General features: G+C 32.5%; 6 protein-coding genes and 3 long non-coding RNA genes across 12 annotated transcripts; 5 read left to right on the forward strand and 4 right to left on the reverse strand.

Annotated features, from left to right (window-relative positions):
- Positions 1–11,974: 11,974 nt before the first annotated feature.
- Positions 11,975–15,793, reverse strand: LOC137807739 (uncharacterized). 2 transcript variants are annotated; one of them, XR_011080593.1, is made up of 4 exons: positions 15,645–15,793; positions 15,477–15,502; positions 15,244–15,369; positions 11,975–12,369 (listed from the first exon to the last, which is right to left on the reverse strand). It is a non-coding gene; the product is annotated as an uncharacterized lncRNA (long non-coding RNA). The 2 variants fall into 2 exon arrangements; XR_011080594.1 differs by lacking the exon at positions 15,477–15,502.
- Positions 12,451–13,544, forward strand: LOC137807740 (uncharacterized). The gene is made up of 2 exons (XR_011080595.1): positions 12,451–12,985; positions 13,153–13,544. It is a non-coding gene; the product is annotated as an uncharacterized lncRNA (long non-coding RNA).
- An 11,218-nt stretch (positions 15,794–27,011) lies between the features above and the next one.
- Positions 27,012–27,476, reverse strand: LOC137805641 (uncharacterized). The gene has a single exon (XM_068605582.1). The coding sequence runs from the start codon at positions 27,474–27,476 to the stop codon at positions 27,012–27,014; it is 465 nt and encodes a 154-aa protein (XP_068461683.1).
- A 1,560-nt stretch (positions 27,477–29,036) lies between these two features.
- LOC137807741 (probable LRR receptor-like serine/threonine-protein kinase At1g74360) lies at positions 29,037–32,684 on the reverse strand. Its single transcript, XM_068608519.1, has 2 exons — positions 32,513–32,684; positions 29,037–32,355 (listed from the first exon to the last, which is right to left on the reverse strand). The coding sequence occupies exons 1-2, from the start codon at positions 32,574–32,576 to the stop codon at positions 29,135–29,137; spliced, it is 3,285 nt and encodes a 1,094-aa protein (XP_068464620.1). The 5' UTR covers positions 32,577–32,684; the 3' UTR covers positions 29,037–29,134.
- LOC137807742 (uncharacterized) lies at positions 32,153–32,952 on the forward strand. Its single transcript, XR_011080596.1, has 2 exons — positions 32,153–32,290; positions 32,679–32,952. It is a non-coding gene; the product is annotated as an uncharacterized lncRNA (long non-coding RNA).
- Positions 32,953–40,431: 7,479 nt separating this feature from the next.
- On the reverse strand, positions 40,432–42,335 carry LOC137805930 (WEB family protein At1g12150-like). The gene is made up of 2 exons (XM_068605805.1): positions 42,120–42,335; positions 40,432–41,939 (listed from the first exon to the last, which is right to left on the reverse strand). Exons 1-2 carry the CDS (start codon positions 42,222–42,224, stop codon positions 40,491–40,493), a joined length of 1,554 nt encoding a protein of 517 aa, XP_068461906.1. The 5' UTR covers positions 42,225–42,335; the 3' UTR covers positions 40,432–40,490.
- Positions 42,336–44,023: 1,688 nt separating this feature from the next.
- LOC137807743 (uncharacterized protein At5g01610-like) lies at positions 44,024–45,757 on the forward strand. Its single transcript, XM_068608520.1, has 3 exons — positions 44,024–44,182; positions 44,733–44,787; positions 45,132–45,757. Exons 1-3 carry the CDS (start codon positions 44,096–44,098, stop codon positions 45,512–45,514), a joined length of 525 nt encoding a protein of 174 aa, XP_068464621.1. The 5' UTR covers positions 44,024–44,095; the 3' UTR covers positions 45,515–45,757.
- Positions 45,758–49,279: 3,522 nt separating this feature from the next.
- LOC137807744 (eukaryotic translation initiation factor 5A-2-like) lies at positions 49,280–50,719 on the forward strand. Its single transcript, XM_068608521.1, has 5 exons — positions 49,280–49,652; positions 49,874–49,996; positions 50,103–50,159; positions 50,268–50,342; positions 50,449–50,719. The coding sequence occupies exons 1-5, from the start codon at positions 49,530–49,532 to the stop codon at positions 50,551–50,553; spliced, it is 483 nt and encodes a 160-aa protein (XP_068464622.1). The 5' UTR covers positions 49,280–49,529; the 3' UTR covers positions 50,554–50,719.
- A 3,118-nt stretch (positions 50,720–53,837) lies between these two features.
- LOC137807745 (uncharacterized) lies at positions 53,838–59,231 on the forward strand. 3 transcript variants are annotated; one of them, XR_011080597.1, is made up of 5 exons: positions 53,878–54,164; positions 54,476–54,598; positions 56,575–57,088; positions 58,238–58,407; positions 58,850–59,231. XR_011080597.1 is itself a non-coding variant. In XM_068608523.1 (3 exons), exons 1-3 carry the CDS (start codon positions 53,942–53,944, stop codon positions 58,993–58,995), a joined length of 492 nt encoding a protein of 163 aa, XP_068464624.1. In that variant the 5' UTR covers positions 53,838–53,941; the 3' UTR covers positions 58,996–59,231. The 3 variants fall into 3 exon arrangements, 2 of the variants coding, with proteins under 2 accessions (XP_068464624.1, XP_068464623.1); XM_068608523.1 differs by lacking the exons at positions 56,575–57,088; positions 58,238–58,407 and having other exon boundaries at positions 53,838–54,164; XM_068608522.1 differs by lacking the exons at positions 56,575–57,088; positions 58,238–58,407 and having other exon boundaries at positions 53,877–54,164; positions 58,847–59,231.
- The last annotated feature ends 12,502 nt before the right edge of the window (positions 59,232–71,733 follow it).

A 71,733-nucleotide genomic window follows, 5' to 3' on the forward strand; every position in this document is an offset into this window, starting at 1 on the left:
AAGTCCCACCTAAAACAAATCTTCTCACAACATAACAAAAAACAAACTTTACAGTGCTTCAAATTTGCGCCTCTGGGCGCCAACTTCAAATGTGCAAAATATTAACCAAGTCTAAACAATATTCAAACTTGGCCCTTATAACCACCTTGCCTTGTAGCGAACATCTTCTTTATTAGAAAATTCTTCTTTCTTTGCAAATACCCATTTGCACCCAATTGCCTTCTTACCTTTTGGTAATTGTGCCAACTTCCACGTCTTGTTCTTCTTCAAAGACTGCATCTCCTCTTCCATCGCACCCGCCCAATTACCACTCTCTGAACTTAGAATGGCTTTTGGGTAAGTGGATGGAATGTCATCAACAACTGGAAGTGCATAGGCAACCATATCCATGAAACGAGCAGGCTTCTGAATATCTCGTCTCTGTCTTCTAACTGCAATTGGCGCTGATTGTTGTTGAGATTCTTGGGTAGGAACCTCTTCCTCATCTGACTCTTCTTCTGCCATAGGAGAGTCACTTGTGGTATTTCGTGTTGGGATCACCACTGTCGGCTCAAACTCCACCTGCTTCTGAACACACTCCACCTGTTGTGGAGTACTATCAGCTCCTTCTGGATTTACCTTCTTTAACATGGCAGATTCATCAAAGGTAACATCCCTGCTGATAATCGTCTTCTTTGCCTCTAGACACCACAAACGGTATCCCTTCACTCCAGGACTAAAGCCCATGAAAAGAGCCTTCTTTGCCCGTGGATCCAACTTTGATTCAATCACATGATAATATGCAATAGAACCAAAAACATGCAAAGAATCATAATCAGTTGCAGGTTTTCCAGACCATACCTCTAACGGGGTTTTGCCATCTATAGCAGATGATGGCAAACGATTGACGAGATGTTGAGCGTATGTCACAGCCTCAGCCCAAAACTCTCTGCCTAACTCAGCATTAGACAACATACAACGAACTTTCTCCACAAGTATCTTGTTCATACGCTCCGACACCCCATTCTGTTGTGGTGTTTTTCTAACAGTGAAGTGCCGAACTATGCCACAATCTTGACATACCTTCAGGAACGGATCACTCTTGTATTCTCCTCCATTGTCTGTTCGGAGAACCTTAATCTTCCTTCCTGTCTGGTTTTCAACTTCAGCTTTCCACTTAAGGAAAATTTCAAGCACATCATTTTTGTTCTTCATAGTAAACACCCAAACTCTCCTGGAAAAATCATCCACAAAAGTGACAAAATAATGCCTACCTCCGATTGACGGAGTCTTGGCAAGTCCCCACACATCTGAATGCACATAATCCAGAATACCCTTGGTATTGTGAATTGCAGTGCCAAACTTCACTCTTCGTTGCTTTCCCAGAACACAATGCTCACAAAATTCAAGTTTGCAAGCCTTCGTACCTTTCAACAATCCTTGCTTGGTAAGAATTTGCAAGGATTTCTCTCCAGCATGTCCCAACCTCATATGCCACAACTTCGTTGCCTCAGCATCCTTCTTAGAGCTAGAAGTTGCTGCCGCTACTGTCCCCACCACTGTACTACCTTGATAGTAATACAAATTGTTCTTTATCACGCCTTTCAACATCACCAGTGCTCCCGAAGTTGCTTTAAGAATTCCATCTCGCATCGTCACAACTAGGCCTTTAGATTCTAAAGCCCCCAATGAGATGAGATTCTTCTTCAACTTTGGCACGTACCGTACATCCCGCAAAATTCTGGTGGATCCATCATGATTCCGCAGCTTGATTGAACCTATCCCAGCTGTCTTACATGGATTATCATTACCCATGTAAACAACCCCGCCATCGAGTTCTTGAAAATCAAAGAACCATTCCCGAATGGGACACATATGATAAGTACAACCTGAATCCAATATCCACTCATCTGGATACGATGATGCTGAAAGCGAGACAATTAAAGAGATATCTGATTCCACGTCACTTTTGCATTCTGCAACATTTGCATCTTGTGGAGTCTTCCCTTTCTTCTGCAGTTTTGGACAGTCTTTCTTCCAGTGTCCTTTCTCATGACAGAAAGCACACTCATCTTTGGCAACGACTCGACCTTTAGACTTAGACATCCCTCTTCTCTCCTTTGTTTGGCTTTGCTGACGACCTCTTGCCACCAATGCTTCTTCTGATGTCGTTGATTTGGTTCTCATCTTATCCTGCTTTCTTAATTCATGACTATATAAAGCAGAACAAACAGCATCTAACGACACATTCTCCTTCCCGTGAAGGAGCGTAGTCTCCAAATGTTCAAATTCATCAGGAAGAGATGATAACAACATCAAAGCCAAATCCTCATCCTCAAACTTCACATCTAAATTCAACAGGTCTGCTACTAATTGATTAAACATAGTGATGTGTGCATTCATAGTAGTACCTTGTTGGTAGTCAAATCGGAACAACCTTTTCTTCATCAGGAGCTTGTTCTGACCACTCTTCTTCAGAAACTTGTCCTCCAATGCCTTCCACAGTTTGTGTGCAGAAGTCTCGTTTTTTACAGCGTACTTCTGCTCTCTGGACAAGCAGGATCGAATAGTTCCGCATGCCAACCGGTTGATGATGCTCCAATCTTTCTCCTCTACCTCTTTTGGTTTCTCTCCTTCAATAGCAATATCAAGACCCTGTTGAAAAAGAGAGTCCAAGACCTCTCCTTGCCACATGCCAAAATGTCCAGTGCCATCAAATATTTCCACCGCCAATTTCAAGGTGGACACCGGGAACCTCGACCATGATGAAGAGGAGCCCGACACTCTGGATACATCCTTGGCTTCTTCTTCTTGATTTGCCATTACAAACTCAAAATATAATATTCAATATTACAAATAATTTCAAACAACCCAAGGCGAACCTTCGGCTCTTGATACCACTTGTTGGGAAAAACGGGTAATTTTCCCACTAAAACAAAACCCTAACAGAGCTACCCGACAAATAATATTGAATAAATAAAGCGGAATAATAAAAGAGATAAAGAGGAAAGAACACACCCGAAAATTGTTAACGGAGTTCGGCCTGTTTAGCCTAATCTCCGAGCACAGCAAAAACAGCTCACTTTTATTACTATGAGAGAAGATATTACAAATTGGGATATATAACAGTGAAGGAGAAGAGTTTAATTTATAACCCTCAAACCTCCTTCCCAAACAATGAACCCACCGATGTGGGACTTGGGATTAAGCCAAAATCAACAGCTACTGCTTAGTCATCGTGGTATCGTTGGTGAAAAAAGCCACCAATAGTACTCTACGCAAGTCCACCATTCATTCTTCACTCACCAGTTTAAATAATCAGAGTTCAATTGCTCTAATCTTGTTATTATTATATAAAAGAATACTAAGTATTGAGTAGAACTCATAATAATAAAAATACAAATAACACAAGAAAAAAAGTTTGAAATAGATGTGTTTGATTTAAGAAAATTAAAAAAACAAAAACATTTTTAATATATATAATGCTAATTAGTCGTTTTGTACTAATTTATTATATAGATATCATAAGAGATATTGAAATAGAAGATCCAGCTCTTTAAAAAATTATATATTCTATTTTATTTATTTATTTTAGTTTTACCATTACAAGAAAATCATGAAATATAAATCAATTTTAGATATCAAGAATAATTAGTTGTTATAGTGACTAAATTATATACCATTTTAGATACTAAAAAATATTTTAGTTTCTAAATTAGTTTTTATTATTGCTAAATAATTTCTAAATTGGTATCTAATTAGCAACCAAGATTTTAACCATCAATTATTTATATTTACTATCTGAATAACAAATCAATTTTTTTTAGCATTTATGCTACACTAAGAACACTTTTTATCCATTATGAAATATAGAGAATATTTATAAAAAAATATCATAAAAAAATTGTTGATGTAGAAATTACCTAATTTTCTTTCGCTTTCACAATCATAACGCTTTCTTTACTTATTTTTTGTTGATTGATTTGTCAATGAAGGTAAAAAAAATTGTGTTATGTGAATGGTACTACCACTCGATGTGAACTAGATTCTTGTTATGGGAAAGTAAATGTTCATTGCCAATGCTATCTTTTTCAATAATTTCTTAATAGTACTGTTCTTTAGAATACTTTTCACCGTAACTAAGTTTATTACAAAAAAATTATTAAAAGAGAGGTTTATTCTACTAACAATATTTTTTATATGGATAACTATCGTGAAAAAAAGATAAAATCTTGCTCCTTTTTATCAACTTTTCATTTATTGTTGTGAGAAGAATATAGATTTGCAAAACATCTTTCCTTTATATTGCTTGCAGAGCACCTTCAACAACTTCATAGTTTTCATTGAGATCTTTGTGTTTTGTGCATGTAGCTATAGTTTGTTTTTAATTGCATATATCTGCACCACAAACTTTTTAAGTCACCAACACTATATTTTTTTCTTCTTCAACCATATGGTTATTAATGACAACAAGGTTTGATTTGTAACATTCATCAAAATGTCAAAATAATATTTACTAAATTGGTTGTTTTTCACTTTTATTATAATTTAACTATCCTCTTCAATGTAAGTAGTCTAACAAAATTAATTCTATTATCAACTTCAAATTTATCTTAAATCTTATATTTCACATCATTTAAGTGTTTCAAGTTTATGATCTGGATAAAGATGTGATTTGCATGGAGTTATTTAACATCATATTTTTATCTTTTTGTTCTCTTTTTACATGCAAACCTTCTCTCTCTTTTTCTCTCTCTAAAGTTTTTGGTCTATCTTTTCTCTACCTACATCTTTTCAAACTTTGTCTTAGCTAAACAGGTTCATTTTAAGAAATTGATAAAAAAAAGTTCATTTTAAGAGCTTCTAATGTTGAACGCTTTTCTCATCCAAGCGAATAGTTCTCGAAAGCATAAAGTTTCAGTAAGGCAAGTTACCTTACAGAGTTTTGATTAATGGAATTGGAATAGAGATAGTGTTTTTTGTGAAATTTTTTTGTAGCATAATCATTTGCTTCATGTTAAGTTTTAAGTTCTCAAGTTGCATGTATGTTTAAAACTCTTTAGTTGAGTTTGAAGTCCATCTACTACCTATATAAGTTTGGTATTCTTCAACCACCCATACACATAGAGTTTTGTTTACAAAAAGTGTCCATGTGTTGGCATAAGAGACTTCGTCTGAGTTGCTAAGTGATAGTATGATTTGATACTCTAATGAGTGTTTCATCTGATACTGTCGCTTAAACGGAGGTATATCATTTGAATTTTCTTGCTTAAGCGGATGTATCATTTGACGCTCATAATTAAATGGGTTGTTGTAGTTTTTCCTATATATGTAGAAATTATTGAATTGTATAATTGACTGATTTCTTGAACTAATCTGAGTGAATTGTGATACACAAATATATATATATATATATATATATATATAATATGAGATTATTTGGGGGTGATAGTTTAATATAGTATATTAATTATTAGAATCTATAAAGAGATCTCTGACTTCACTAATGGTCTAAGTTATGTAGATTAAGACATCCTGTAGAGAGAAATTGAAGATGAGTTTATTGCACATCTGGCACACTATGAGTCTTTGATTTTGAATGTTTTAAACTTACCACGTACTCATGAAACTGAAGTGAGATGCTTATATAAGAATGACGAAATCTCTCACAAAACTGACTTAATATAAATTTTTTGGAAAGCTTAAATAGATATTCCTTGAAGAATATAATTAATATGTAAATACATATGTGTATGCTTATGATGAACAAACAATGATTTGAGGTGAATTGTGAAATTGATAGTGAGTGCAATAATCTAAAATTCTAGAATTTTCATATTTATTATTATGTATATACAAGCATATTCGACTCTTAAAGTTGTAAAGCTAAACCCTGAAGTTTTGTTCATTATATTGATATATAGACCTCCCTTTTATTTTATTTTTGTTTATTTTGTTGTGACAAGTTTAATTTTAATGTAAAGTAATTAAATTGTTATACAAATTCTCAATTTAAATATTATACCTTATGAAGTTCTTTTGTCACTTTCATGTATATTTAAGTGAAAATTTCTACCTTCTATTTCTTCTAGTCATAATTAACTTTGCTCATAATTAAGTGTATCATATTTTTTTTCAATGAGGATGAATCAATTTAATAAATTCCAATATTTCATAAATCTTGAGTTCTTAAATATAATAGTTACCATCATTAAAAATTATCCTTACACATGAAATATTTATGGAGGACATGTATGAATCACTTATGAAAAATACAAATACTTAAACTCGTAGAAAAAATAGAGGGATTAAAATTATAGAAAATAACTATTAAAAATAAAAAATAAAACATGGTTATGTATAGACAGGCTTACAATCAATTCAAAATTCTTAAAGAAAATAATTTGTTGCCATATTTATTTTAATATATTAATTAATAACTTAAATAAGCTTTTTATTCTCAAAATATTTTATAAGTAATGTTTAATAAATTCTAAAATTTTGATAAAGCTTTTTAAAAAGAAATACTAGTATTTTGTTTATACTATTATAATAACTTTTTTAACTTGCTCTTTAAAAAAAAATATTTATTTTTGTTCTTATACTTATTTTTATTATAACATTCTATCTATTTTCTTTCATATAATATGATGATGCGTCATCTCATTACATTACAAGTAAAAAAAAAAATCATACATATCATTTGTCAACATAGTAGACATTCTATATGATTGTGTGATAAATCTTTCAATGTAAAATTGATGTGGATGAAAAAGTATTATAAAAAAAAAATTAGATGAACAAAATCGAACCGAAATAAACACAAAAAAAGAAGACAAATGATATGAAAAAAAATATTTTTTCTAGCACTACATTCATTTTAGGTCTAACTAAGGAGAGAGAATATAAAATAAAGAGTTAATAAAGGTTAAAATTATAAAAGACAAAATAAATGTTAGACATATGTATAAAGTTCACATGAACTCTTTGACATTATTCCTTGCTTATTTGATTTCTAGGATATGAGAGAATTCTCAAGATACACACTAAAACTAGTCATTGATAGTCTTGAATCACAACATCTACTTCAATCACTGTCACAAAAGGCTTTTAGATGCGTAGAAGTGTTGGAAGAGAAAAATAAAGTTGCTGCTACAGTATAGTGAGTACTTGTAGGTTTAACAAGAAATTGAGAAAGTTGTTGCACATAAAATATGTCAGTTCGGATATTAGTGAGATACATAAGTCTTCCAATCAATCTTATGTAGGCTTGAATATCTGTGAAAGGATGTTAGTTGTCATTTTGCTGTCACATTAAAATGATTCCAACTTAGATTTGTCTAACACTAAAGAAATGATAGTATAATTATGGTCAGATAACTCCAACTCGTCTCTCAACGAATCCAATAGTGAAATCAGTAAATCAGTGTTCAAAATCTATCTTAGCAATAACAATAAAGATAAAATATAAAAAAAATTAAAATAACAAATAAAAAGCGGTTGATCTCCATGTTCATCCACCATTGAATTCTTCACAGGTTCTCTAAAGATTAGTCATTTCTCAATCCTCAAATAGAGTTAAACTAGATTGAACATGCATCAATCTAATTCAACTGAAACTTACCAGTAAAGCATGTGTCTATTGGTTTAATTGTACCCACTTTGTTCCATGCTTATACTCCATGGAAATTCTTATCTCTTCTCTCTTGAATCATGCGTCCAAGAAATTAATTAGAACAATGCGAACTAACTAATAAACCAAAGTTTAAGATAATGAAGACTCTCAATCATGCGTTCAAGTACAACCTCTCACAAAAACCAGTTTTCCAAGATAATAGAATATTAAAACAATTACTTTGAAAAACAAAACTTTTATTGATCAGAACCTGAGAATTGAATGGGGAATTACAAAGGAATCAACCAAAAAGGTTTAGCCTTCCATGCAGAGGCAAAAATACAAAGATAAAAAATGCAGAAAAATAAACAAAGGAAGAAGCTTTGCACTCAAAGATATTGGTGTATTCTATGTGTTGCCCTGACTCTCCTTAACTAGGCATGCTCCATGCAACGTCCTCCACATTCCATGATGGAGGCATCACTTCTGGTGGAGAAGATAGTGGAGAAAATGATGGAGAAGATCCTTGAGAAGATGGTGAAGAAAATAGTGGAGAATATCTGGCTCCTACTTGGGAGGAGAAAATCTCTCTTACTTTTGCATAAAATCCTCTCAAATATTTTCTTCTGTTTTGATTCAAAGAAGTAACTTGGACTTTTGCATATTTGACCCACCCACAAAGGTAGACATTTCCTTCAGACCATTTACTCTAAAAACACAAAATTAACAAAAATAATAGTTAAGACCCAAATAAACCTAATTATATGAATATTAATTAAAAAATGGATTTATTTATTATTATAGTTCAATAATGTATGATTAAAACTATTGAGTGTGAATAAAATTATACTCATCAAACACTCCTAGTATAAGACAATTATGCATGATTATCAATAGGAGTGAGTGCAGGTTTGCAAGCTAAAAGACTTATCAATCAGTTGGACCAATTATTTTCAAGGAATTCTTATCCTAAATGTGACAACCATTAGAGTCAAAGGTAAGAACACAAGATAAATTATCAATCAGTTTTGCTACTGAAAGAAGGTTAAAGTGAAACAAGGAATATACAGAACATTGTTTATGACATGATTTTGATTGAGAAAAACACTTCCAGAATAATTGACAATGACTTGATTTCCATTTGGTAATTTGAGACAAATAAGATTAATTTGATGACATGAAGTAAAATGAGTTAAGGATGAACAAATATGGTCAGTAGCAACACTATCAAGAATCCAACAACTGAAAAAAGAAAGAAATTTATTACTAGTTTGTATTGTCATGTTGGAAGGAATAATAGAGACTTAATTAGAAACATTGTCACTAGATTTGGCGGTTGTAAAAGAGAGTTAACAATACTTGAAACTGCTCAGGAGAGTTAACAATCAATTCTGGATGATAATTCAATCTAATTAACAAAGTAAATTTAATCTAGATTTAATCCAAATTTAAATGGAATTGAAAAAATCCAAATTAATTTGATTCATTTAAAATTGATATGGATTTTAGATCCAATCTATTTTATTGGAGTTGGATTGGATCTAGACTGGATCTTGAAAAATTCAATCCATGAACACCCCTACTCCCAAGGCACAAACATCTAAATAAGTGGAAAAGTTTAAATAGGCACAAAGAAATAAAAAAACAAATTTAAACTATTAATTCAAATTAATCTAATTCTTTCAAAAACTAAACCTACAATTTCATGCATGTTTTTTATTACTTTCTCTCTTATACAAGAGCAATTTTACCTTGCATGTACAAAAGTAAGCAATTTTACCTTGCATGTACAAAAGTAAGTAAAAGCATTTGTGTTTGCAACACTAACAAACCGGAAAACACAATAAAAATATTTAAAGAAAAAACTTTTATTAATACTAGAAGGTTCTATGTTCAGATAGTTTCACAAGATACGATGTATCATCTATACACACATTAGTCTTTATATATAGAATCTAAGAACCATAATCAAAACGTGTTAAGAAAGTTACAAGAGGATGTGCTACACGATTTAACTAGTATCAACACTACTAGATTGTCCCTAGTAGACAATCATTTGTTCCGTTCCATAAGATGATATCATCATTTGGCTAACTGAGCTCACCAAGAGATCATTTATTGAACATGATATAAAGTCAATTATCACAATTCTCCATCTTGACTCCAAATCATGGAAGAACTCTCACCATAATCTTCAAACAAAAAACTAATTCACTTCAAACATCGTTTTAACCTCAATCTTGACATGGATTTTATAAACATATAAACGAGATTCTCCTTTGGGGCTATCTTCACGTTTATGACCTTTGTAGATTCAACAAAGTCTCTCATGAAGTGCAGTCTAACGTTTATGTGTTTGATCTTCTCTTGACAGAGTTGATGATCGACTAGATGAGTAACTCTTTGACTATCATAGTGAATAATCACACAATCTTGCACAATAGTCAACTTTTTCATCATCCCTTCAAATAAAAAAAAATTATTTTTCTTAAACAAAGGATTCTAACTTATATAAAAGAGAAATGAAAAAAACTTGAAACACCTTCACAACCTTATATCATAAGTTTTATAATTGTAAAACATCTTTATTATTTATAATGTAACTTTTTTTTATTAATTTAATTATATTTTGGTATTTTAAGAAGTAAAATATTCACACACAAAAATATCCGTTTGGATGCATATCTATTTTCTGCCATCTATTAATAATTTATTGAGATAAAATTTAAAATTATAATCATAAAATTACACCCATACTTTTATATTTATATATATATGTTAAATAGGTAAGATCACAGTCAAATCAAAACGTTTAAAATAAAATAAAAAATTAAATTTTTTAAAGAGTTGTACTTTGAATATTAAATATAATGTTTTGACTTACTTGTAGGTTTTGAAACCATTAGTGTAAGAGTCAATGTAAAATGAAATAAAAATTATACCTACATAATTTTTATTATATAAATAAAATGAAAAAGCATATTATTATGTAATTATAATTCTATATTTTTTAAAAATAATTACATTTTTATTAAATTGTTTAGTGCTTCTATTTATTTTTTAAAATTTTATATTTATTTTTATCTATACAAGTCATTTTATTTAAATTATTTATCTAACAAGTTTAATCAAATTTAATTTTTATTTATTTCCATAAATTTAATATTTTCAATTTTCAATTTAACCTAATATTACCCTGAGTTTTTTTAAATCGGGACTAAAAAAATCACACAATTGTTCACAAAAGTGGATAGGTGTCATGTGATTAAAAAACAATTTAAATTTATGAGAGAAAGACAAATCTAGTTCAAATATGGCAGAATAATGTGTTTTTCCTTCCCTTTGGGTTTGTAAGGGGTGGAGGTATCTGAGAGTTTAAGTAAGTTTTTTTTTTTTTTTTTTTTTTAAATGTTGAGTTGCTGAGTATGTATAAGGGTTGGAATACTCCTTAAGTGTTTCATTTTATTTTATTAATTCATTGCCGATAAAAAAAATATGGCAGAATAAAAAAATATTTAAATATAGTATTATTGTTAATACTTAATGTAGTCAATATTATCCTTAAATATTTCTAGTGATTAATATTATAATCAATGCTTCATATAATTTACATTATTATTAATACTTCTTGTAATTATTATTATTATTATTAATTATTGTAATTATTATTTTATACATTTAAATACATTAATATTAAATGTGTATACAATAAATTTTAAATATAGTTATCATTTTTAACCATATGTTATCTTATTCAGTAATTATTTTTTATCTCAGCTGATTAATATTTATACTTATAATTAATATTTGTTGCCATGCCATCAATACTATTATGAAATGCATCTACTTATATTTAATATAATATTGAATGTTTCGTGTAATTTATATTATTTTTAAATTTTAATCCGTTTTATCACGTGCAGATGTTAATAACTTGGATGGACAGACTGGAGCTCAAATTATAAACCTTATTTTTGGATCTTAAAACACAGATATATGTTATGAGATAAAAGAGGAGGAAGAAGTGAATATAGGGAAGAAACATTATAATAAAGTGTTTTCTAAATAACTTAGCCAATTGCTATATCCCAACCATGGTTGCACCTTGTACACACAGACACAACCATATGAAGATGAGTCATATCTTTGGGATATGGATTGATGCTTGTGTTCCCTTATGCGCAGTTGCATGTGGTCCTAGATTGGCCAAGTGCCCTTATTAAATTCCTTTAAAAATGAAATGACTAAACGGATTAGTGGTCCCAACTCCCTCATTTGGCACTAAGCAGAGATATGATATACATACCTTGAGACCACACTGGAACTTTGAAATTATGCCTTTTAATCTCTTGGGGCCACAGTAGATAATTTAGAGTAACATTTGTAAAAAGCTAAAGCTTAGGATTCATGTGGGGTACCCACATATATGAAGTATAATTATTACACTAATACTTTGTTTAAAACAAGAAGTAAAATAGAAGCCTTTTGTCTTCTGCTAGTACAGTTCTTTTCTCTTAATAATTAAATGGTTAATATAGTTAAAGGATGAAACATACTTACACAACGGCTAGAGATATTTTAATCCAGTGATGGACACTGCACAAATTTTCTATTATATTAGGTACTGTTTGATGGTGATGGAGTATGAGTTAGATGATCACATTTGTCCATATTTTGATCCAGCTTCGGTTCTGGGAGAGACGGACCCCAGCATCAAACTCAGCTAACGCTCACTGCAACTCTGGCCTTGTCTTATTGACTGGTTTTGGCATCGTCTGGAAATTCATCACACTAAGTCATTGACCCTTTTGCTAGCAGGGTAGTGCATTCAATAATAATAAGATAATTAATTAATTGTGCTGATCAATGAAACAGTAATGATTAAAGGTTAAAGACTAAACGGTCCCATAATTAAAAAAGTTTTCAAGTTTCAACAAGAGAAAATTGACAGATAAGAAGCACATCTCATATCTTACATGTAACTGAAAAGAGTGAAGGATGAAAAATTTTTAAAAGAGGATTTGCTTGTGTGGGGAGGGAGGTTCATCTTTTCCGAGGGAAAAAATCCAAAAAAGACGACCTGTAAAACCCAGGCAGGTTTGGCTTTATCTGGTGGAACTATTTGTTACAACCAAGGCTTGGTTGCCGCCTTTGCCAATTGTACCCTTAATTCTTCCTTTTTTCCCCTCTTTTTCGTGGATTTTCTCTTGTCTCTCCGCTCATTTCCGTCTCCTTAAATACCCCATAGGTTTATTGGTTCCAGAAGCAAAAACTACAGAGACCTGCTTGGAGCTCAAAGTCATTTTATGAGTAAAGCACAAGAACTGAGCATTCCCCTCCTCTTTGTTGGCCTTCTTTTACTCTTTCTGTCCCTCTGTTACATAATTAAGGGTACGTAGCTCTTGATTTTGCTGTCAAACGAGACTGTTTCTTTCTCTCACTCATCTCATCACACTCACATGTGACGCAGTGAATTAGCTAGCATTTACCCAGTATATGTGTTTAATTAAATCTTTCTGAGTTTTGGAATCTGATACTGTATTGTTTTGATGATGCAGATTCTAGTCAAGTTCAAGATGAAAATTGTTATCTCTCCCATTGGTGAAATGATGCGCTTGCCTGGCTCCCTGAATGCCATGTAAGAAGCCTGTCAAAGAAATTGTCAGCCTTTTTATTTGGCATGAGGGGAGTCATGCAGGCTAACTAGTCAATCATTTATGAGGAGAGTTGTACAAGTTTTGAAGATATAATTGCTATTTATTATGATTGGTAAAATGGTGAGTTTGGCTGACTCCCTGTACTCTATGTAAGAAGCTTGTCAAAAGGAACTCAGCGTTTTCATTTGACACAAGGGAGTCATACATGCAGGCTGACAAGTCACTCAATAAGATATGAAGAAAGTTATGTAAGTTTTGATGATGTTGATTGTTATTTACTCTGATTTATGAAATGATGGACTTGTCTGGCCCCCTATATGCCACGTAAGAAGTAAAAAACGATTTAACAACCTTATTTATTTGCCATATGGGGGTCATCCAGGCTAATTTGATTTTTAACCAATAGCCATGAAGATATGTTCAGAATACAAAATCCAACAGAAAAAAGTTATCCATCAACTTAAAAAACACAAGAAAAACAAAAGTAATTGACCAAGCAATTAAAAACAAATCAATGGCTTTCAAATTCCAATTAGTTGTAAACTGAAAGGGAGTTAATTAATAGCATTCACAGAGCTTAGGTTTCTTTAACTTATCAGCCTCCTAAAAGGTTAGCATTATTGGTTTTTCCATCATTTCGAAGGTAACCAAACCAACTAATAAGACCAACCACAAACACTCATCATTTATAAGCATCACATAAGAGCATTAAATATGTTTCTGATAGAAGTGACAGAACTTTTCATTTCAATGCTGATGGTTCGTAGCAGGGCTGAAAGTATATAAGGTAACAACCTTTTCATTTCCCATTTATTCCTGATGCAAACGATCATTAGTGTCCGGTTGATGCACGAAATTGGAAATGGAAATGGTGCTTGGACTTGGAATTATGACATTTAGAAGTTCATCTAGAATTGGAACCACAACTCTAAAGTCCAATTCCACGGAATTCTAACATAATTAAAGCGAACATTTCTCAGTTCCAAACCTCTACCCGCCGCTAAATTACAATTCCTATGTTCATCCTCACTATTCTGTTGTTCTCTCCGTCTTTGTTGCTCCAGCTACCACACACAATGTCATCACCCCTACCATCACAATCCCTAACACCAATCACTGCCACCTGACTCCCACTGATTGCCGTCATAGTGCCACCCCCTTGCCCAACTACCACCACTCCAATCATCATTGTTGTCCTTGTAATTACCACAGCCAACAATGATTGCTACCGTGTCACTCTCATAATTTTGGTTGTTGCCAACATCACCTTACCCATTCCCCCCACCTCCGATAACCATTGTCACTCCTACCATCACCAATCACCATTCTTACCACATCAATTGCCATTACCACTCTTCCACTCTTCACCATTACCTCCACCACCACTCCTATCACTACCTACCATCTCCACCACCTATCCACCCCAACTATCATAATTGTACCCATAACTACTCCTAGCTAAATAGAGATGTCAAAAACGAGATTGAAATTAAACTTAGAATTGTAATTGTAATCTCTAATTCATTACGCAACACAAACATAGGAATTATAATTCCAAACCAATTAGAATTGGAATTGGAATTACAATTTTGAACGACAAATCCAATTCCATGCACCAAACGAATCCATAAATGTTTTATAATCAATCCATTACTTAGAAAATTTCAGAAACCATGCATCACTGAAATTTTTGTGAAAAAAAAAACGATAAATAATTCTCCTCAGAAATCATAAAGTTGCTATTCATAAGTAAAAAGGTCGGGGTACAACCATAACAGATTTAAAGACACGTCCATCCTACCTTATAGTGAAGGTTGGGTGAAATGTTTTAGTCAAAAACAGGACTTGAGGATACTGCTCCAGAACAGAGAAATTAAGCAGGAACACACACACACCCCTCGTAGGTCGGAGGGACCCCAATTGTAAGCAAAACAAACCAAGCAAATGTCAGAATCATCACAAACAGGTCGTAATTAACAATAGTCAACATACCTTGATAAGACTCATCCATTTAAAAATGTAAGAATCATCAAAGACTAGTTTAATATCAGAATCAACAATCTTTTTTCCCGCTGCACCTCTTTGTTCTCCTTGTACAGCCAGCCTTGCCCTCTATGCCTGCACTTAAAACACAACCCAAAAGGTCAAAGATCTTATTATCGAAGAATCAACTTTAAGCGAAATGCAAGAGATGCCATCAAAATTGGGAACAAACAAACCACCACCTTGCAAAGTTAATCCAAAATATAACCTACAAATCACAACAATTACATCTATTCAGATTCATTACCCATAAAGAAGTGAAAGTCACACCAATTACTGGCAACAATTGCATTCATCAGGAATTCTAACCAGAAAACAAAAAATTACAAAAATACTGAGTGGCAACGAACCTACATGCTTGATCGTGCAACATAGAGAACAATTTAATTGCAGAGTTAAGAAATTGATATATTTGACAATGCGTGAGTGTGAACAAACTTGAGAAAGCGTACACAAGATACAGATGACAAAGTATGGAGAATTTAGATGGAAAATGAATGAAAAAAAAGAGAGTAAAAAATAGATATATGTATGCAAAGTGCAAACCCTAAAGTAGTGGACCCCACCATGAAGACGATGGTCTCTGGTTCAGTTGACACCATACAAAAAATGCTAGTAGTTTTAGTTAAGAACACCAGTTCTAACAAAGAATAAGAAGAAGAAAAAAAAAACTAAAAATTAAGATTAAAATCAATTTATATATTAACTGAAAATTTTACGTAATTTCTTTATTTTTAATGTACATTTAAGTTCACTTTTACAGCATAGAAACTTAATTCTTAATTATTATTTTTCTTATTTTAATTTTTAAGATTCTTTTATGTGGAAACTTGTCTAAATATATATTTATTCTACACTAAAAAATGTAACTTCATACTTTTTATTTATTTATTTCATATTGTAATTCAATTTTTATTTTTTTAGGAAAATCAAATAAATTATAATACTTTTTTAATCTTGATAAAAATTCACAAGAAAAAAATAAATAAAATTTATAATTTTTTAAAATTGAAAAAAATAAAATTTATAATTTTTTAAAATTGAAAAAATTAAAAGTAATATATTCCATACAATTTGATTATTGTTATAATTTAATTAATGAAGATATTTTTAACAATAATTTTATATTTTTTTAATAATAGACAGAAAAATATTTTGAATATTCAATCTTTATCTTTATTTAGTCGTACTTTTAAAAAATAATTTAATATTTTTTAAATATATATATATATATATATATAATTTGATATTTAAAAAATACGAATATCCATAAAATAATATATATATATATAATAATAATAATAATAAAAATTGTACTGATAGGGTAAAATCGAGAGGTTCATGCCGAGAACTACATAGTATAACAATTAAGATGATTAAGTTAAAACCGAGAGGTTTTGACCGAAAGCAATGAAGACAAAAGAATAAAACAAAAATATAAAAGTTGTAAAAGCCCAATTAGATAAAAACTTGCAAGAGGGGTGCACAAATAATAAAAAAGGTGCAGAAAGAAGGCCCAAGAGTAAAGGGAAAGCCCATTAAAGAAACTCTATAAATAGGAGTTCAGAGATAGAAAGAGGTAAGAGTGATTTTATCTGATGAATATTAAACCTTTTCTGACTTTGGCATCGGAGCAACTTGCAGGTACCCCCACCTGTCGTGAGGAGAAGCCGAGAGCACCAGTCTAGAAGAGTAGCCGAGAGCACCAGCCTAGAAGAGAAGCCGAGAGCACCAGCCTAGAGGAGAAGCCGAGAGTGTCAGCCGAGAGCATTAACCGAGAGTACCAGCCAAGAGAAGAAGTCAAGAGTTCCCACCAAGGAAAGAAATTAAGTCTTGTTAACCTTTTTCGAGTATTCTTGGTCCTTGTTGTAAAAACAAAAATAAAAATGTGGATAAAAAAAATAAAGAACTTATGTGTTTTTATTAATATATATAACCTAATTAATTTATAAATATATATAAACTATTTTCCAATATATATATATATATATATATATTTCCATATAATACATCCAAAATTAAAAGAAAGATTTTAAAAATATATAAGTAAATAAATTCATACAATATATATCTTTCTATACTTTCTTCTCAAAACAGTATTATAATAGTTCATAGCTCATGTGACAACAAATTAAAAATAAATATTGTTAAGTGATTGTATTAATTGTGATAAAAAAATGATTGTATTAATTTAATTATAATACAAATCATCCATTCAACATAATATATGAATAATTAAATGACTTTAAAAAAAATTAGAAATTCTAAATCTTAAATCTTAAATTAACAATCTAATCTAATTCTAACAACTTATAAACTTCTTAAAAACTTACACAAAAACTTATTAAATCTCATTTTTAGGTGGTTAGAAAAAAAATTATTGATTTATCACTATTTAATACTTTCATTTTTTTTATTCTTAATGGTCGTTTCACATCAATAATCCACTATATAATAAAATCATTCATAAATACTACATTCATATGTAAAATATATAGTCATATCTCATTCTCGAATATCATAAATTATTATATTTATTTTTTAATATTTTATGCTATTTTTTCATTGAACACTTTATAATGCATGGATCATTACATGTAAACTGCAATTTATAAACATCATTATCTAATCTTAACTTAAATCAGGAAAAGGAAAAGTTTTATCCACTAGATCACGTGTGTTAGTGTTTTCACTTCAGTTCTTAAAATTTGTTTAACATTTTTCTTTTATAAATGTACTGATAGGGTAAAACCGAGAGGTTCATGCCGAGAACTACATAGTATAACAATTAAGATGATTAAGTTAAAATCGAGAGGTTTTGACCGAAAGCAATGAAGACAAAAGAATAAAACAAAAATATAAAAGTTGTAAAAGCCCAACCATTCGGATGAAGCTGAGTAGGTGCGACATTAAGGAATTTAAGGACACCTATTTGAAAGTTGTTCAAAGGCAACCGAATATGAAGATCTCTAAAAAAGCAAGCATAAAAATAAAAAAACTCATAACTATCACCCTCTCGACCATGACAAACATTGTCGGCATCTCCAACACGCCGAAAAGAAATAATATCATTTTCAATGTCAGAATAATAAATTTGAGAATGGGAAAGGAAACTACGAAGTTCGATAGCAGAACGATATTTGGACAAATACTCTCGGACTTTAGGATTAACCCATTGGTAACTGGACGAAGATTTCTCTGAGGCAATACAATGCCGAATTCTTGAGGAGCATCAACAGCCGGTGCTCCATTTGAATCATTCATACAAGAAGGGGTAGCAGATGAAGACTTCGAGTCTTGACGATCCTCTTCTCGCACCACTCGCCCAGTTGATTCACCACCCGCGCTTGAAAAATCATCAGAAGCAGAAAAACTTGAAAGAGACATTACCTTTGCACGAACTGGTTACAGATTGAAAGAAAGCTGCTTTTCTCAATACACAACGAAACACATTCGTAAAAATTTAGAAGAAGACCCTATTTATAACCCAAAGTTACAGCAATCTTAAACCGTTCAAAAAGGTATAATCTAACGGTTGCAACAAGAAGTTCACGTCAAATCAACTTAACTCAGCAAGTTAAGGCACAAAAACCGAGGCATTCAATATCAAATCAAATCAAATGTCAAATATACTATAATTTATTAAGACATGAATATTTTACAAGACCTTAAAATATTTCTGTCTTGGGGGGCTAGTGTACTGATAGGGTAAAACCGAGAGGTTCATGCCGAGAACTACATAGTATAACAATTAAGATGATTAAGTTAAAACCGAGAGGTTTTGACCGAAAGCAATGAAGACAAAAGAATAAAACAAAAATATAAAAGTTGTAAAAGCCCAATTAGATAAAAACTTGCAAGAGGGGTGCACAAATAATAAAAAAGGTGCAGAAAGAAGGCCCAAGAGTAAAGGGAAAGCCCATTAAAGAAACTCTATAAATAGGAGTTCAGCGACAGAAAGAGGTAAGACTGATTTTATCTGATGAATATTAAACCTTTTCTGACTTTGGCATCGGAGCGACTTGCAGGTACCCCCCACCTGTCGTGAGGAGAAGCCGAGAGCACCAGTCTAGAAGAGTAGCCGAGAGCACCAGCCTAGAAGAGAAGCCGAGAGCACCAGCCTAGAGGAGAAGCCGAGAGTGTCAGCCGAGAGCATTAACCGAGAGTACCAGCCAAGAGAAGAAGTCAAGAGTTCCCACCAAGGAAAGAAATTAAGTCTAATTAACCTTTTTCGAATATTCTTGGTCCTTGTTGTAAGAACAATAAACTTTTAGATCAGTCACTTTGAGTAATATAATTTATCGCTTAAACACATAATTAACAGCTTGAACAACTAAATTCTAAAAAAAAAAATATTATACAACTTGTTTTTCATGTGAACAGGAATTGTCGCTTTTCTCTTATTTAAGCTAAATTATGATCCATAATTTTCAGTATTAAAGTTTATTTTGTAATATATAAAAATTATTTATAACATTTAAATTATAAAATATGCATTATTTATTTAATTCAAATTTGTTTCTTTAAACGTATAAAAAAAATTCTTTACAAAATATTTATTTATAAAAATAATATTAAATAAAAAAACAATATTTAATATATTAAAAATAAGAGTAATGTAATAATAGTAATATATAAAAATTTCATTATCATTCATTTTAATTTTTATTAGTTGAACATAAAACTTGTTATGATGTCAATATATAAAAAGTAGACGTTGTTAAAAACTAAGATTTTATTAACTATATTGTTTATAGTTTAATATTTTTATTTGTATTCATATATACTGTGATAGGTTGATAGTGTGTGCATTCTAGGCGGGAATAAATGTATTCTTGTCTGAGCAAAACATCATTTAATTAAAAGAAGTAAGTTATTTAAATATAGATCTTATATGTAAGTTATATTAAAATTAAATAAAGTTGTTTATAAATAAAAGATAATTACATATATAAATTAAATTTTTAAAAATTTAAGTAATTAATATATATATATATATATATATATATAATTCATATTAAAACAACACTTTTATTTATAAGCATTTTCTGTTATGCACGGCCTATCCAATTTTCAGTGAAGTTACTTAAAAATAAAAATATGACTTTGACATAAATTCTTAAAATTAAATAGAGCTATTTATAAAATGAAGAGATATGTACATAAAAAAATTATTCAAATAACTTTTTTTTCAATTTATAAACAACTTTATTTAAATTTTAGAAAATTATATAGGATCCTTTTTATTTATAAATTTTAGAAAACATTACTTTCATTCTTTTATAAGTTGTTTCAAACTACTTACAAAACTTCTCAATTACTTATTCTGATTATTATTTTCCATAATGGAATTCACATCAACAACATATAAATTGGTGAGATATTTTAAAGTTTATTATAATTTATTTTATTTATACAAAATTATCTGTCAATGCATGAAGATTGCTTTCATTAAAAGTAAGTGGAGGTTAAATTACATACTTTCCTAAAAAAAATATATTTCCGATTTTATATTTTATTTTACTTTCTATGTTTATAATTTAGACCATTTCATAATTTTTTTTTAAATAAAAACTTTTATGTTAGGCATCATTATGTAACTTGAGATCTCAGTTAGGTTGACACTTCAAGTAACAACAATCATTTGTCATCACATGAAAAAAATATTATTAAAAAAAACAAAAATATGGGGGACTAGACCAAAACTCATATGTTAACAAAAATGATACATAGGTAGACTATACCTATTCATAAATAATTCTAAGAACATACTAGATGGAAGCCTATTATAGCAATGAAAATATTCTCTATGAGTAAATCATAAATTAGCCAACTTATCACACGCATTCCCTTCACGAAAAATATGAGTAACCCTAAACCTAATTTTCCCACAGTAATTAAGACAAGTATTTCATCGATTACGAAGCATCTAAGGAACATTTGTCCTAGCAATAAACGCAACACAAACCAAAGCAGAATCACATTCCAGCTAGACATTAGTAAGCCACATCTTTTGAGTTTCCTCCATAGCATGTATAACCCCATAAAACTCAGCAATCAAAGCAATATGAACTCCAAGAAACGCAGAAAAAGCTCCAATAAATTCTCCCATAATCCCACAAAAAATACCTCCACAAGTAGCAAGACCAGGATATCCCCTTGCATCCCATCAGTGTTAATTTTAACCCAGCCTGGTGAAGGAAACTCCCATCTAACAAGAAGATGACGTAGAACTTTACCAGTACAAGTGTTAATACCAAAAAATTTGAGCACATTTAAATCGAACATATTATTTTTCATTGAAACTTTAGACGAATTACCCACTAGACAAGTTAAATCTTTAATAACCAAATTAGCTTTAGAAACCTCAATCTTATCCTGAAAACGAGCATAATTCCTCATATGCCATATCATCCAAATAGAAAAAGTTATCACAACAAGCTTAATCAATTTAACCAAAGAACTACCATCACTCTTAATAAAAGAAAGAAGATCATCCTTATTAGAGAAATGATAAGTAGGAAAAATGTGTCAAACCCAACTCCAAATATGCTAAGCATTAGATAATTCAAAAAATAAATGTTGAATAGATTTCTCGTGCTTTTCACAAAGCGTACACACAGAACAAATATGCAGACCTTTATTTTGAATATGCTGATCTGTAGGAAGCCACACATGAAAAACTATCCAAAGGACAGGACCTTTGGAAGGCGAAATATATGAAGACCAAATAAATTTACCTCAACCACAGGAAACTCCTGGATCCATGAAAAAAGTCCTAGCCGATTTAAGAGTGAGACGACCATACTCATCTAGAATTCAATTAGGAATATGCTGTTCCGCCCCAACCATGATATGACTAAAAAGATTAGGCATCTACTGTAAAGACAAAGGAATATTCCAATCACCATCTGTCCAAAACTGAGAGACTGTATCTGAAATACTAGCACCATCAGATAATCTTGCAATATTTGCTAAAGAAGTAGTAGCACACCATTTATCATTCTAGAAATTAATAAAAGAACTTGTACCAACAGTCCAAGAAGTATAATCAAGTATAGTAGAATAAATTTTTTTAATTCCAAGCCAAAAAGATGAAGATCTATAAACCAATCGAAACTCGTATTTTGATTTAAGGACCCTTGCTTTCAAGAGCAAAGACCAAGGCCTGTTGCTATAAGCAAAGTTCCAAGCAAGCTTAAGAAGATATGCATTATTTTTATGGTGAAGGTTAATAATTTTCAAACCTGCATTCTCAAGGGAAGAACAAATCGTATCCCAATTAGCAGTAGCTATACCTTTTTTCAAAATATCACAAGTCCATATAAAATGTCGACACCACTTGATGAGAGTCAAGTAAAGGAGGTTTTTATTAATGAAGGAAGAGGCAATTCACCATCACACTTGAAGTTCTTCCTTCTAGTCTTCTCAAAATTAAAAGAAGACATAAAATAAAGAGAGGCCCAAGCCCAAAGCCCAAGCCCAAACCCAAGTCCATCCTATGAAGGGCAAGGCCAAGTATTAAATAATAAAGAATATTGTTGAAGGTTCTTAGAGGGAAACATTAGAAACCTCTATTGTTAAAGCATCTTTTAATCTTTAGTTAGGAGTCTTAGGGGGTGTGTGTTAGTAAATAGGTGTAGGAGTAGAAAAGGAGGTGGCAAAGTGAAGGAAGAGGTCACACCTTCCTCATGCATTGATTTAGGCGCCAATTCTAGAAGCTTTTTGGGAGGGAGTTTTTGGATTTGTGTAGCTTACATTTCAGCACCTTAGGCTATAAATAGAGGTGCTCTCTTTGTAAATTTCAGATTTGAATTTTGAAGAAAAGAAACTATACTCAAATTTTGAGTGATCATTGGAGAGCTTTTGAGCCTTCTTCTCTAGTCTCATCTTGAAGGATCCATGGTGTCCTCAAGTGGCGGCAACACACTCATCTAGGAGCAACCATCCTTCTAGTGGCGTGATCATCCAACCATTCTTCCATCTTCATGAGCACTCTCTTCTCCTTCATTTCTTCTTTTGTTGTTTCCTTGTCTTAGCTTGTTTCCTTGTTGTTTTGGTTCGGCATTTTCAGATTTGATTTGTGTAGCTTCGGTTCTTTTATGTTCCTAGTTGTTCTTCATCTTATTCTCTTCTTTTTCCAGCTTTTGTTCGGTTCAAATTAATTTCCAGCTTTCTAATTCAGTTTGCTTAGCTTTTGTGCCTTTTTGTTCGGTTCAATTTGACAATAATTGGATCTTCTATATGAGTTTGTGTTTTGGCACTAGTTTTGGTGAGTTCTTGTTCATAGAACCTTGATCCATTTCTATGATAAAGTGCCTAGCTCTTAACCAACTCAAGATGATTCCTAAGAATGTCAAGAATCATTCTAATTGTGCTAGTGGAATCACATCACCACTGCTCAACTTGCTTAAGAAGAGAAACAAACCATTTATACAAATTAAAACTATAATCTAGAAGACTTGTAATCATCGTATTGACCAATTGAACCCGACCCATCATGCTAAGAGACTTACCTTTCCAAGAAGCTAGCTTCAATTTGACTTTATCAGCCAAAGGTTGAAGAAAACGACCCTTTGGAGCACCAACAAAGATAGACACTCCTAAATAAGTGAAAGCAAAACAATCATGACTACAAGAAAAAATACGTTGAATTTTGGTAACAAATCTTGTACAATTATCTATGGTGAAAAAACTACTCTTAGAATTATTAACATATTGACTAGAGAAATCACCATATGTTTTAAGAAAAATACTCAAATTTCTAAGAGACTTATTATCCGCCCTACAGAAAATAAAAATGTCATCCGCATATAAAATATGAGAGAGTGAGAAAACCTTGCGGACTAGCCATATGTAGAATCTTCTTATCATTCACAAGCTTTGAGAGACCTCTATTAAGAACTTCCTCTGCAAGACAAAAAAGTAGAGGAGACAATGGATCACCTTGTCTAACACCTCTACTACAAGGAAAAAAAACCCACCAAACTGCCATTTATTCTGATAGAAAGCATAGCCGAACGGAGAATAGTACTAATCCAACCGACAAACGAGGGGTGAAAACTAAAGCGTGACAAAACTAATTTAGTAAAAACTTCCAACTCAGAGTGTCAAAGGCTTTGTGAATATCAACTTTGTAAGCCACATTACCTCTGTGAACCTTTTTAGAAAGCAAAATAATAGCTTCAAGAGCAATACCAATACAATCTTGAATATGTTTGCCTTGCACAAACCCATACTGATTAGGAGAAATAATTATGGCAACCACAAGAGCAAGCCGATCTGCCAAAATCTTGGAAATAATCTTAAATTTAAAATTAGCAACAACAATTGGCTTGTAATCTTCAATGAATTTAGTACCCTGAATCTTAGGAATAAAAGAAACCACATTACTGTTCATTATAGGGAGAACCTAGTTTTGTTTAAAAAAACTGTTGGACTGCATTGCACACATCTGTCCCAATAATTTCCCAACAAGAATGATAAAATACACCACCAAAACCATCAGGACCAGGAGCACTATTACCATTAAGGTTAAAAACAACATTCTTGATTTCTAAAAAATTAGGACACTTATTCAACATCATATTCTCCTTAGAAGAAACCAGCTCATGAATATAAGTACCAATTAAATCTTTCATATTGTTTGTATCCTGAACATGAGAAATAGACTTAGCATAAAGAGTTTTATAAAAGTCCAAAATATGTTCCTCAATGAGTTTAGGATCCTCAATAACCACATTATTAATTCGTAGACGATGAATCCCACTAGAATTATTTCTCCTCTTGACCACAACATGGAAAAAAGCAGTATTTTTATCTCCTTCTTTAAACCAGAGCATCTTAGCCCTTTCTTTCCAAAACAAATATTGACAGTGAAGAGTCTGATCAAGCTCCTCCTTAGTGATCTTTTCTTGACATGGAAACCCATCAATATTAGACATACTAGCAATCTCTAAGGTTTGTTGAATACCAAGGAGGAGACCATACTTAAGAAGAACTGCATTGTGAACATTACCATAAGAATTTTGATTCCAGTCACAAAGCTCAACTTTCAACCTTTTTAACTTATGTTGTAAAATACATATAGGACAACCAACAACCTTATTAGCCCAAGAATCATGAATAAGCTTCATACAGGAAGCGTCTTGAAGCCACATAGAAAAGAAACGAAAATTGCTACCCTTCCTCAAAGAATTACTAGCAAGACTAACAAGAATAAAGGAATGATCAGAACAATTTTTAACAAGAACCTGATAAGTACAAGAATCTCATTCATCCAAACACACTCCGTTACATAACGCCCTATCCAATCTTCTTGAATTCTATGCAACCCTCTCCTTCCATTACACTAAGTATAACAAGTTCCAGTAAAAGGCATACAAGAAAGATCATTAGTGTTAATCCAATCAAGGAATTCATTGCAAGAAACTTGATTAGGAGTCACCCCTCCTTTACAGTCATCCGCTGAAAGCACAACATTAAAATCTCCCATGATACACCAAGGTCCTATGAAGGAACTAAGATCCGTCCACAAAAATCGTCTAGCCCATATGTGGTAGCACCATAAACACTTGCAAGGCTAAAACATTTATCATGCAAATGGCAAGTTACAGAAATAAATTGTTCATTTACCAAGAAATTTTGGACCAAATTAGGAATCGACAAACACCAAAGCTTAGCAGCTTTATTAACAATATGAGACGTAGTCACCAAATGCATATTAACAAATTTGAAAAGGACATCAAAAGCATCAGTGTATGGCACCATAGAATCAGCAAGAAAAACCAAAAGATGTTTATGTAGTTTGAGTAAACTAATCAACATCTCCACAGTTTGGTGGTTTCCCAATCCTCTAACATTTCAGAAAAATGAAGAGACCTTCATTGCGACATTGTGGAGAAAACTGTCTTAGCAGTTTTTTTGGATTTACCATTCCCCTTAGGAGATCTCCCTGGTTTTCTTTTAGTGCAAACTATTTTCTCCCCAGTATCACTGGCATCCTCCTCCATCTCGTTAGGATCAGCCCAAAATTTTGCAAGAACATTTGTATTTTCCAAACCATCAAGAGAGGAAAAGTGATTTTGCAGGACCAACGATAGTGCTTTAACATCCCCAAGAGATTTAGTCTTCTGAGGTTCAACAATGGCAGTAGATATACCAATATAAGGATCACCTTCCACATTTGTAGTGTCCAAACCATCAAGAGAGGAAAAGTGATTTTTCAGGACCAACAACGGGATGGTACTGTCACAATAGCAGAGACCTCCACATGATGACCATCAATTGGAGTATTGGGTAGAGCTGTAGTATGAGCAGGTGATTTAACTCACTGGGGGGAGATGGGACGCAATGGAGGTGATGCCACCACAGGAGCCGAGACCTCCATATGATGAGCATCAATAGGAGCATGAGACTCGGAGCCCTTGACTTGCATAACAGCATGTGAATTCCTTAGCGTCCCCGTTTCTGGGAAATCCGAAGTGTGAGTGGGCAATCTCTGCCTGGATTCATAATCCGAGGCATCTTCAAGAGGAGACATATTAGCAAAATCATCCTCCACTCCACCTGCTTTATCGGAAGCAGGGTGACCCTGCTTTAGCTTCGCCAGAAGCATCAATGGTCAATTTATCAGTGTAACCTTCCACGTGCTTTGGCTGCGGATCTTTCTTCCGATACTTTTTACGTTGTTTTGGAAGCGCAGTCCTCCCCTGATCTCATTCATTAGAAATTATCTTCTGAGAAGATTTATGTTGAGACCCAAGAGCACGACCTTGATCATGAATCACTCGGTATTGAGCAAGCTCTTGGCCTATCATCTTACAGTGAGAGCAAAAGGGAGGGAGCCATTCATATTCCACACCAGCTATAAAGGTATAGTCTGAACGTTCAACCCAGAGATGATCAAAAAGAGGAGACAACATATCAATATTCACCAGCATTCTAGCAAACATACCCATTTTCTTTCTCATAGTATTCTCATCCAAAGCCAAAGGAGTACCAAGACCTTTGATGATGGAAAAAATCACCTTTGGCCTCCAATACTCCAGAGGCAAACTATAGATTCTAACCCAAGCCTGAGTTTTGGTACTCTCCATGGTAGTTGGAACAAAATCTTTGTCTAGGCAAAAAGTCTCAAGAAACCCGAAGATAACTTCAAGGAACCCATCCCGAGAACCCATCGCATGTCTTCTAAAGAAGCAAACTCAAACTCGTAAAAACCCTTCTCGAAAGGAATTGCTTTCCACGGTCCAAGAGCCTTCCACACCGACTACAACTTTTTAGTTAAGTCCAGGTGTGTGAGAGATTTATCCCCCTTAGAAAGAATAACCCGACCATGTAAATGGATTTTACAATCCTCAAGACCAGTCAAGTAGTATGTCTCATCGATTTGGACCACGATCATGTCTCCCTTAATATAAGGAGTGGGTAACTCGGACAAAGGAATATCACATGTAGTTCCCAAAGCCTGAGCAAATGTTTTCCTTGGACCAGGCATAACATATACGTTCTTATGAGGAGATACTTCTCGATACATCAAACAACTCCATGGGATGAGAAAACCCGTAGAACCCCCACCATTCCCAATAGCTAACAAGTTACCGCCCACAAAGTTGCTACCCGCCACAGAACTAGCCAACAAACACACCGCAGGCCACTACAAAACCACCATGTGAACCACCAATAAGCCCGTCACACTACAACCGTCGTCGTCACGCTTCGCCTGCGCGCCCTACCAGACCACCGCGCGAGCCACCACCCTACGCGCACACCACAGTGGCACCGACGAGCACCTGTCGTGGCGCAACCACCACCGTTGCCACCAAACGCGCGCGCAACAACCATGAGAACGCACCGCAACCACCCGCGTCTGCGTCACCTCACTCACATCGGCCTTCCACTCTGTCACACTCTTTATGTTTAAGTTGTCAACTTATGCGTGAGATTATATTTTTATGAATGATCTGATAATGGTCCGATAACAGGAGGATTGATAAGCCACATAAACTCTCATACGATAGAGTTTAAATAATTCTCATATCATATTAAAATATAAACTTTTGAAAACTCAACTATATAAAATTCACTCAAAAACATAAGGTTTATATTTTCTTATATATTATATAAAAAAAATGTCTTAAGGTATTAAATGGGCCATACCAACTTGTTGCTTGAACAAGTCCTAGTGGTAGGGCTCCTCATATGGTTAGCCTCCCTGACCCGTAGCGTAAGAGCTGATGCTACTTACTAAGATACTTCCGTTAGTGAGGAGAGAACTATAGGCTTTAGCCCAAAGACAGAGTCAGGGATTTCTTAACTGAGATAATATAAAGTTATAAAACACATTTAAAATAAAAATAGTATAACATAAAAGTTCATTCCAGCTAAAAATAGTCTCTTTGCTTCCATAAAAAATGTTGATATCCATGTGGTATGTTTTATATATTTTTTATTTAATAAATTGACGTATACATACCAATGTAAAAAAAAATTAAACTGGTGAAAAATAATGAATGATTTATTTGAGTTAGAAAATATGGAAAAATAATAATTATCTTTCAAAAACTAATTTAGACACTAATGTCACATTTTAGAAAATTTGTGTTTTAAAATGTGATGATATTTAAATTTATATATACTCTAAATAATTTGAATAATTAGGTATTTTTAATATAACTAATATTATACCGTTAGATGATATTAGGAGAGAAAATAAGGCAAAATGACTAAAGGAGAAGGTGTTGAGAAAATTGAGAGACTTGTTTAACATGATGAATGAAGTGTTTGTATGTAAAATATGTTACATGATCTTACAGAAGAATTCCCTAAACAAAAATGACTAAACAAGGTATCCATAACTGGAGTGGGGAATGGGGTTAAATATCTTAATGAGCATAGCAAGAACCTCTTTCATGTTAGGCCTAGCCTGTGGTGCATCAGCTGTGCACATCACCCCAATCCTCAGCAACTCACTCATCTCCTGAGCCCCACCAAGAAGCCCAGAACCCATCACCAAAACTGGCACAGAACGACTCAACCCATGATGATTATGACGGTGTCGTCCATAACCCATAACACGCCTAGCCCATTCCACCAAGCACTCTTCCCCTCCATCCACTGCTCTTCTTTCTGCTGCAAGCTCCATAATCAACACCCCAAAACTGTACACATCCCCTTTTGTAGTAGCCTGCCATGTGTGTCCATATTCAGGTGCAACATACCCCACTGTCCCAGCCACCATAGTGCTCACATGGCTATCCCCAACATCAACCACTCTCGCAAGCCCAAAATCAGTTACTTTGGCCTTCCCATCTTTATCTAGTAACACATTACTAGCCTTCACATCTCTGTGCACAACAGAAGGGTAGCACTCGTGGTGTAGATACACTAGTGCACGTGCCACATCAATTGCCACTTCTAGCCTCCTCCTCCATGTCAAACGTGTTCTGTCAGTCACTACATCCTCCAAGCTTCCACCCTCTATGTACTCATAAATTAGTATCTTTTCTGACTCGTTTAGGCACCAGCCGTAGAGTGTCACCAGGTTTGGATGAGGCCAACCAAAGCCACGACCACTCAGAACCTCCATTTCAGCCTTGAATTCCTTCTCACCCTCCAGGCCTTCCCTTTGGAGCTTCTTCACTGCCACTTGTCTGCCATCTGAAAACACTCCCTTGTACACTGTTCCAAACCCTCCTTTTCCTATGATTCTGTCCTCTGAGAAGCTGCTAGTTGCTTTCAGAATGTCGGCATGTGTGAAAGCTGTCTTGTTCAAACGGATGACCTTCACTGTGTCGGACATCCATGGTGAGGATCCCGAGCTGCTGGAATCATGCCACTGTTTTGTCTCCCTCAAGAGGTATCTTGGTTCATCTGAAGGGCCTTTCACCGATACGCAGACTAAGATAGTGAGAAGTCCACATACTATGAAAACCAGTGTTATAACCGCAAACACCAAAAACACAGACAGTCTCGAGGACTTTTTATGGTCTTTTTGAGAGGTGGTGTTTCTATCATTGGTAGTGTTCTGAATAAACTCGGGTAGGATCAAAAGGGGGTTGCCTAAATATGAATTTTCTTCAAAGGTAACGAACTGTCCGTTTGATGGGACCTCACCTGATATGAAGGGATTGTATGAGATGTTGAACTTGTTAAGCTCTGTCAATTTGTTTAAATTCGTTGGAAACATTCCCGAGAAATTGTTGTATGACAGATCTAGATTCATCAGGCATTTCATGTTGCCAATTTCTTGGGGAATTTCGCCTGAAAACTCGTTTCTTGTGATGTTTAATACCACCATGGAAATAGTTCCTATCTCTCGAGGTAACTTCCCAGAGAGATTGTTGAACCCCAAGTGCATCATGCTGAAGTTGACCATTGACCCAATCTCTGGAGGAATTTCACCACTGAGCTGGTTCGAACTTAGCTGAATATACCCGGATATCTGTGTTACACGAAAGGAAGAACCAGGTTCACAAAACGGGAAAACACCATACCCTTTGATCAGTTTGTCCCAAAGTTCTCTACATTTTTTCCTTGTTAAAAGGCTATACACAAAGCTGAATGGAGGGTAATCTGCAGGTATCCATCTCCTCATTGCCAAACATTCACCAGATCCAGCAACCATTCTATAGTTTTTCCTATTGTATTCAAATGTGGCCATTGCATTCCTTCCAATTTTGGACAGTTCAGAAGGCAATTTTCCAGAGAGCTTATTGTTGGCAAGGTTTAGCCATAACAAGCTTGAACAGTTTCCCAACTCTGGAGGGATTTTTCCAGTTAAAGAATTGTTTGCGAGCATCAACCATAAGAGGGAGTTCAAGTTTCCAAGGGTTGGTGGTATAGAGCCACTCAAATTGTTGAAGGCAAGGTCAAGCGCTTGCAGTTGAGTCATGTTTCCAAATTCCGGTGGAATGGATCCATTGAACTGGTTGTAGCATAACATTAGAAACTTCAGACTTGACATTTGAGAGATCTCAACTGGTAACGGACCTGAAAAGTTGTTGTAGCTTAGGTCTAACCGCCAAATGTTTGGCAATGTGAGAATTCCTGAGGATTTCAATCCTCCAGTGTAATTATTTGAGTGCAACAGAAGAAAACTCACTTGCTTAAATTTTCCGAATATCTCTTGTATTTCCCCACCAAATTGATTTCTGCTCAAATCCAAGAAGGTCAAATTGGTTAAGTTCAGAAGGGACTCGGGAATCTCTCTTGAAAAGCTGTTGTTCCCCAAGTACAATGCTTTGAGCTGCGAAATGGATCCTATCTCTACAGGAATACCCCCAGTAAATTTGTTACTAGAAAGATTCAGACTGCTTAAATTCTTGCAGTTATCAAACCCCTTAGGTGCCTCACCAACAAATCCATTTTGCGAAAGGTCTAGTTCTTTAAGGCTACAATTCAAAGGCAAAGCTTCCAAAGGAATAGTCCCACTTAGATGGTTCTCCGCGACAGAAAACATTTTGAGCCTGGCAAACTTCATCCACAAGCTTCCACTCAGATTGTTGGTGCTCAAATCCAAGTACTGCAACATGAGACATTGATCAAAGCAGTTTTCAATCCTGCCAGTCAAGTTATTATTACCTGAGACGTTCAGAGTGACTAAATTGTCACAAATGGCAGGGAAATTCAATCCAATATCCCCAAAAAATCTGTTATTTGACAAGTCCAGTGTGTGCAAGCTTGTCAATCCAGTCAAGTTCAGCTCCCCTTCAAGAATATTATGTGATAGGTTGAGATGCACGAGCTTGTGGCAGCGCCTCAAGTCCTCAGGAATCTCACCAGAGAGCGTGTTCTGAGAGAGATCAAGGTGCACGAGTTCAGTGAGCTGCGAGAAATTCTTGAATATCTCACCGGTGATGTCACTCCGAGAAAGGCTTATGCGAACCACCCTCCCCGTAGCACTGCATGAAATTCCACTCCATTCACAAGGATTGGAGGTACTGGTATTCCAGTTTATGTACGCTCCTTTGTCTGCAAGAATTTTGCTGTCCAGGTACGATTTCAGCCTCAGCAGAACCTCTTTGTCTGTTTCCAAAGATTCCCCTACAACAACGTTACCTACCAAAACCAAACCCAAACAAGAAATGCATCGGTTAACTCAAAACCACAAGTTTATATAACAGAATCACCAACCTTTGCAACACAATAAAATAATACTAATCCTCGAGAAGACAATAAAGCAAATAAGAGCTTCACTTAGAAAAAGAATGGGTACCTGAAAGAAGGACCAAGAAAAAGAACAAGAGTAAGCCACAAGAATGAGTTTCCTGCTCTGACATTAATGTTGCTACGAGAAGTTTTCCTTTTCTTTTGTTTTTCTTCTGTTGCCTCTCCTCTTGTTTTTCTTTATTGAGCAAAACTCATGTGCTGATGATTGCCAGAATAAAATAAGAGTGACTCAAGAACGTGAGGAATTGGAAGAAGCCATGGGGAAGCGTGTTGGACTGGAAGGTGCAGCAGCAGGGGGACAAAAAGGAAATGGCAACAGGAATTTTCCTGTGCATTATATGTTTACTCGTTGAAGATACGTGCGTTCAGGTCTGAGGAATTATTGTAATTTAATGAACGGTTGCTATGATTATGTTAAAACAAAAGAAGAGTATGCTCTGCTTGATGTTGTTTGTTAATGAATGTGAAATAGGTTGCGTGTTTCTACTTTGGGGGCATTAATTTATTCAACCATTCATATTTATCAATGGTAGCATAAGGAAAAGATAAAGAAGCTCACGTTTTCGACCAGAGACCGGTCGAGCCGCCGTTGCTGACCGGTTCGAACAACATTGCCCCGCATGGGTTTGAGTTTGACCTCAGACTCAACAAAACAGCACAACAAGGACACGGTTTACGCTGATAGATAAGGAGGTTTTTACATAATTTTTTTATATAAAAAAGAAAAGTACGTAATAACATTATCAATGTAGTAAAAATTATTATAACCAATGTTTATGTGACGTCATAAATATAATTTAAAGAGTGTGTTGTTTAAGGAAAAGTTAGAATGAGAAGAGCGTTTTGTAGGTAGTGGTAGTAGATGGCTTTTTTTGAATTTCGTGGAAAATTTGGCAACTATTTATGGGACAGCATATGTTAATAAGGTAACGCGGTTGGATTTAGACGAGGTTGAATGAAACTGAAGGTAGTTAATAATAGTGTATCTTATATGTAGTTTGAATAGCTATATGTCATGTTGGTGAAAACAAGTAAAAGCGAAAGGAACCTCATACCATGCCACAACAATTTTGGTACTGCAATACCTTTTTAATGTCAACGTTTTTATTGCTTCTTTGACTTTTTCTTCCATCCCAACAAAAAACTAATACATCACCAGATAAAAAGTGTTTGTAAAAATTTAAAATTAGAGGGTATTATAATTTTAGTTAAAGTAAAAAGTAGTCAGCTAAAGTATAAAAATTTGAGTTACTTAAACTACGTCCCCGTAATGTTATATTTTAATTTATCTTTAACTAAATATGATAGGAAAAGTTGCATATTATTTAACTATGTCTTACGTTTGGTAATGGGTCATACTTCATATCTCGACCCAGTTTTGGATTAGCCTGCAAGTTGGTCTAGTTTTATATACTTTGTCAACTTTACACAAATTAAAAATAAAGCAAGCATAGTTTGATACATTTAAAAAATATATTTTTTTTTATTTCATATATTTGATGATGACATGATGAATATATAATGTATTTTCATTTTGTTCTTTATAGTTTCTTTTTATTAATTTCAGTTCACTTGTAAAAGTCTATGAAAACTATTTTTATTAACTTCACAACCGTAGATAGAGATATGTTGCATCACATCCCATCTCATAACGTTTATATATCAATATACACATTGTGTTCATTACGCTTGAGGGAAGAAACCCTTTAAAATAATGATGATCACATAAAATTAATTGAGTTAAATAAAAATTATCACTCTTACATAAACTAAAAATAATTGTTTTTAAAAATTTGAAAATAGGAATGTAAATAAGAATAGTAACGATAAAAATGTTATTTGAAAAGAATAGTGAAGACAATTAATTGTAAACGAAAAAAAGTGACGAAAGACAAATATTCAACGTATTCGTACCTCCATCCAATGAGATTAAGACATGTCACTATTTCAGAAACGTTTTCTAAATTCATGGTTTGACATTTTTCAGACACGTGCCATTTTTAAGAAAATGGTTCAACTTGGTTAATATATGTGTCACGGATTTACAATAATTTGCGTATTCTATTATCATGGAAGAGAAGAAGTATTTGGCCTCACAAATTATAGAGTTCTTAATTTGCGACATCAAATGTGTTTAAATTAAGTTAAACGTTTAAAATAATTTTCAAAATGTATTAAATAATGTTAGTCTAATTTTTTATTATATTTACTTAAAAACAAACATTACTTTAAATTTAAATTCATTTAAAAATTATAGTACTTTTTTTTCTTAACTTAATTTTCAAACCGAAATCCAACCAGAATGAAATGAATTTGGACAAACATTATTTTAATAGTTTTTTTTTATATTTTAATAGTATAATGAAAAATAACCGAATCACATATTAGTATTGTTATGGTTTTAATAATTAATATGAAAATAAAAGTTTTATTATACATAATAGTTTGCGATTAAATAAAAAAAACATTAAACCATTAGTACATACTATTTTTTGTCTTTTTATTTCACAAGTTGCAAACTGGAAGTAGTTGAAATTTTCTGTTTATCTGATATTTTATTTTGGTCCATCAGTTCTTTGAATTGAGATCGAATAAAGCAGATTAGCCCTTACTTAGTTGAATCAACGGGTACAATTCAATTTTCAAAACATATTATTTTTTAAAAATATTGTCTTGGTGAGTATAAATATGGTGATTTTTTTATTATTTTGAAAATTCTTTTTATTGATTTTAGTTCTCATATTTTTCCCTTTTTAAACAATGCATATCGTCATTTAAGAATTACTCCCATTTAGATACACTATGAGTATTTGTAATTTTATATATGCACAATGGTCTTAACGTCACATCATAAAATAACAATAATAATATATTATCCATTTAGATATACGAAAGAAATAACAAAAAATAATATTAATATCACAATATAAAATTAATACCCATTTAGTAATTACGGATATGAAATGAAAATGTTTTTTCTTAAATATTATTCAAATAACTTTCATTTTAATAACAGTATTTTAAGAAGAAGAGTATCGAAACATAAATAAGTTACGCTAAACTTATTTTAAACTAAACTTATGTTTAATCATACTTAATGTTTTAAACTTTAACTTAAACATGTATTAATTATAATTACTTCAGAACACTAAGCTGAGTGAACAAGAACAATCCTCTGTGGGACTTTCACGTGACACAACTTCTAAAAGACCTCATTCTTCATTATTCCCGTTACAAAACTGTGTAAAAATTTATATGATGAATCAACGGATTTGACTGAATATCTCACCATCAATTTATCTCTTCACTATAAATATTAGTCTTACTTGTTGATTATGGTAATTTTAAACCTATTGTTCAAATTACCAAAATGAATTTTAAACATTAGAGCACATAATATTATATATATATACTAAAAAATCATTAAATAAAAATCAATTTTACAAATATAAAATAATTAATTATTATAATAATTAAATTTAAAATATTTTAAATATTAAAATAATTTTTGGTTTTTAAATTAGTTTTTATTATTATTAAAATGTTGATATTGGTGACTAAAATGCGTAAGTAAATTTAAATTTTCTTATGAATTTAAATTCGTAGATAATAACAATATTTTTTAATAAAATATTTAATTTAATCTTAATCTTATAAAAATAATTTAATAAAATAAAAATTACTTTTATATATATATATATATATATAAATTTAGTTATCTATGAAACGTGGGATTCCGATTATTTTAGAGCGGCGCGGTCAATAGTAAGTCAATAATTATTGTAAATGTTTTTAGTATTATAAAAAGGTTTCTTATTAAAATTCTCCATGGAGAACCTTAAATATTAGACATAAACCACACTATTGTGACAACAACATCATTCGTGTAACATTTTTAAAACCCTCCCCTTTTCACAATCGGTAAGAAGCTACATGCCCCGTATTTTAAAAAAGATTGAAACAAATTTAATTATTTAGTTTAAAACATAAACTCGTCTCATACTTTTCACATAAAGTGAAAGGAACATATTCCGTGTCTGCTTAATCTTTCACAACTATTTTATATATGATGTATATCCTAAAGTCATATTACACATGATTTTTAATTAATTAATAGTATTAACTATGTACAAAAACTAAAAAATAAATTATATTTTTCAGTAAAAAATTTAAACAATTAACAATTATCTAGCTAGTTAAGAAAGTAAGATTTTGTTTATAATGAAATGGTTACAATAATATATTTTCTTATATGTTTTGAGTTGACATTTTAAAATACTTAATATAAAGCAATCATAAGTAATTAAATAGTAATGTATTGTATACGATGAGATAAATAATAATATTATGATACTGTATCATTTACGTCAATAGTATAGATCCTAATTAAAGTATGAATTTGACTAAGTGAGTACTTTTTAACCTAACTTTGTCTACTAATGGACAGATTAAGTCAATGTTTTAGGTTGCATTGGTCATTTAATCTCCAGCTTTCACTTGCTCTCCCACCTCTTACTAAATTTAGAAGCACTTTTTTTAATCTCTTCCTTGTTTTCAACATACAAATTCACCCATTTCATCACAAACAAGGTGCCAATTTTGAAATGGTTGGAAGAAGCAAAATCTTATTTGTTAACCTCCAATCAGGTCAACCATGATGTTCTTCTCCAACTTTGGTTCCAAATCCTGTGCATCGTATATAATTTAAAGAAAAATGTTAACAAATACGTGTTTAATAATTTTTTTATTAATAATTAAATTTTTTAGAAATAATAAAATAATATGAATCTATTGCTCTCATCTCATATTTATAATTGATCATTTCAACATATTTAAACCAAAATATCAAAGTGTGTTGCTAAGACTCCTTTTTATCGGAAATAAAAATAAGTAAATCACTTGTTTGAAAAAAGTTTCTGGCTGTCAATAATTTTTGTAGCAGAGATTTATTTATTGATTTAAGATAATAAAGCAACCCACGATTATGCCGTCGAAAAACAAATGTTATCGAATATTATCGGAAGAACATTCTCTTGATCAAAATCCACTTTATTTCTTTCTTTTTGTTAGATATAATCCTGGTTGGCTCACGCGTACATAAAAATTAAACCATATTCAACCACATTAAAATAAATATTCAAATACACATATTAATTCCAAATTATATTCTATCGATAACTACTTATTATAAAATAGATAATAATTTTTTATTCATTCAAGTATTTAAATATCCAATAAAAATTATTTTTTTTTCAAACTTAATTTATAGTTATCTAAATCTATATTTTTGAATTTAATGAATTCATCTCAAATTTAAATTTATATTTTTAAATTTTAAGTTTTATCTATTTAATTAAATTTAAATTGGATGTAAATTATATAATTATATAAGTTAAGCTCAAGAAATTGGATCGGATCATGCCGAATTCAACTTAGATCAGGCCAACCTAAGTTAGGTTTGGTCACGTCACACTCAAGTTAAGTTGGGCTAGGCACAACCTCAAGTCGGGTTAGACCTAAATCAAGGCGTTTTAAGACTAAGCCAAACTGGGCTAAGCTAGACCTAAGTGAGTGTTGGTAAGATTGGGTCCAAGTCAAGCTAATCGAACAATAGTCATGTCAAGTCGTGAAGTCAAGTTGGATCGATCCCGAGTCATTCGAATCGAGATCGATCCATTTAGATTGAGTCAAGTTGGGCCCAAATAGATAAAGTCATACCTATATTAGGTTGAGTTAAGTAACTCAACTTAAGTTAAGTTAGATTGGGCCCAATTTAGACCAAGTCTGGTTAGGTCTATGTCGGTTTAGGTCCAAGTCAAGAAAGATCAAATTGGATTAGACAAAATTTATGCATGGGTTATGTTGAATTTAGCAGAGCTCAAGACAAGATGGATCTAGTTGGGCCATATAGTAACTTGGGTAAGGCTTAACCCATGTCAAGATGGGTCAAACTATGTCGACCTCAGATTAGTCGAGTTAAATTTAAATCAAACTGGATCGAATCGTGTGAGTTGAGTCTAATTAGACTAAGCCAACATTAAATTAGATTGAATATAATTAAATCTATATTAGATTGGATCGTTCAATTTAAATCTAAATTTAAATTTAATTTAAGTTTAATCTAATTGATAACCTTGATTTAGTTTGAATTAGAAAATTCAAATTAATTTAATTTAATTAGAATGGATAAATGTTAGAATCAATCTATTTTATTAGATCTTGATTAAATTTAGATTAGATTTTAAAAAATCTAATCCATAATCATTCTCAATACAATATATAATTAATGATTTAATATTATTTTAATATACAATAAAAATGGGTTGGAATGATTGCTTCTAAAAATGATTGTGAAATATAATATTAGGTCCTGGTATCCATATTGAATAGTTAATAGACAAATATTGACTTCAAGATTTTCACCCCTCATTCAGGAACAATCTACTTTGAACTTTGAAGTGTGAAATGTCACATAAGACTATATGAATGCATGAATATATTAAATTGATATCTATCACGAATAATTGACCAGCACACGCTTGTGGAAATTGAAGACAAAATGTCCATAGTTCAACGTCCCCATTTTTTGGCCTTTCCTTGTCAAATAAGGACTAGAAACAAGGAATAACAAACGTGGCTTTAACTTGCAAACAATATTTATCATGTTTCTTAATTAAAAAAATATTTATCAAGATTAAGTGTTTTTATATTGAAGGAAGATAAAAAGATCTAGCATCACTTGTAATTTTTAGGCTAGACTATAATTATATCAAGAACTTTTCAATAATCTCATAATTTATTTAGAAATATTTGAACTTTGTCTTGTATTTTAGGAAAACCAACTTTTAGGTTTGTGTAATCACTTTCAAACAAACAACTTTTTTCATTTGATGTAATACGTTAGTTACTTATTTTTAGACATAAAGCACATTTATTTATTCAATTTTAAAGTTTATCATAAATATTTAATAAACTATTCATTTATTTAAAAAATGACTCCTCTATGTCTAAAAAAATCACTCATTTATATAAAATACAATATTTCAAATGATGTTTTAAACCTAGTACGAGTTTAACCTTGTAGATGTAATTACCTCTCCTTAATCTTCAAAACACACCTCACTGTAAGTGTTAGAGGCCAGGTAGTGTAACAAGTGAGACAGAGAGAGGTGGAATAAGTAAATTTCATACTCATAAATTCATAATTCAAATACATCATCAAAACTAAATGAAATCTGATTGTTAATCCATGGTTTTATGCCTAAAATTAAGTTCTAGAACATGTAATACGTGTATATGCTTCACACTTTTTTTTATAACAATTTAAAATATAAATTAATTATTATTTTTAATTAATTAAATAATAAGTTAAATTATATATTTGACTTTTTAAGATTCTTAATTGCTACATTTTTAATTAAACTTGTATAAATTATTTAGAGTAAAAAATACTATTAGTGGATTCTTCTATGGAAAACTTGAACACAATTTGTTATATAAGCCAATTCAATCACCCAACCCAGTGATTCAAATACACCCTTTGGACCTAAAACATCATCATCGAGAACCTTCTAGCTCCAAATAACATTACAAAATAACAAAAATGAAATGCACTTGATAATTCCTTTCGCTGCGGAACTCTTTATTTTTAAGAATGGCTAACATTATTTTTTGGGACGGAATGTTCCTATGAAGTGGGCCATCTGAGTTAGTATTGAGCCCAACAGTCCGAACAAGGTTCTTTTGTCATTGGCCCAACTTAACCTAAACCAGGTATCAGATCAACGTAAAATTTGCATAACCTGTTACAGTAAAAATTGTTCAGATATTTGTTTCTGATAGCGTCCCTGATCATACATGCCTTAAACATATATTGTCTTCGTATAAGAATAATATTGGTATAGAAAATAAGACCAAACCGATGATCCCATTGCTTTAATACAACAAATATTTGAGGAACAGTGCAACTAAATGTAATTAACAACTAACAAAAGTGACAAGTGACATAGAAGTGAGTTAGAGTTTCACAACTTCATGTTGAGAACCTTACCTAAGGGCTGGTAGGATCCAGGTGTTCCATATGATGAGGAAGGTGTAAATGGTTTAGGGGTAGATTCCTCCCTAAGTGCAGTAAGAGCAAGCCTCCTTCTCTGTCTATGTTCCTTATGTCTCCTTATTCTGTCCTCTAGTGCAGCTTTAGCATTCTCAGCAAACTCAGCTCTGCTTTGAGCCTGTTCTGCACGAGCCCTCAACTCCGAAATTTTCATTGATGCAATATCCAACTCTTTTTTCATCAATGCAAACTCTGAAAATCTTCCAACTTCCCCTACCACTCCTTCAACTCCAGTTCTCTTCTCAACTAAGGATTTTCCTGTCACATGCTCAATGTTCTTCTCACTATATCTCTCTTCAGCTTCTGTCTCTGAGTAAACATTTTCATGAGTAATCTTTTCATTCTTGTAAAGCAGCCTATGTTCCTCCAGCTTAGACTTCAGCAATGCAATTTCCACCTGTGTTTCAATGCCGCTCCCCTTGTTCATGTTTACTTCTGCTTTAGCCTCATGTAACTCACATGTGAGTGATTCATTAGTAATATTCAAGGCATTTATTTCTTCCTTTGCAACCGTAACTTCTTGCTTTAACTGACTCATTGCCATTTCTAGTGTGTGAATGTACACAGATTGATCCCTTATTTTTCTGTCCTTTAGTTCCATGTCAATTAATTGGTCTGTGTGGTTTATGGTTTTGGGAGCAGAATCCTCAGATAAAACGAGTTTTTCATTAGCTTGCATAGGTTCCAGGGGAAGAGAATTAACCACTGTAGACATACCCATTGGTTGATTTTGTAATTCCTGTAACATTTTCGCATGCTTTCTCATATCTTCTAGCTGTTGTTGTACATGAGCAGTAGCTTTTGTAGTGAAATCAATTTGCTCATCCTTCTCAGACAATAAAGCTAAGTTCTCTTTCTCAGATTTAATGGCAGCTAGTTTTGAATTGTGAATAACTTCATTGAGCTCCTTCACTTGCTGCAGAAGTTCTTCTTTCTGTTCCTTTTCAGCCTCCAAGGCGGCTTCCAACTGTTTTGCTTTTGTCAAAGAGTTCAGTTCTGAATCTCTGGCAGCAACAAGTTCAGTTTCTTTGTTAAGAAGCTCCCTTTGTGTGGCCTTCAGTTCACTTAAAACATGTGCAAACTGGTCCCGGACCTTCGCAGCCTCCAAACTTTGATCTGCCATCTCTTTCATCTTGTATTCAAGCTCATCTTTGCGAGATCTACATTCTGAACATTCGCTCATGTTCTTGTTTCTTTCAATGTCAGATTTCTTCAATAGGGTGGACAATTCGTGAACCATCTTTTGGTTTTGCTCCAGCTTAAGAAGTGTTTGCATGTGTGCAGCATGCTTTGCTTCTAACTGTACCTTGTTGTTGGCCAATTCCTTTGTCAGCTCCTCAACTTTTTTTCCACAATCACTCTGACCAACAAATAAAGCAAAATCATGAATTCAGATGTCATCTCTCATGATATTAATGGATCGAATCTACCCGAGTGAATGGGACTAACAATTAAACGTCACGGTGTATAGATAGTGTATTTTGTAAAGGAAACTAATTCTCCAAAATCCTTTGAAAACTATATTTCTTACTTATCTTACCTTACTCCTTGCAGGTTGATATTTCTTCTTATCACCTTTATCTCCAAACAAAGAGACAGCATTCCGGACCGGTTCAATTGATTTAGTATCTATCTCACTACCCATGATTTTGCAAAACTAGTGTGTTGTTGCACCAATGTCACAAGAAAGTCAAAACTAACTCCAAAATCCCAGGTTATCTGTCAAAACACGGTAAAAAGAGCATCAAACACAGAACTGTTCAACATGGTTAAAACAACTAGGGAAATTAAATATATATGAACTTAAAAACAACTTAATCCAATTTCTTTATTTTATAGGTATGCAGATGGTAAAGATCAGGTAGAAGTCTTATGTAAGATAGATATATAGATAAAAAATAGTGTGTGAGGACCCATCGAAAAAAGTAAAAGAAGTATCAGAGAAGATAAGAAGATACCTGACTCGAGGGTAGGAGGCAAGGTTGGAAGGAAAATGGGAAAAAAAGGCAGAGAGAATAAGATGAAGGAAGAGAAAAAAAAAACATTAAAGTTATCATGATGGAGGTCTGTTTTGGAAGTTGTATTAATGGAGATTAACATTACGGATAATACAATGTTGTGAAGTTGTCATGGAGTATGGCCGTCGAAGAATTATTCTTGTTTGGTTCTTGGAATCGTCGGGTGGAAGGAAAATAAACGTTGGTTTATGCTTTACCCTCTAAACTTGTACATTTCCATGCAAACATTTTTGCTCTTATGTAGTGTTTTTTTATCTATGCTGTTTTATTTGTATGTTTTCTGTGGTATCTTTCTCACGTGCAATAGTATCTGGTGTGGAATAGCTATTCCTTTGTTTGTCTTGTTAAATATCTCAATTGTGAAAATAGGTAATTTAATCATATATTTACCATCCATAAAATAGTAACTATTTTTTTAATGGATTTGATTATTCAGATAATACGTATAGATATATCCTTGTCTGTAATATAATTATAAAAGTATTTTTTAACCTGAAACTTTAGCTATTAAAAAATGGGCAGTGTTCTTGCATCCTTTATTTACTCCATTTCTCAAAGAGGCTTAACAAAAGATGGATGGATTAATGTGATGAGAGGGGCATTGTTTTAATTTTAATTCTCTCTTTGAATGTCCAAGAACATGCTCCAGTATTGTGTCATTGATTTAGGTTTATATTTAGAAAAGTATTTAATTGGTATAAAAGCCTAAATTAACCGATGTTGTGGTTTGTCTTTTTGTGTTTTATGTCCGAAATAAATAAAAAAATGTAATTCAGTTTTTTTTTTATCACTGTAGGCATGTGATATTATTTGTATCTTCAATCAAACAAGAAAGACTTGAAAATTGTTTAGATTAACGGATCTTATTTTGGATATAATGAAGTCTAGAACACATATAACTGCAAATCATTAGATATAGACTAATTATAGAGAAGAAGAATAATTGTACATTTTCGAAAAAAAAAATATTAAAACATGTTACCACGTTAGATCTAAGATTTAAGTTGGGAAATCATTGTTTGTTTGACATGTTTTATGGTACAGCGAACCTCATATCTTACATAATGGAGTGATTGAATGTGAAACATCACCCACTTATACAACAATTATAACTATAAACTCATTCAAATTACTGTTAATCTAGATTACAAGGCAAGCTAAGATCCTACCTGCAACATTGAAGCACTACTCAAAAAAACTGATGTAACTTCTTTTAATGAGAGTCATTGTTTTCCAGTGTTGGTCCAGTTTTTCCATTTCAAACTCAAAATCCCATTTAAAAGAGAAAATTTTGTAGTTTAACCTTCTTCGATGATGTTTTTTTTTTGTCACTTTGAGTGATTTATTTTATAGTTTTTATTTGAAAGTTCTTTGTGCCGCGCCTTGAGTTGTGTGGCTTACCATCCATGACAGAGACACGTTCTATACCATTGTGTTTAAAACTTGATTTTCCTTTCTTTGAAAGAGAGAAACTGAGACTTGGCAAAGTTGAAGAAGAATGGATAAGGCTCTCACTGCACTGGGAAGTGCTTGGATCTCCAAGAAAGCCAAGGCAGAGATTTCCCACATAACTGACGATCTATCAGTATGTGTCTCAGTCTTTTTTTGTCTCTGAAAAATCTCATTTGTTTAGAACCACCTTCTCAAATCTTAACTTTCTGCCTGAATGCTTGAGTTTTCTCTGTTTTCAGTAAATTTTTTGGTTGATTTTGTACAAAGATGCTAGAACTAAGATTTGATGCCATATATTTGCTACTATTTCTAGCAATCTTATACTTATTAATTGCCCCTAGATGATGCATGCAAGTGTGGAAAAGACTAGGATCATATCTTATTTGAAAATAAACATGGAGGAAATGAAAAGTGCATTTGTTCTTCTGAAAAAAAGAAATGCTTGAATCTGATATGATTACTGGTGATGGGTTGGTTTAATCATGCTATTAGATAAATTTTCTGAACGATCTTGCAATGAACGATCAATGATATGAGAATCAGAAAAAGGTGATTGTTGTTCTCTTATTATTTTACAAACATCCGAACTTAGCTCTACACCTTTAGAATTATGTAAATTAATTTGTTGGGAGAGGTTGAATACTTTTTGTGCAAGAAGGCTTATACGTTGCTTGCAATTTCAGTCTCTCTCAAATACTGTGGAAGAGAAGGCAAAACTTTTCATCAACAAGCTGAAAGGTACCAACCACCTATTGTTTTCACAACTTCTCATCTTATCCATCTTTCTTAGCTTCACTCTCATCGCTACTCAATGATATTTGCATTTGAACCCAGTTTCTCTTTAGGCAAATTTGGTATTGCTGAAAGAATTAGTCCACCTAATCTTTCCATGTCATCTACTATAAAGCTATGCAACTGGTGACCTGTTGTTATCCCACAATTTACTCATTGTTTGGTTCCTTTTATTTGGCTTGCATGTAGAAATTACATCTAAGTCTAGATACACTCTGATATCATATTCAACTCAACTTTATGAAACATTTTTATCTTTGAGGTACGTAATCTTCTTTTGTAATTAATAGGAAAATCCCAGAAGGCTTTACCAGATGTTCTTCGAGAGTACAACCTTCCACCTGGTCTGTTTCCCCGCAACATAACATGCTACGAGTTTGATGTATCGAAAGGAAAGTTGGTAGTGCACTTGTCCTCTCCCTGTGAGGTGTGCTTCAAGGACTCATCCATTGTGAGGTATGCAAAACGTGTGAAAGGGAGCTTAGCAAAGGGTAAGCTGAATGTTACAGATGGAATGAAGACCAAGGTTCTTGTGTGGGTCAAGGTGACCAGTGTTGCTGTTGAGAGTTACAAATCCGACAAATTGTGGTTCACTACTTCTGGAGTTAAGAAATCAAGGCCCAAGGATGCCTATGAAATGCCTCGTGAAGCTATTAAGGTAGAAGAATTTTGAAAGCACTGATGATGAACTCTAAATCATATATGCTGAAGAGTTTATTACGACTATTGAATGCGAACTAGAATTATTCTTATAGTACTAAGACCAATTAAACTGTTTAGTATGTGTTTGTAATGTTTTAATGATTCTGTTTTGAAGAGTTGCTAAAGTTTATATGTAGAGATATATATGGTGTTTCACTTGAAATTCACATTTGAACCATGAATGATGTCAATAAAAGTGCACATGGTGATGAAATTGCAATGTCAATAATGTTACATGCTCATAAATATATATTACAATAAAATCATTAAATAGTAATTAAAATTAAAAATTAAATATTATTAATTAAATTAAATATTATTTTAAAAAATACAAAATTATTGATATCTAAATAGTTTTTATTATTGACTCAAAAATTGCTTTGATACCATATTATAAAATAGAACATAGATAAACAAAAGAGAAAAAAGGAAGACAAAAGATACTAGAAGGAATATTTCTTTTTATTTTTCATACTTAGATCAAAGCAAAGAGTTAAATATATATATATATATATATATATATATATATATATATATATAAACAATACAGTCATTCTAGGTTTAGTTAAAGAGATATAATGTAAAATAAAATCCAATAAAGACTAGAATAAGAAAAGAAAAACTAAAAAAAAAAACTAAGAATTAGAAAAAACAAAATTAGTATTAGTTTCCTTCTAGAAACTTTGTATCCATATCTTTTGCTACGATCATTTTAAATATAGGATTTGTATTTAAAACTTATTGAACATGATTAAATCAACCATCATTACTGATTCTCATATTTTATCTTCATTACAAAAAAATCATTAAATAGAAATTAATCTTAGACACTAAAATAATTGTTGGAGATCCCACATCGACTAGAGATTAGAGCCTTTCATTGTATATAAGTGGGTGCAAACCTCAACCCTATGAGCCGGTTTTATGGGATTGAGTTAGGTTTAAAGTCCATTTCGTAACATGGTATCAGAGCCATTTTCGAGCCTATCCTAGCGAGTATTTGTTGGGCTTATCAGGCCACCCGCTATTGGACCACCCATAATATATAGTCCCACGCACAATTTAGAATATGAAGTAGTAAGTAGTTAAAACATTGATAACTAATTTAAATATCAATTTATAAACCATTTTATTAATAATAAAAACTACTTTAAATGCCAATAATTTTTTAATCTCTAAAATAATATATTATTTAGTCAATACAGTGACTAAGTTTTTTTAGTTTGTAAATTTGATTGTTATATAGTAATTTTCTTGTTCCTTTACTATCGAGATGAGTATGATAAGACATAATAAAAATGTAATATGCACATTTTTTAATAGAATAATATCAAGTAAACGTTTAATGATGAAAAAATAAGCACTATTTGAAAAAAAGAGGCAGCCATGATATTTAAAATTAGTTTATAATTTATTGAACAAACTTTCTACAAATTATTAATTCATAGGAACACGTGACAGTGACAAAAGGTGGTCCCTCTTATTCAACTTATTTTTTGCAAATGACATTTTTGTTCTTCTTTAATAATACACAGGAGCAAGTTCCATGTTGTATTATCAACTCTTTATCTTCTTCTTTTCTAAAAAATTCTTATCTTAAGATTTATTTTGATGAATACGTGTTTGTGTGCTCTAGAAATACATATGTTCTAGAAAACATCCTATCTTTAGTATCAAGAGTGTCATATATATGGACAAAATATTTGGATTATAACATGAACTCACACTATAATGGATTTTAAGTAATTATTAAAGTGATTATAGATTTGAAGTGATTAAAAATGTTGATTAATAAGTAAGTATTATTGAGAAGGGTCTCACTTAAATTGCAAGATTAGATGTGGAGGATATAGTATGTGGAGGAGAAGTTAGTGATGATTATGTTCTACGTCTGTTTTGATGTTTTTAGTAATGTTATGGTTCTAAACAAAATTGGTTGGTTCATTAACTTATTTGCATTAATAATGTCAAATAATGATACACCACTATGTTGAAAGATGGTTTGACTAAGTTTTTAATAGAGAAAATTGGATATAGGTATGCTTGTAATTAAATTATCTATTATCAAAATATTCGAGGAATTACATAAAATATGGTAATTTAGATTAATAATTATATTATATGATATATATAAATTTATAAATATTTTAGTTTTTTAATTGTAACTATTTTATCTTGTGATGTCATTCAGTTATAATAGCTGATCAAATTTTCAAATTAAAATTAATTGTTCACACTAACTAATGTCATGTTTATTTCAATTTTACATTTTAGTCGATAAAAAATTGTATCTAATATATTAACATTATTAAAAACTTGTAAAAACTAATTGAAAGAAATAAAAGAAAAATAAAAAAAATTATTGAAACGGATTGATTAAACGTAATTATACGAAATTGCAAAATTTTCAACTGATTCATTCATTTCTATTTACTTCAATAATATATATAATCAAATTATAATTACTGAAAGTTATAAAATATGATTACTAAAAATACACACTTCACATCATAATAAATTAATATTTTATGTATTTTTAATTTATAAGGTCAATGTATTTTTTACTATTAATGGAGTCAACAAAATTTTCTCAAAAATAAAAAAAATTCCTAAATAATTAATCTCATTTAGATCAATAATTATCTTATTGACTTAATGAATAATTAAGCAAATAAATGGTAAATTAACATCAAATTTCAAAATTATTTGCTAAACTAATTGTGTGATTCAAAAGTCTTCATAAGGTGTATACGTAATTATTAATTTCAAAAGTATCTCAAACATTATTCATTTTGACTTTCATATTCACTTCTTGAATTTTTAATATACGATATATCATTTATTCTATTTTCATATTTCTTTTGTGTGTGACACGTGTATTCTAAGTGAATGGTTCATCCTATTTTCCTCAATGTTCAACACAAGAAGATTTTGTTTTAATACAAGTGCTATACTACTATTTGTAATCAATCAACTTATAGAGGTATTTAACTTACTTTGCATTTATATTAAAAAAAAATTATATAGTATCTTGCCTAAAACTTAGACATATTTGTCTGTTTTATAAGGAAACATCTTGTGTGACAATTGTCACACTAAGAAAACTTGTCTAGAAGAGATAGATAGAGCTACCATGTTTACACTATATGCGATAAAAAAGAGAGTAAGAAAGTGTGGTCTACATTTAACCTGGAGTTGTGGAAAATGTATTAATGTAAATGTGAGAACAGAAAGTGTGTTTTTTATTTCTTTAAAACTGAGAAAAAATATTGTCAAAATTAACAATAGAATTAAATTTTATAAAAAATTAATGATTGCATACTATTTTATTATTCATTTTATCATAAACTTTTAAATAATGCAATAATGTGAAGCAACCAACTTAAAAATAAATAAATAATAAAATTTGTAATTAAACATTTAAGGTGATGTACATTTCAACTGTGATTGCACCGAATTTTAAATTACTTTTTTCAGTGTATTATGTCATTAAAAATCTCATGATAATTTTTGTTTTAATATTTCTATAACATTTTATTTTAATAATACTTTTTCTGAATTTATTAGAAGAAAAGTTACTTTTAAAATAATATTTTTTTTTGGTCAAAGCGTTAAATTTTATACTACATGAAGTAACTCCAATGAATAAGTTTTGTAAAACTTGGGTGTCATCATTATCCTGATCCTTTATTAATTTAGTATTAGATTTTTATTAGATAAACAGAAAAATAAAAAAGGCTGCTGGGTTGTTTTTGTTGGGCTGAAGCCCAAGTATGACAGCGTCCATCTGACGCATATGTGAAAGATCCAACGGTGTAAAACAAAAAAGAAGAAGATCTGATACACAAAGGAAAATAAAACCCTAGCTGGATAGGTTCAGTTTGGTGGCGAAGGAATATATTATATAGACACAGCGATCTGTACTTGTGTTTCCTCACTTGCTCTTCTCCGCCACTTCTCAAATCCCCTGTCTTCAATCCAAAGCCATGTCGGACGAAGAGCACCATTTTGAGTCCAAGGCTGACGCCGGAGCCTCCAAAACCTACCCTCAGCAAGCCGGTACAATTCGCAAGAACGGTTACATAGTCATCAAAGCCCGTCCCTGCAAGGTCAATTACATTTTTAAACCCTAATTTGTTTTTTTAGGGTTTCTTCCATCATTGCTTTGTTTCCGCTTCTTAGATCCACACTTACTACTGTTAATTTCTTTCCAATTCGTTCAAATCGCTGTTGATTTTATGTCCTGTGTTTGTCTTGTCAGTTTATTTATGTATATGGATGTTGATTTTTGTAGCTTATTTTAATTTTTTTATATCTATATTGTTATCAGGTTGTGGAAGTCTCTACTTCCAAAACCGGAAAGCACGGTCACGCTAAGTGTCATTTCGTTGGAATTGATATTTTCACTGCCAAGAAGCTTGAGGATATTGTGCCCTCATCTCACAACTGTGATGTATGCAATTGTGTCTTTTAATTTTAATTTTATTTTTTTATGGTTGTGGTAGATTAACCTAACCTAAACAATATTGTCCTAAGTTGTTGCAAATGTTTGTTGTTAGGTTCCTCATGTGAATCGTACTGATTACCAGCTAATTGATATATCTGAGGATGGATTTGTAAGTAGATTGTTCTGTTCAGTTTTTTCCTCTTTATTGTTAGTTGTAAATAGTATAATTAGTTTGCTTACGAAACCTGAACCTGAGTTTGCTACTAAACTATTGTAGGTGAGTCTGCTTACCGAAAATGGGAACACTAAGGATGACCTCAGGCTCCCCACTGATGACAGTCTGCTGACTCAGGTTGGTTCAATTTAAGAGAATTTTCCCCTTTTGGATTGACCAATACAAATTATTGTTTGTGGGGATTTTCTCTCGTTGTTTTCATTGTATTGATTTCTCTTTGCAGATAAAGGAAGGATTTGCGGACGGCAAGGACCTTGTTGTGTCTGTGATGTCTGCTATGGGTGAGGAACAGATTTGTGCTCTCAAGGATATTGGGCCGAAGAACTAGCTTTGTATGCTGGCAGTTTGTTGTTTCTATTTAAGCAAAAATATTTTTGTAAACTTTGGTTTGTTCAAGACCTGGCTTATAGATTCTAGTCAGACCAGTCTTAACAATGGTGTTTTTATGTTGTCCTGTGATTTTATTATAAACGAGGAGTATTGTGGTGGGAAAATATTTTTGGTACGATATGATGAGTTATTTTCATCCCCGGAAACTTGCATGATATAAATAGGGAATGATAAAGCAATTTCATTTGATTGAAAGGGGTTTGGTTTTGGAAGAAAATAGTTAAAACTTTTAAAACAAGAAGTTACAGATATCACCAAATTTAGTAAAATTCATGAGAAATTATCAATGTGCATTACTTAAAAGAAGCATGTTTTTCCACATTTTGAATTCGTTTGAAAGTTTTCTTGTGACATTGTTTAGACGAGTTTATTGGTGAACTGATTCTGCATCATTATTGAGTCTGTACCATTGCTCATTCTTGGCTGCATTATCCCTTCTATGTGTGATTTATATTGGTGATGATATTTTTTTTTCCTTGGTTGCAAGAAAAATATAAAATTATATTTGGCCAACTTACTCAGTAGCAAAAAGTTAAAAATAAAAAAATATTTCATGAACTATTGTTTTTCTTTATCATATCTTTGTTTTGCATTATTTTAATTTTTATTTAACCCATTTCATCATCTATGCCATTAATGTATAGCTATATATATATATATAATGTTCTTCCTATATTATATAAATATATTATTTTTAAAACTCAATTAATTATTATAATACAATTATGAAATTAGTGTTTTTTTTTATAAATTTAATATAATAATGATTTTAATAATTATTATACATTTTTTTATTATACGAAAAGTGGAATTGTGTATGTATGCTTGTGTTTTGTTATTATTATTATTTGTATGTTTTTTATGTATATAATTTATCAATGTTTTTGGTTTTCTTATGGTTGTGTTATTCAAGTGATTTTGTTTTTGTTTTTCATTTGTTGATTTGCAAAATTTAAAGAAATTGTTATTCATGGATGGATGTATAAAGATAATTTTATCTTGTCCTTATTTTTTTTATGTTACAAGTAATTAAGTATAGAAAGAGTTATATTATTATTGGGTAATGATAGATTGACAACCTAATTTTTTATACAATCACACTACAACTCCCAATATTATTATTTTAATATTTTTTTATATCATTTAATTACAATTTTATTTTTTATTATATATATTTATTTTTAAACCCAATATTATTATTTTAATATTTTTTCATATCATTTAATTACAATTTTATCTTTTATTATATATATTTATTTTTAAACCCAATATTATTATTTTAATATTTTTTCATATCATTTATATACAACTTCATTTTTCATTATTATTTTAATATAAGAATAACTATGTAATTTACTTAATTTTGGTTAATTTGTATTCTTTTATCTTTCAATTTAACCAAATAAAGCGATACAAATAACTTTTATTCTTTCTTTCTTATCTCCATCATTCAAATAATACATGCTTTTTAATTATAATTCATTTTTATTTTCATTTTCTATTAATTTATTTTCTGTTTTTATTTCCTCACTTGTTCAAATAGATTGTAATTGGTTATTGTTTTTAGATTTAGTGAAGTTAAATCGACACTAGCAGTTAATTAAAAATTTGAAAGCTAGTTCATAATTTATAATTAAAAGCTAGAAAACTAATTTGTTATTACAAATATTTAAAAATATAAAACAAAATAGTTTATAAATATGAAATGACACATAAATAAAATATTAATGTGATATATATTTTTTAGTGTTTGTAGTTTCAGTTTTCATTTTTTAAATTTTTATTTTTTATTAGTAGAACAATTAATTTAATTATACTTGTAGATTTAGTTATTGTATTTTTTTCGTTGTATGTTCTATTATTAATCTCATATCTTAAAATACTAAAAAACTGAAAAATAAAATAAAATAAATACACAATTTAGTATATGTTACATTTTTGTTAAGCTGATTAGTATAAAAGTTAAAATAAATGATATATTATAAAATATTTAATTAGTTTGTTTTTGAAGTTTAAAAATTTCCTCTATTCCTTATACTTAAAAAACTATTTGATGAGTGAATATTAGAATTAAATATACATTATAAATATATTTTTTATATTATCAATTATTTTATTTTTTTACATATTTACTGATATTTTATTTTATTACTTTTTAGTTTATTAATATATTACTATTATATAGTCTTTTTTATATGTAAATGTCATCTTCATCCAATTAATTATTTTATATTTTTTTTATTTTAATATAATATTATACATGCATTTTTATATTTATTTTATTTTCTTATCTTTTTAGTGATATGATTATCTCTATTTAAGATGTTTTTCAATTGTTATAAATATTTTTTAAAAATGGTTAAAACTCATCTTTCTAATTAACAAGACTTTCTTTCTGTTACTGTAACAGAAATCACTTTACCCGATTCTTCATGGATTCAAATTTGATTATCATTATTTTTTTTTAATGTTTGACTTATGCATCAACATTTATTTTCTTTAGAAACAAGTTTATTCCATGTGTCTTTTCATATATATTTTTTGGTTATCCTAAAAGCTATAACGGGTACAAATTTTACAATCTACAGACTAAGTAATATTTTATTTTAAGAGATGTGTTCTTTCATGAAACATTTTGACCCTTTTTTCATGAAAGTAACTTCTTCTAATAATTTTTCATCCTTTATTAATTATATTGTAATTCCTTTACTGTTTTTTATAATTTTCCTTTTTGATATTTTTGGTTGTTCATCAATCAAATGAGCATCTAAATGTGTAGCATTGATGGACTTGAAGTCTCATGGTTGAAGATTATTGAGTGTGTAAGAAATCATTATATTTGTCTCACTATTTCTCCCATTCAGAATTTTTACTCTCTAGACAACTCAATCTAAAATATAAAATCTCTATCAATCTAATTTTTCACTTTGAATCTCAATTCTATGAGAAATAGTACTAGTCATTAAATAATTGATATTTGCTTCGTGTTAGAAAAAATATATTATAATAAACAAATATTCCACACTCTATTATAAAAATAAACTTTCATTTCTTTAATATTATTAGTAAAATAACCAATATGCTCCTAGTTTTATTTATATTAAAATCATTAATAACAAGTTAAATAGTTTCAGTAATATATATTATAAATATTTATTTTTATATTAAAATAATATTTATTTACTTTAATAAATGATACTTTATTAAGATATTTAGAGATGCATGTTATTTATTAAAAATAAAATAAAACCATAGATCTTAGCGTTCCGCTGTTTTTTCTTTTTTCCCTCGGTGCTGTAGTGAGAGTGAGGAGGAGGAGGAGGAGGATGAGTTCTTCTCCGCATCGTTCTCGAGGCGACGGCGAGAAAAGACCGAGGGTTTTCGACTCTAACGCCAAGGCTATCTGTTGGTCCAAGGCTGATACTGTCCTTGGTCGTCACCCTGAGAGGTGGCGCAAAGACGCCGCCGGTAACATTGTCTGCAAACGTTTCTACAACTGCCTCGGCTGCCTCTGCTACGAGTACGATCACATCATTCCCTTTTCTAAAGGTTTCATTCTTTTTTTAACCCATTCACTTCTTCTGCGTCATTTCCATAGTCCATTCTTCTTCTATCAATATCATATTTCTTTAAGAGAATATTCTGGGAAGTGACCGAAGATAGAACTAAATTATAATGATAATGATAGTTTCAATTTTTTTTATGACAATTGGTAGAAAATTCCAGATAAAAAGAAGTTACTGGATGAGGATAAAAACCTGTGCTGTTTGTATTAGGTTTGCCCTCGAATGAACATACAATTGGACTGGCTATTTGGTAATTTGATAATTATCTATTTATCCTGTGATGTTGCGGTGTAGGTGGCGAGTCCACTGCAGATAATTGTCAAATACTTCAATCAAGAGTTAACAGACTCAAATCGGACAAATATAACATTGATTCAAATCAATTGAAAGACTACTCTTGTGAGGTTGATTTTACTGGTATGCCTGCTTCTTTGTTTGTCTATCTTTCTGTTTCACTCTTTCTTTATTCTCTTATTTTGCATTTTACTCGTCTGTTCTTCTTGTATGGGCCGGGAAGGGCTCTCCTTGCTACTCGTAGACACTGATGTTACTTAGGTTCTGGTCTTCGGCGCACAGGGGGTAACTTCAAAAAGATACTGGATGCCTAAGTGTACTCAATATTTGGTGGTTTAGGATAATAAATATTCTTGAATGCGTAACTTTGCCTTAATTTTGCCTTAGTTGGAGTCCATATTTATACAACCAAGTGCATATTTTTAGGATCCTTGGGATCTCGATACTGGACCTGGATTAGGATGAGTCATCGGAATAATCTCGTTAGGTAGTGTTCTGTACTGTGATTATGTAATTATGTGGTACAAAGGGATGCTCATTGGTTCCTAGGCATCGGTTTCGGCCATGTCACTTGTGGGGTATTCGGTCATAGATACCAACCGTGGTTATGTAATTATGTCGTACAAAGGGATGCTCATTGGTTCCTAAGCATCGGTTTCGGCCATGTCACTTGTGGGGTATTCGGTCATAGATACCAACCGTGGGTATGTAATTATGTGGTACAAAGGGATGCTCATTGGTTCCTAAGCATCGGTTTTCGGCCATGTCACTTGTGGGGTATTCGGTCATAGATACCAACCGTGGTTATGTAATTATGTCGTACAAAGGGATGCTCATTGGTTCCTAAGCATCGGTTTCGGCCATGTCACTTGTGGGGTATTCAGTCGTAGATACCAACGGTATACCATCTTTGGTGCTGGAGTTCCTTTATTCAGCTCTGTTCATGGAGGAACCGAATGATAGTATTATTTAGGGACTGAAAATCACAATTCCTATTTTCAAAATGAGTCCACCTTAGTAAAATTAGAACCTCCATCCTCTTCAACATACAACCCCAAATCCAAATTGTTGTAGGTAATAGTTATGATTCTTTCAATTGCTGGCTTTTTCAATTTATAGCTTGAATCATTGGGGAGCATCTGCATAATTTTTTTAACGTGTCTTGGTCGCTCGGATTGGAATTTGACTAAATGCTTTGCACACTTCAATTTCAGCAATAGACGCTTTTGCCTGCACTTCTTGTGCTCTACACATTATGAGTTATGGACCACTTCACCTTTGTTAAAAAGTAATGAAAACGATTAGCTGAAATTCTCTATTTGTGTCTTAGTTTCCTTTCATGTGTTTTATGTGAATTTCTTAGTTTAGTCAATGCTCCATTTTAATTGAATCCATTAAGAATGTATCGTTCTAGTTATTTTAAATTGTTCACCCTGATTGTGAAGATCTCCAAAATTAGTTGGCTACATTTTTAGATGGATCTTGAGTGAATTGATTGGCAACCACTATCCCTGAGTTAATATTATGATGGGTAGTTTATTCTCTCGTATCTATTTTTCTAACAAAATTGAGATACACACGTAGTGAGTTGATAGATGATAGACAAAATCTTGAACTTGTTTCAATTGGCTCATTTTACCAATGAGTTACAACAATTGGTTCGGTCAGAAAAAGGCCTTGCTATAGGGTATTAAGATGCTTGGGAGGTTGTGGATAAATGTTATACCCAATAAAATTGAGAATCATTTGTCTCCAAATGAGAGTGAGGCTTTGTTGAAGATAAAGAAGAAGGATCAACAAGCATTTACCGATATCTATCAAGGTTTTGATGACATCATGTTTGAGATGGTGTCTAATGCATTCACCTCCGAACAAGCTTGGGAGATTTTGAAAATCTCCTGTGGGGTGTGCCTACAAATTCTTCACGAAGAGTTTGAATCCTTGAGTATGAAGGAGTTTGAATCAATTTTGTATTTTAACGATAAGGTGATAATGATTGTGAATCAAATTAAGAGTTATGAAGAGAATGTGGAAGATGTTTGTGGTAGAGAAGATTCTTCATTCATTAACCATAAAATTTGATTTTGTGGTTTGTGCAGTTGAAGGGTCAAAGGATATAGAATTGATGATCATAGACCAATTGATGGGTTCACTTCAAGCTTTTGAATAAAGGTTCAAAAGAAGACATGATGAGTGTTTAGAACAAGTCCACAATGTCAAAGCTTCTTTGAAAGAAAATGGAGGAGAAAAAACCCAAAAAGGATGGTCTTGGAAGAGGATGTGGTTGTTGCCAAAGAAGAAGTGAAAGATGAGATTATGTCAATTTTGATAATAATGAAAGAAAACCCACTAGAGATCATGGAAGAGAAAAAAGGAAGAATAATTTTGGTAGAGAAAATGAAAGTAGATATGATAAATCTAATGTTGAATGTTATAACGCCATAAATGTGGTCAGTTTCTAGGGAGTGTAAAACCCATGTTGAATGTTATAATGATAATGATGGACCAAGTAATCATTTTGTAATTACAAGTGGGAGTTTGTGGAGCTTGAAGAAAAGGTGAAAAAGAATGTTTCCTTTGGTGATTCTTCCAAGATGCAAATCCAAGGGAAAGGTACAATTTTAATTTCCTTAAAAGATGGTACTCATAAATTAACCAAGGATGTCTATTATATCCCTAAACTAAGTGATATTTTGAGTTTGCCGCAACTTGTTGAGAAGGCATATTAAATTCTCATTAAAGAGAACTGTTTGTGGCCTAAAGATTAAAACTCTGCAATGTGTTTATGTCAAGTAATAGAGTGTTGTTCACTTTGAAACACGGTGTTGACATATGATGTTTGGTCTTGATCATTTTGAATTTTGGAGCACTCATGTCCTTAGGAGATGAGAGTACGGTAATGGGGATGTTTCGCATGAACCACCCTAATAAATTGTGTGAAACATGTCTTTACAGCTAACATGCAAAAAGAAGATTTCCTATAAAAGCTGAATTGAGAGCGAAAGAGCTTCTTCTACTTGTGCACTCCAATGTGTGCATCCTCTTTCATTTAGTAAAAAAGGTTTTGTTGCCCTTTGTTGATGTTTTTTTAATGGGAAAATTTGGGTATCTTTTTTTTGAAGAAAATGAGACATTTGTAATTTAAAAAAAAAACTCTTATAGAAAAGGAGAGTGGCTATAATTAAGGTTTTAAGATATGATAGAGGAGACAAATTGAACAATGGTCATAAGAACTCCACTGCAAAATGTGGTGTGAAAGAGAAAAAAGAGTATCATTCTTGATATGAGCAGAAGAATGTTGAAAAGCTAAATCTATGCCCAAGGAATTTTGAGCCAATGCTGTTTCATGTTCCGTTTATTTTGTCTAACCACTCTCCTACAAGGAATGTCAAAAACCAAACACCTCAAGAAGCATGGAAGATTCAAGCTTGATGATAATAGAAAAAACCAAGAGTTGACCATTTTAGAGTCTTTGGGAGCATGGCATGATAATAAAGTGTGACATGTGGTCATTGGCTATGATGTTAGTTCAAAAGATTACAAGTTTTATAATTCAATCAGAGACGTAGGATTTTATGAAGAAGCATGGAATTGGCAGAAAGAAAGAATTTATGATTTCTCTTCCTATTCTAAAAAAGTGATCAAGAAGTTGTAGTATGAAATGAGTTTTCCACTCCACCTCAAGCCAAGAAAAACGAGTAGCATTTAAGAGATATGATGAAATTGAATTTATTGTATGATTTGTTGTCTTTTTGTTAACAGTGAACCTCTAACCTTTGATGAAGCCATGGAAGACAAAAGGTGGAAAAAAGTCCCGAAAGAAATACAACATTGAGAAGGACACTTACGAGTTATCAAAACTTCCTAAAGGTCATGAAGCAATTAAAATTCAGTGGACATTCAAGTTTAAGAAAAGGATTGACGAGAAAAAGGTGGGGCTTGTTCATATGAAGACAAGACATTTTCATTTTCATGAAGTTCCTGAAGTTTATAGATTTTACAAGATTAAGAAAAAGACTTGGTATGCCGAAAATTTGTTAAGAATTTTCTAATTAAGGGGGAGGCTGAAGATGAAAGGGTGAGTTTACCTGAAAAGTCTGTAATAACTAAAAGATACTCTACTATAAAAAGAATAATCAATCCATTTTTTTCGTGTGCCAAATGCAATAAAATGTCCTCTTTTCTCTCTCTAGTTTTCTCTCTATTTTTCTAACAGATCAGAGGCCAGACCAATTATTGACATATTTATTAGAATTATATGTCTAATTAACAATTACTTATAGGTATGGAGTTGTACAAACAAATTGTATAGGGCACAAATTTCTGTGTAATCATGTTTCTTAGCTCAATATTCTACTTTTGATCAATTAGCAGATAAGGAGCTTGATATAATTGAGATGGCTGTTTATGGAGATGTTATGCGGCCTGGAAATCAGTGCCGTTGCAGAACTATTGCTGAGAAGCTTGGCAAATTCAAAGCAAAAGATGACAAAGATGCTTGTAAGTTGCCACAGGGATGAATCTTAGTTGCAGAAAGCATGTATACAATACACATGTATTGAAAACAGAAGCTCATGCCACTCCCTTAAGTTTTAGACAAAAAACAATTGTTTCACTTTATATTATATCATTTGGTCTTGGGTGAGGATTCACATCTACACGGGTTGTTATTGTTAAGCATAATTCTAGGCTACTGACTTCTTTAGAGGGAAAAAAGCTCTATTTAATAAGAAACTTGCATATATGTGTGTGATTATAGATTTGTTCGATTTTTAAAAAAATTTCTGATAAATGGTTGAGATTTTTTGCTTAATTAATTAAACTGGAGAAGACCTATTGTCCACTTCTTATTTTTGGTTCATGAACATGGTATCCCTGCTTTCGGCTCGATGGTGGAGATTTTTTAAGTCTCTGGTCATTTTTGAACTTTATTCACTATTTCACATATTAGTATTTTATTATATAAATATTTTAAATTTGATTAGATTTGTCAAATTAGGGTAAATATATATAATATTTTTTTATTCTGTGTTGGTCAATGACTTATCTGTCCAACCATGAATCCAGTACCATGATAGGGTCTCCTAGAAGACTTCTTAGCACCGTTTAAAAGGGTTATTTTTTATTTTTTAATAGATAATTTTAACAAGTGATTCATTTTTAATCCTTAGATTAAAAGAAAATAAAATTAGAAAAAATGTATTTAAAATAACTTATGTATCATGTTTTAGCTTTTCTGATTTCTAAGATGAATAAAGTTGTTTTGAAATGCTACAAAGCGTTTTGATATCGCATTTATTATTTTCACATCTGAAAGTTATGTGGGTGTGAGGGAGTAGGGCCAACCATGACAGAAAAAAGGATAAAAGAAATTGTCCCTTTTAAACTGATTGCAGAAAACAAATATTTATTGGATTGGTATAGGGACTAACCACAGTCTCGGTTTCGGTGGAACCAGCGAACTGATTGACCTAAGCCCAAGTCCCACGGGTCGATCGATGATATAAATTTTATCACACTTAAGCTGAGTCAGCGTAATGCGATCCTATATGCGGACCAACTTCTTAACCTGGTCCAATAAGAAAAACTCATTGTAGGTAATATAAGTATCACACATTTCAAAGAACAGGTACGTCACTAATTACTGTATACTTTTGAGTGTCGAATGCCCATTTGCTAACTTGAGCGTAAGAGTACCCTCCCCCCCCCCCCCCCATTCGACATCTTTCCCAGAGACTAAGCAATCAGGTGACTGAGACCCAAAGGAGGAGCTATAGGAAGGCTGAAGGAGTAGGTTGAAGTGCGAGTTGACCGCCCGACAAGAAGGAGGAAAATTAAGCCAGTCAATAGTTCTCTAGGTCTTATCTCCCTAGCAGGAACAATTGGAGCCCACCGTGGGGTCGAGAGAAACTAGTTGAAGAACGAAAGTATATGGTATCAACTTGAAGCATGGAGAGGATGAGTGAAGTCGATGAGGCGATGCTGTAGAGTTGCTATCTCTACAGAGAGAGATAGCCTAGATGAGGAAGAAGACCGAAAAGTTCACTTAGAAGAACGAGCAAGAGATACAGGCTCTCCGAAAGGAGAATGAAGAGATGAAAAAGAAGTTGATGCAGGGAGGACCATCTGCTGGACCGACCAATGTTGTCAGCAGGTCCTACACCTCCCCTCCCAACCCGAGACCGGTTGAGGAGACAAGGGACAAGACTCCCACCCATGAGATGGATGGTGAATCCTGTCTCAACAAGTCGGTCAGGACGACTGTCACGGTTGACTTGGCCCGCCGACACCCCTTCACCAACGTTGTCATTGAAGTTCCACCGCCGGACAAGTGGAAAGGTCTCAACAGGGATCGGTATGATGGCTCCAACGACCCGGACGAGCATATGGTTGCGTATACAGCTGAAGGAACTCAGGAAGTTCCGCAACTAAGCCCGGGCAAAGGCCAGCAGGGAGAAAAACAAGGACGAGAAGGAACGCCAAGGCCGATCAGGCGAGTGTGGTGATAGAAGCATAGATAACTGAGGGGACCGGGGAATCCGGTTCTCAAGGGCCGAAAGGGGTTGAATTCTGGATGAGACACTCATTGTCGAGCTGATTCGTCCTCTCAGAAGGGTGGCCAGCCCGAACAACGCTTACCAAAGAAAGCCGTATCGATATCACCAGAATAACGAGCATTCTACTGAAGAGTGACAGGCTTTGAAGGACAAGATTAAGGAGTTTATTCAAGCCGAGCACCTACGCCGGTTCGTCAGGGGTGACCGAGAGACGAGGCATTCCCCTCGCAGAGATGAGCCCACCAAAAGAAGGCGTTCACCTCCAAGAACCAAGGACGATCCAGGATAGACGACCCTCTATGGAGGGATAATCCCCCTTGGGAGACCGAAAGAAAGGGAAAGCAAGAGGTTATTAACACGATAGTCGATAGCTTCGCCAGCGGAGGACGCCTGAAAAAAGCACCTTCGGGCAGTACACCAGGTGAATGCGGTGACATTCTATCCGAGGATGTCACTCATCACCTTCACAGATGATGATTTTAAAGGCGTGGACTATCGGCATGACGACCCGATGGTGATATCGGTCGATATAGACAGATTCACCATCAGGAAGACTTTGGTAGACCAAGGAAGCTCAGTAGACATCCTTTACTGGAAGACATTCAAGGCCATGAGGATACCCGAGGTTGAGATGATGCCTTATGACGACCACATGGTCGGCTTCTCGAGTGAGAGGGTGGGAACCAAGGGTTACATCGAGCTCTACACCACCTTCGGCGAGGAGAAGAGTTGCAAGACAATCACAATTTAGTATTTGGTGATCGACGCCAATACCTCTTACAACATCCTCCTCGAACAGTCGTCCATCAATCGGCTGATGCCAATCGTGTCAACACCCCACTTGGCGATGGAATTCCCTTCACCATCAGGCGACATCCTCATGGTCCATGTTGACCAAAAGGAGGCAAATGAATGTTACACTGAAAGTATCAGAGTGGAACCTCTGAGGAATGACCAGTCTCCCAAGAGAAATTCCTTTCGAAGAAACCACTCACCTCGAAAGGCCCAGTCGATGCTAGTGGAACCCACGGTTGCCTTGGTGGACCTCGACCCCCGAACGACTGTGGATAAGCTGAAGGCCAGAGAAGAGCTGCGACAAGTACCCCTCTTGGATGAGGAGCGTAGTACTTGTGTGGGCACGACCATGGCGGTGATCGATGCCGAGATAATGCGTGCCACGCTTAAGAATAATGTAGATTTGTTCGCGTGGACACCATCTGACATGTCAGGCGTAAGCCTGTACATCATCACACATAGGTTATTAGTGTTTAAGGAAGCACGACCGATCGTCCAGAAGAAGAGAGATTACGATGATGAGAAGCGCCTAGCAGCAAAAGCTGAGAAACTCATATCGGCCGGGTTTATATGCGAAACTCGGTATACTACAACTAAGGAAATAAAAGCTACACACTCTTTCCTCGCCCGACCGTTTCTCCCTGAAGAAGATCTTCGGTTGGGAAGATTTTAATGAGGCGTTTATCTTCAATGATATCCTGTTCGCACCTCCAAAGCATCGGTTCGGTCTGGACGAAGCTTTAATCGGCATACCCTGCCGACATCGCCTAACTCGATTCGGTCTAGACAAAGCCTTAATCGACATACCCTGTTGAGACCACCTAACTCGATTCATTCTGTACGAAGCCTTAATCGGTATACCCTGCTGACACTGCCTAACTTGGTTTGGTCTGGATGTAGCCTTAACAAACATACCCTGTCAATGCCTCACACGCTCGGTTTGGTCTGGATGTAGCCTTAACAGACATACCCTGTCAATGCCTCACACACTCGGTTTGGTCTGGACGAAGCCTTAATCGGCATACCCTGCCAACACTGTCTAACTTGGTTTGGTTTGGATGTAGCCTTAACAAGCATACCCTGTCAATACCTCACACGCTCGATTTGACCTGGATGATGCCTCAATTCTTCAATTAAACGATCGACCGCTCGCCTTAGTTCAATTAGCCGACCACACCTTTTAACTTAGTTAAATTTTATCATTCAACAACAAATTACAATATATAAAGCAACGACCACTTATGCAAAAAAGAACTACTATATTCATAGAAAATGGAGGAGGTCACACCCCGACCTCAAGGGACGAACGATAGTAGACCACAACCCGACCAAGGTTACAAAAATAAAAGCCTAGAGGCCTAGGGGCCTTCACCTTCTACAGCAGCAGCAGTGGTCTCCTCGGCAGCAGCCTTCAAGTATTCCACCTCCCCGCAGGGCAACATCTAGCCATCGTATACGTCCATCTCAACGTCAAAACTGCCAGATGGAGGAGGATTGCCATAGAGAAGGTGGGTCTGCCAGAGGGCCTGATCAAAACTTTCGCCTAACATGACCAAAGTTTCATCTATGTTCTTGTCGAGCTCTGCCTCGATCACTGCCTTCGCTGCCTGAAGGTCCAGATTCTCGGCCTCCAGCAAAGAGACCCAACTGGAATGACATACCTTTCTAGGGTTTCCTTCAGCTTGGTGTTCTCAGCCGCCCACTTTTGCTCTTTCTTCTCTAGCTCAGCCACCTTGGGCTCAACAAACTCTCGGTCAGAAAACAAACAGGCATATATATAAAAGAAAGGGCGTTCGGTAGATGACCGAGCAGAGCATACCATATCGATAAACTCACAAGGTCGATAACTATGACGTTTAAACTCACGTCCAGTTTCAAAACACCGACCTTGTCCAAAAATTCAGCAACCACATCCCTCTTCACAAACGAACAGGTGATCCGGGTCACCTTCGGATCTACCCAGTCAAGCCCCTGAGGAGATGACTGTCCAAAAGCACCCGACTGATCAAAAGCACCGACCGAGTTATCTTCTCTCACCACTCCCACAAGGGGAAACGTTTGAGTTTCCCCGACCGACATAACTCCGGTCGTGGAAGAGTCAGATGATGACAAAGAAGAAGAAGACTGAGACGAAGAAGGGGGAGATGGAAGACGAGAAGCAGGATCTGAAGAAGAGGACGTGGGACGAGACAAGGAAGACATAATTAACCTCTTTAAGACTAGAAGGACGATCAATGTCACAAAAGACGCTCAGTGAGACAGAAGATCACTCGGATATCAAAGCAAACAAGCACAAGGAAGTAGTGCCTCGACACTGTGGGGACCCTCTATTTATACCTGTAAGAGTATCGAAACACGAAGCGCCACAATCACCTCAACCATTGGCGCCGAAAACCCTCTCATTAATGAGGGTCATATCAGACGCGCAGGCGCCGCCAAACATCATGTCGAGCCTCGAAAAGCCCAATCGTCACGTCAGATCCCGACAACCCCAACCGCCATCACCAGCCTTCGATCCACCGACCGACACACAAGACTCTTCAGGTTGATTACCCTCGAGCCTAGGGGGCAAGTGTACTGGTATAGGCCGAACAACTAACCAGAGTCTCGGTTCCACCAGCGAATCGATCGACCTAAGGCCCAGTCCCAGGGGCCGACCGATGATAGGAATCTTATCACACCTAAGTTGAGTCAGCAAACCTAATCCGCAGTTAGCAATTAGGTAATGCGACCCTAAACGCAGACCAATTCCTTAACATGGCCCAATAAGAAAAACCCATTGCAGGTAATATAAATAAGACACATTTTAAGGAACATGTACATCATTAATTATTGTACACTTCTGAGTGTCGAACGCTCATTTGCTGACTTGAACGTTTGAGTACCTTCTGCAGGTACCCCCCATTCGGCATCTTCCCCAGAGACTGAGCGATTAGACGACCGAGACCCAAAGGAGGAGTTATAGGAAGGCTGAAGTGCAAGTTGACCGTTCGAAAAAAAAAAAAACAAATTCGGTCAATAGTTCTTTAGTTCTCATCTTCCTAGTAGAAACATTTATATTCAACTTATTTTATAAAGTTTTGAAAGTCACTTTTTTTTTTAAGCATAATGCAGTTACGATTTATCCCTCTAAAACCATCTGATGTTATTTTAGTTTTCATTTAATTTATACACTGGATTATGCCACCTCAGAGATGTTACATGGGATATTCCAACATTGGGTGTATTCATTAATCTATTCTATGTAAAGGAAATTGCTCCTATTGCGATTTGGGATGAACTAAAAGCGAAGGTGGGTGATTAATGGCTCATAATTCCATTCCATTCTTAAGAGAGAAAGAACCATTTCCTTTTGTTCTAGAGAATGTATCAAAATAATAATTTAATAGCAGAAGGACCAACTACGATTCATTTTATATACTATTTCTACCATTAAATTCTTCATGTTTAAAGTTATTATATAATATTTAATACTACTTTCATTTAATAAGTACACTTTAATTGTTAGTTTAGATTACATCACAAAAAATATGACAACTATTGCTTAAGGAAAACAATTTAATGAAATTTGAGAACCGTAAAATATAAAAGTTGGAGAACAAAATTAAGAGATTGAAGCATTAAAAAAATTAGAAAAAGGACGAAAGAGACATTGTCTCATGAGATGTTGTAGAAATAATAATAGATGTATTCTTCTTCTGCTACAATCTTCATTGAAAATGAATTATGTTAAAATTCATTTCTTGATGATTTAAATTTAAATTTATTTTTTAATATGATATTAAATTTTATTTTAATTAAATTTGTTGAATTTATTATATAATTCGCTATTTAACCACACATATGACGTTTTACTGAGTTCTGTTACATGTCATTATTTTACTTTGTTGTAAGCTATTCAATTCATCTCTATTTGAGGTCTTACGATCGGTTTGTTTGTATGCACGGAAAGTTGGAGAGCATGAAAAAGTAAAGAAAGTACAAATCTCAAGAATCTGAAAGTTAAAAAAATGTAGAAAACAATAAAAGTATTCCAATCTAGACTTTCTACTCACATAAGAAGATATTTACAAGAAAATACCGTGCATTTAAAAAAAAATCAATTATATTGATTTTAAAAAGATAATAAATTATATTCATTTCAACAATTACGTTTTTTATAATAAAATAAATAAATCAAAGTAAAAAATATTAAAATAAATTAAATTATTCTAAAATAAATTTAAATAATATTTAAAATTTTATTTTATAAATTATTTTTAAATATATTTATATAAAATATTATTATACTATAATGAAATCATCTATAGGCTTTTCATTCAAATTCATTCTCCTTATCTTAAATTGTGTTTGGATTGTAGAGTGAAAGTGTGAAGATTTAAGGTAATGGATGTGTGAAGATTTAAGGTAATGGATGTGTGAAGATTTGAGAAAAAATTGTGAAGAAAGTTATAGAGGATTTGAGGGAGTGAATTTGAAGTGATTTAAGAAAAAAATGTAAATAAAATGAGGTTGTTTGGATTAAGGTATATTAGAGTGGATTTGTAATAAAAGTTTATTGAAGTTTGTGAGTGATACGATGGTTGTAAGAAAATTTTAATTTTTTAAAAATATATAAAATGTATAATTACAAATTTGAGTTAATTAAAATATTCGATGTAAAAAATGTTTATTTTGATTATAAATACATATAATAAAATATTTATATTTTTAAAATGAACTATGGGCGAAGTAGGAAAAATAGATATTAGGTGTCTTCCTCCTCTATTTGTGAAGTTTCTTTGCTTTTATGCAAAGAATACATTTCAAGCAATCAATCGCATTTCTTCACTTGCAAATCTATGATAATTTGTGGAAACAAACACAAATTCTCCCGCAAATCTTTCTTCGACTACAGTAAATGGAGAGAAACAAACAAAATATTAATGTGTTTGGATTTAGATATGTTATAGTGAATCTGTGAGAAAAGTTTATTGAAGTTTGTAAGTGATGTGATGGTGGTGAGAGTATTTTTATTTTTTAAAATATGTAAAATGTAAGATTAGACATTTACCCTTGTCTTTTAAAAAAATAGAATAATCAAATATTATGTATTTTTGTATAAATTTGGATGAATTTTAATTTTTGAAAAAATACAAGTTAGTTGACGAAAAAATAATTTATATGTAAAATTTTGAATATATGTAAAAATTGTAAATTATTATATAAAATAAATAATTTAAATATTCATAAATTTAAAAAATATTTTTATATTAAATGTAAATAGTATTATTATATTTATATTATTATATAATTTATTTATTATAAATAAGTATATATTTTTGTATTAAAATTTTATTTTATTATTAATTATTATTATTTCATTTTATTAAAATATTTGTGTTAGTTAAATTTATTTAATAAGGATAAATTCAGAAATAACTTCATGGTGACATGACTTTCCTTTTCCTTTATTTTTTTCATTTTAAGGGAAGATGATATTTAATGTTTACATATAAATTACTATATCCTCTTTTATTTTTGTTTGTGAAATGTACATCCACATAAACAAACAAATCCTAAATTCAAACAATCTTACTTTCTTCACACTTTCTTCTTAAATCAATCATTTTACACTTCTTAAAAAAAATTCTAATCAAAACAATTAGACTAAATGCTGTTCTAAAATGAATTATCACAAAAAAATAAAAATGTGTATGATTCTACTAAGATTTAGGAGGATGTGTTCATAATTACAAGATTGTTATGTGTTTATCTACGTAACTTTAAAGCATTGGATATTTGACCCTTTAGGAAAAATAAAATAAGAAAACTTACATCATACATTATCTATGGTTATATAGTAATTTTGGATTTCTTCATCTTGGAATTTTATTTTGATAATTTACATTTTATAAATATATTGTATATTGGTGAAACTCTAAATATAATTAAAAAACAATTAATCGTATCTATATTAGTCTGTATAAAGGTTTTTCTCCAAAATAAAGCTTCATAGAAGGAATTATTTTTCAAATAGTCATTTCTAATCTAACTGTCAAAAAGGAGGTTCACCCGTTAGTTCATTAATTTTTTAATATATATATATATATATATATATATATATTATTTTATTATTATCATGCTTTTCATTATAAAAAATTTAACTTAGAGTCAACTTTTTTTATCAGCAAACTTAGAGTCATAATATATTAATACATTTACTATATTACTAAATATATTATTATTTCATTCTAAAACTTATTTATATTTATTATTATTATTATTTAAATACAACATTTTATTATCAAAAAGTTTTTAAGTAATTATTTTAAAAAAATTGTTGTCAACAAATAATTTTTCATTCATTTTTTACTTTGTCCCTCATCTCTTTAAAAAATCCTAAAAAAAATATTTTGTTAATGATATTTGTGATATTTCCTAAACATAATGGATTTTCCCTAAACAGAATGGATTTATAAAAATTGAAAACTAATAAGACATCTTTACCGCTCCTTTTTACATACAAAAGGAGACATAAGTGAATTTATGAGCATCCACTATTTTGTTAGGAAAAAAATTATTATTTTTTAATGTATTATGTGTAATTATTATTTTTTTCATCATAAAGTATTTAAACTACTCTTTAAATTTATATAAATAAAACATTTTAATTTATAAAAACTAAAAATATTTATATTCTTTAATTTTTAAAAAAAATAGAATTTAACGTTTAATAGTTTTACCGTTTAATAAATATATCAATTAATTAAAAATCACCACAATATAATAGTTTTAACGTTTAATAGTTTAATATCTTAGTGGAATTTGACAAAAACAATTTAATTTAACATCTCCCCTACTTAATCTTCCTATATGCTTTCTAATAATAAATCTAAATTTAAAAGAAAATAATACCTCATATACAATAATTCATTTTAACGATATTATATCTTAATAAGTTTGAAGTAAAAAGTGTACATTTTCTTAATCAGTTCACTAGAAACTAAAAGTATATATTTTTAATGCAAATAATGGTCACAAATTTTGACTTTAAAACCTTGTAGAAACTTTCTAAACCCCACCATCACAGTCATAATCTCATGATTCGTATATTGAACCTTGACCCTTTTCTTTTTAGCCTTAGAAATAAATGTTTCCATAACTAAGTTGGTAGTACTTAACAAATGGAATTAATATTACTACCAAATTAAGTTGGTCTCACGTGCCAGCTTTTGACTCTTTGGACAAACAACTAGAAATGTACAGAGACAGCCAGTAATATTAATATACCACTTCATCCCATAACATTTTTCTTTTCAACCCAATATTATTTATAGTAGTACACAAGTAAGAAAAGTGGGAAATGCAAATTTTTAGATGAGAAAATCTGAGTTTTATGTTGTGATGTGGTTAACTTCTGGGAGTGTAATGATTAGGGGGGAAAACATAAACGTGTTGCAGGGCCAGAATGTGAGTAAGAAAAGAATAAAGGAAATGTTGGAGTGTTATTGTTCCCTTGTCGTTCAGTGTTTGTGGTTTCATTAAGCGTATGAAGGTTCTCTAGTCAATATTTGCACCAACTAAACCACAGTTATAAACCAAATCCTGACATGGATCCCCACTTGTGACCAACCGTTAACCTACCACACCCACCTCTTTTTGTTCTTCATTTTATTACTCTTTATTCTTTTTAATCACAATGGAGGATGTGTATAAAAAATGAATTCAAAAATTCATCACAACAGCTCCATCCATTCACATGCTTTCTTCAACATCACATTTACTCACTTCTTTCTTTTGGTCTACATTTACTCATTTCTTTGAGTTGTTTCCCTGTTTGGAAATTAAGCTTATCAGTTTAATCTTGTTTAGGTGCACATGCATTGGCTTTCTGTTTCTTGTCAACTTCCTCAACTTGCAATTTGAAACACCCTATATTAAAGATTGAATATGTTCACTTTGCCACTAAACAGCTTTTGTCATTATTCTCAAGCCAACTTTGTCAAAATGTCTGAAGCTTTTAATAAATGCATTCAATGGAAAGGTTATTTTATCTGATCAACTGTTGCACATTAAAAATCAAGGGACTTTTTCAGCTTTGTGTTTACCCCGCAGTAAATACCAGGCAGTACATCATATTTTTTCTTATGACTGGGTTGAAACTTTCAGGTAAAGATGGCTGCAAGGTTCTAAGTCTAAAACACAATCTTTTTCCTGTTTTAGCTTTGTGATTAACCACTTACCCCCTTTTCTTTTAAATTGTGAGTTCGAATAATGCTTTGTCTACATTTATTTACATTGATTAATGTAAGGGTTTCTTTCATAGTTTCATCTATAGATGTATTTATTAGTTATCACTTTGGTATTGTTTATTTCTATCATTGCTTCTGAGTGCTCCTCATGCTTTGAGGGATATCTTGATTAGATCACGGGAGGCACGAGGCAGCAATTATGGCTTTTCTCAGACTCATCTTTCCTTTTTCTTTGTATATTATCAGAGCCATTCCTTTTTCTGGGGGAGGAATTGGAGAAGGGTCTATTAAAGTTTTTAAAAGAGTTACCATTATCGGTGTACATCAGTAATGTCAAAGACACCACATGTAGAACAGATAAAAGGAAGAAAAAATCGATATTGTTTAACTCTCTAATTACAAATTTACTTTGATTAAAATCTTTTTTCCTACTTCTATGGTTTAATTTGAGAAAATTCCATACAGGAATGTAAGATGAGTGAAAGTGGGATAATCAAATTCAAAAACTTGTATTACCTCGTGTTTCTGTTGTAAATTCTGAATCTTGACACAAAACTATTAATCTCAGTTACTCGTGACTCAATCCGCAACTCCGAGCCTTATTAATGATGTGTTCCTGTGGTTAAATAGACAAAATTATTAGAAAGCTTCAGCAGCAAAAACCATTATTTAGGTGAATAACAAGACTTGCAGAATCAGGAAAGTTATTATTTTACTTTATCCTATTCTGACTATTACTCTAGGATTCCAGAAACTACATAGAATGGTAATCATAAAGGTGAAAATAGGTGTTGGGTGCTTGGATTCCCCTTTCCTTTTATCACCTAGAAAAGAAAAAGATAAAGATATATAGTGGGAGCCACACTGCAAACTTTTCCCTCGCCATTAGGATACTGAGAAAACAGCATACTGAAAATAAGGCAAGCACATTAATAATGCAGGCAAGGTTTTGGTCATCAAATCATCATGCTATCCTTCTTTCACTCAAGTCAGCTATGGACACACCATGCCTAATCATTGTACTAAATTCCTAAACGCATTAGCACCAGGAATAATTAATTAGAACACCACTTTAACTTCTTTCTGTATTATTAATTGGAACAAATGTTTTGGTTTTCCTTTTCTTGTGCACATAGGAAGAAATTATTGAAACATATGAATTATAGCAGGTAAAAGCTAATTTGTCTTGTATACGAGGCTAGGCCGTTGAAATTATTTTGGTCTACTTCAAATTCAAAATGGGATAATTTGGGCAAATTTTCTAGAATATACGGAAATGGTCCCAAGACTCAGAATTCCCTAGTGAGCCTATATCCTAAGCAGCACGCTTTCTACCCACTCAAAAATATCAAACATTCCAAAGCGTTATCTCTAAGAAAGTAGAACTGTGGTCAACAGAGGAAGAAAGATAGATAGACACTGTTATATTTTCATTACCAAGTGTCAAACAACGAAGAAAATTTTGTGGCATAGAGGTGCCTGCCCCATTATTATTTTAACCTATCAAAATCAAACACAACAATGCGTGGACTTTAAGTCAGTGACTGACGGAAGTAAACATGAAAATGTCAGCGTTTTATGCAGCAGACACAGTTCAAGTAAGCAAATTTTTTGCAGATTAGTATTGCAGGGACAATATTTTATTATTTTTTAAAAGTGATTAATACGAATA

This window comes from Phaseolus vulgaris, chromosome 3, assembly GCF_000499845.2.
Source record: "Phaseolus vulgaris cultivar G19833 chromosome 3, P. vulgaris v2.0, whole genome shotgun sequence".
NCBI lineage: Eukaryota > Viridiplantae > Streptophyta > Magnoliopsida > Fabales > Fabaceae > Phaseolus > Phaseolus vulgaris.

What these genes read in the sequence shown, in the direction of transcription:
- LOC137805641 (XM_068605582.1), bottom strand. Translation starts at nt 27,476, where the DNA reads ATGGGTTCTCGGGATGGGTTCCTTGAAGTTATCTTCGGGTTTCTTGAG.
- LOC137807741 (XM_068608519.1), bottom strand. Translation starts at nt 32,576, where the DNA reads ATGTCAGAGCAGGAAACTCATTCTTGTGGCTTACTCTTGTTCTTTTTC. An exon ending in TTTCTTGGTCCTTCTTTCAG is followed by an intron (nt 32,356 to 32,512) that starts GTACCCATTCTT and finishes TGGTTTTGGTAG; the next exon opens with GTAACGTTGTTGTAGGGGAA.
- LOC137805930 (XM_068605805.1), bottom strand. Translation starts at nt 42,224, where the DNA reads ATGGGTAGTGAGATAGATACTAAATCAATTGAACCGGTCCGGAATGCT. An exon ending in ATCAACCTGCAAGGAGTAAG is followed by an intron (nt 41,940 to 42,119) that starts GTAAGATAAGTA and finishes TTTGTTGGTCAG; the next exon opens with AGTGATTGTGGAAAAAAAGT.
- LOC137807743 (XM_068608520.1), top strand. Translation starts at nt 44,096, where the DNA reads ATGGATAAGGCTCTCACTGCACTGGGAAGTGCTTGGATCTCCAAGAAA. An exon ending in ACATAACTGACGATCTATCA is followed by an intron (nt 44,183 to 44,732) that starts GTATGTGTCTCA and finishes TTGCAATTTCAG; the next exon opens with TCTCTCTCAAATACTGTGGA. An exon ending in TTTCATCAACAAGCTGAAAG is followed by an intron (nt 44,788 to 45,131) that starts GTACCAACCACC and finishes TGTAATTAATAG; the next exon opens with GAAAATCCCAGAAGGCTTTA.
- LOC137807744 (XM_068608521.1), top strand. Translation starts at nt 49,530, where the DNA reads ATGTCGGACGAAGAGCACCATTTTGAGTCCAAGGCTGACGCCGGAGCC. An exon ending in CCTCATCTCACAACTGTGAT is followed by an intron (nt 49,997 to 50,102) that starts GTATGCAATTGT and finishes GTTTGTTGTTAG; the next exon opens with GTTCCTCATGTGAATCGTAC. An exon ending in ATATATCTGAGGATGGATTT is followed by an intron (nt 50,160 to 50,267) that starts GTAAGTAGATTG and finishes AAACTATTGTAG; the next exon opens with GTGAGTCTGCTTACCGAAAA.
- LOC137807745 (XM_068608522.1), top strand. Translation starts at nt 53,942, where the DNA reads ATGAGTTCTTCTCCGCATCGTTCTCGAGGCGACGGCGAGAAAAGACCG. An exon ending in CATCATTCCCTTTTCTAAAG is followed by an intron (nt 54,165 to 54,475) that starts GTTTCATTCTTT and finishes GTTGCGGTGTAG; the next exon opens with GTGGCGAGTCCACTGCAGAT. An exon ending in TTGTGAGGTTGATTTTACTG is followed by an intron (nt 54,599 to 58,846) that starts GTATGCCTGCTT and finishes TTGATCAATTAG; the next exon opens with CAGATAAGGAGCTTGATATA.